At 45.4% G+C, this 66,440-nt stretch overlaps 4 protein-coding genes, 1 long non-coding RNA gene and 1 other non-coding gene across 17 annotated transcripts; 3 read left to right on the top strand and 3 right to left on the bottom strand.

Moving 5' to 3' along the window:
* Positions 1-12,626: 12,626 nt before the first annotated feature.
* Positions 12,627-34,513, bottom strand: Klhl33 (kelch like family member 33). 4 transcript variants are annotated; one of them, XM_052733367.1, is made up of 6 exons: positions 30,070-34,398; positions 27,156-27,265; positions 20,826-21,386; positions 15,787-16,711; positions 15,507-15,674; positions 12,627-15,300 (listed from the first exon to the last, which is right to left on the bottom strand). In XM_052733367.1, the coding sequence occupies exons 1-6, from the start codon at positions 30,108-30,110 to the stop codon at positions 14,748-14,750; spliced, it is 2,358 nt and encodes a 785-aa protein (XP_052589327.1). In that variant the 5' UTR covers positions 30,111-34,398; the 3' UTR covers positions 12,627-14,747. The 4 variants fall into 4 exon arrangements, with proteins under 4 accessions (XP_052589327.1, XP_052589328.1, XP_052589326.1 ...); XM_052733368.1 differs by lacking the exons at positions 27,156-27,265; positions 30,070-34,398 and adding an exon at positions 34,405-34,513; XM_052733366.1 differs by lacking the exons at positions 27,156-27,265; positions 30,070-34,398 and having other exon boundaries at positions 20,826-24,511.
* LOC128107481 (uncharacterized) lies at positions 21,318-26,684 on the top strand. The gene is made up of 2 exons (XR_008217100.1): positions 21,318-21,431; positions 24,505-26,684. It is a non-coding gene; the product is annotated as an uncharacterized LOC128107481 (long non-coding RNA).
* On the bottom strand, positions 34,418-47,551 carry Osgep (O-sialoglycoprotein endopeptidase). Of its 4 annotated transcripts, none has more exons than XM_052733372.1 (12): positions 47,310-47,551; positions 44,144-44,263; positions 43,831-44,006; positions 42,356-42,451; positions 41,767-41,816; positions 41,544-41,622; positions 40,963-41,028; positions 40,769-40,859; positions 40,465-40,540; positions 40,272-40,370; positions 39,921-40,005; positions 34,418-34,527 (listed from the first exon to the last, which is right to left on the bottom strand). In XM_052733372.1, the coding sequence occupies exons 1-11, from the start codon at positions 47,422-47,424 to the stop codon at positions 39,966-39,968; spliced, it is 1,008 nt and encodes a 335-aa protein (XP_052589332.1). In that variant the 5' UTR covers positions 47,425-47,551; the 3' UTR covers positions 34,418-34,527; positions 39,921-39,965. The 4 variants fall into 4 exon arrangements, with proteins under 4 accessions (XP_052589332.1, XP_052589333.1, XP_052589330.1 ...); XM_052733373.1 differs by lacking the exon at positions 34,418-34,527 and adding an exon at positions 35,538-36,052; XM_052733370.1 differs by lacking the exon at positions 34,418-34,527 and having other exon boundaries at positions 39,802-40,005.
* LOC128108072 (U6 spliceosomal RNA) lies at positions 42,966-43,068 on the top strand. Its single transcript, XR_008217289.1, has one exon. It is a non-coding gene; the product is annotated as a U6 spliceosomal RNA (small nuclear RNA).
* A 14-nt stretch (positions 47,552-47,565) lies between the features above and the next one.
* On the top strand, positions 47,566-49,889 carry Apex1 (apurinic/apyrimidinic endodeoxyribonuclease 1). Of its 2 annotated transcripts, none has more exons than XM_052733376.1 (5): positions 47,566-47,677; positions 47,856-47,970; positions 48,185-48,372; positions 48,847-49,039; positions 49,147-49,889. In XM_052733376.1, exons 2-5 carry the CDS (start codon positions 47,916-47,918, stop codon positions 49,662-49,664), a joined length of 954 nt encoding a protein of 317 aa, XP_052589336.1. In that variant the 5' UTR covers positions 47,566-47,677; positions 47,856-47,915; the 3' UTR covers positions 49,665-49,889. The 2 variants fall into 2 exon arrangements, with proteins under 2 accessions (XP_052589336.1, XP_052589335.1); XM_052733375.1 differs by having other exon boundaries at positions 47,578-47,682.
* Positions 49,890-49,968: 79 nt separating this feature from the next.
* Pip4p1 (phosphatidylinositol-4,5-bisphosphate 4-phosphatase 1) lies at positions 49,969-53,625 on the bottom strand. 5 transcript variants are annotated; one of them, XM_052733378.1, is made up of 7 exons: positions 53,379-53,624; positions 52,893-53,083; positions 52,290-52,396; positions 51,914-52,051; positions 51,744-51,796; positions 51,559-51,649; positions 49,969-50,793 (listed from the first exon to the last, which is right to left on the bottom strand). In XM_052733378.1, exons 1-7 carry the CDS (start codon positions 53,539-53,541, stop codon positions 50,682-50,684), a joined length of 855 nt encoding a protein of 284 aa, XP_052589338.1. In that variant the 5' UTR covers positions 53,542-53,624; the 3' UTR covers positions 49,969-50,681. The 5 variants fall into 5 exon arrangements, with proteins under 5 accessions (XP_052589338.1, XP_052589339.1, XP_052589337.1 ...); XM_052733379.1 differs by having other exon boundaries at positions 51,946-52,051; positions 53,400-53,622; XM_052733377.1 differs by having other exon boundaries at positions 51,946-52,051; positions 53,379-53,621.
* Positions 53,626-66,440: the final 12,815 nt, after the last annotated feature.

Raw genomic sequence — 66,440 nt, 5'->3', positions numbered from 1 at the left:
CACACACGTTTAATCCCAGTACTCAGAAGGCTCAGGCAGGAAGATCGTAGAGTTAACTCCATCCATGGTAATTGAGCCATCATTTTGGATATCTTTTTGTTACTGTGACAAAATACCTGGGATAATAAACATTTTTGTTTGTTTCGGGAGTTTTTTTTTTGCTTTGAGAGAAGGTCTTTCTATGTAGCCCTGGCTGTCCTGGAACTCACTATGTAGACCAGGCTGGCCTCTAATTCACAGAGATCCACCTGCCTCTGATAGCTCAGAAATTAAGAGAACTTGTTTTTGCAGAAGACCCAGGTTCAGTTCCCAGGACCCACATCGTGCCACACAGCCATTGGTAATTCCAGTTACCAATGATGCTCGAAAGCACCCGGCATGCACGTACACGGAGGCAAAACACTCATAAACACAAGGTGGAAAAAAAAAGTCTGTTTCATATTTAAACCACTCACACCCCTATAATTTCAGAGGTTTTAGAGGGTACACCAGGAGGATCCCCAATTCCACCCGTTACTTAAGCAGCATTTGTCTCTAAATTAAAAATAAACAAACAAAAACCCCTAAAGATAAATAGTCATTTCAGTGGATTTTTAATAAACATGAAAGACTGGCAGAATCATTCAAAGTTGTAAGTATAAAAATGTCCCTCACTGTGGAAGTACTCTGCAAATTTCTAAATGTCTAGCAATCTTGGGTCCCACCTATTAAACATTAAATGCCAAAATAAGCCTGACTGTGAGAGATAAATGTGTGTGTGTGTGTGTGTGTGTGTGTGTGTGTGTGTGTGTGTGTAGAACAAGTGTGTAAAAACATCCCTGGTGTGCAGTACCACCCACATCAATTCCCAGTCTCAATGAAAATCTCTCTATAGAGAAAGGAGATGAGTTTGCTGACCCTAGCAACAAGACCTCAAAAATCTAAAAAAAGGGGCTATGCAAGGTTACTAGAATGGGTTGTCTATTTTACTTTCTGTTGCTGTGATTTAAGAAAAAATACAACTGTTCTATTTCCCCTTCCCAGGGAGATCCATTCCAACCCCCCCCCCCTTCCTTGGGCCCTCCTTGTTACCTAGCCTCTCTGGGTCTGTAGATTGTAGCGTGGTTATTCTTTACTTACAGCTAATAGCCACTTAGAGTGAGTACAGATCATGTTTGTCTTTCTGGGTCTGGGATACCTCATTCAGGATGCTTTTTTTTTCTAGTTCCATCCATTAGCCTTCCAATTTCCTGATGTCATTGTTTTTAACAGCTGAGTAATACTCCACTGTGTATATGTACCACATTTTCTTTATCCATTCTTCAGTTGAGGGACATGTAGGTTGTTTTCAGGTTCTGGCTATTATGAATAATGCTGCTATGAACATAGTTGAGCAAGTGTCCTTGTGTGATTGAACATCCTTTGGGTATATGACCAAGCGTGGTCCTGGTAGACTAGTGGTGGGGATACATGGGAAGTTGAGGGATCAGGTTGTGGGGTGGACAGAGGGGGAGAGTTCTGAAAGTGATGACTGGAAAGGGAGGCATTTTGGGGTCAGGTAGAAACCTGATGCAAGGGAGACTCTCACAAATCTACAAGGATGATCCCAGCTATGACTCCTAGCAAGAGTGGATATGTAGCCTGAACTGGCCATCTCTGTTCATGTTGGTGACTACCCCAGTCATCATCAGAGAGCCTTCATTCAGTAAGTGATGGAAGCAGATGCAGAAACCCAAAGTCAAACATTAGGCCAAGCTGAAAGAATCCTCCAGAAGAGAGGAAAGAAGGATTGTAGGAGCCAGAGGGGTCAAGGACATCACAAAAAAATTCACAGAAACAACTAACCTGACCCAGGAACCCACAGAGTCTGAGCCAACAACCAGGGAGCCTGCATGGGACTGACCTAGGCCCTCTACATATATGTGACAGTTGTGTAGCTTGGTCCATTTGTGGGACTCCTAACATTGGGAGTAGGGGCTATCCCAAATGCTTTGGCTGGCTCTTGGGAACCAATTCCTCATACTGAATTGCCTTGCCCAGCCTTAATACAAGGGGAGGTGTTTAGTCTTACGGCAACTTGATATGCCATGCTTTGTTGACACCATGGGAAGCCTGCCCCTTTCTGAACAGAAACAGAGGAGGAGTGGATTGGGGGGTGGAGGAGAGGGAATGGGAGGAGAGGAGGGAGGGGAAACTTTGATTGGGATGAGAGAGAGAGAAACCCAACTAAAACAACTTGGGAAAGAAAGGGTTTATTTCCTCTTACAGGTCTATCATCTCGGGAAGCCAAGATAGAAACAATAGAGGAATGCTGCTTACTGGCTGCCTTCCTGCTTCTGCTCAGCCAACTTTCTTATACAACCCAGGTCCACCTGCCCAAGGGTAGTACCACCCATGGTGGCCTCAGCTCTCCTCATCAATTAAATAATAATAATAAAATGTCCCACAGACATGTCCCTAGGCCACTTTGATCAAGTCAGTTCCTCATTTGAGATTCTCTCTTCCCACAGATGTCAAGTTGACAACCAAGAATACTCATTACATGGCTCAGCAGTTAAAAGCACTGAGGCTACTCTTACTGGAGACTAGGGTTTGATTCTCAGTACCTACATGGTGGCTAATCATTGTAACTCCAGTTCCAGAGGATCTGAATCCCTCTTCTGTCTTCCTCAGGCAATTCACTCATGTGGTGCATTACATACATTCAGGCAAAACACTCATGCACCTAAATTAAAGTAAATAAATATCTTATTTAAAAAAGGATAGCTATCACAAGAGACATAGTGAGAAAAGGGAAATAAGAGGAGAGACCCCATCTATGACCTTCTTTCTTTTTTAGGAATGGTGGTGCTGTGGGTCCAATTCAGGGCCTAAAGCATGCTAAGCAAGCACTCTATGACAATACTACACCCTCAGTCATTAAAGATCTTAATAGACATGATTCTAGAATTGAGCAACACTTCAGAAAGTGCCCATCCTATAGGCTAAGCAGGAAACATTGGTTTCCTAGACAGAAAGGTGGAAGGAAGCAGAGACAAAAGAACAAAGGGCTGATTGGGCATTTCAGCTACTTCCCTTACCACTGCTGAGCAGAGAGACTAACAACAGACAAACAATCGGTTAACAGCCAGTGATCTGGGTACCTTCTTTTCTGTAAGGGTTAAAGCAAAGAAACCGTCCCTGTCACAGCAATTGAAACTGGGTGGTGACCTATGCCCACCAGCCTCGAATCCGATTTCTCAACTCAGGTGAACGGCTCAGTGTTGTGGAGCTTTAACATCATGAGGGCTTTGGGCTTTTGTTTGTTTGTTTGATTGATTGATTGATTGATTGATTGACTGATTGATTTTTAAATTTGTTTGATAGGTTGGTTTGGCTCTTCGAGATAGAGTCTTACTTACTACAAAGTCCTGGTTGTCCTGGAACTCAATATGTAGACCTGGCTGGCCTTGAACTTGAAGTGATCCTCCTGCCTCTATATCCCCAGTGCTGTGGGATTATAGGCATGGTCTTACCACACCAGTTTCCATGCTTAGTTTTAGCCTGTTGAGCCATAGTATAGAAACTTAATCCCAAACAATGGTTTCCTGTAATTTTTATTTAACAACTTTAATAAGGAATACACCTTCCATCCTGAATTATAAGTATATACATTGAAAATTTGACAGGCATTAAGTACAGGCCTGTAATCCAAGGACAGAGGCAGAAGCAAGAGAATTGCTGTGTGTTTGAAACCAAGCTTCAAACCAGCTGGAGCTACGTGAGATCCTATTTCAAAAACAAAAACAACAGCAACAACAAAAACTAAACTAAAAATTGGACTCAGCTTCCACAGACAGTCACTGACTGAATGATAAGGACATTTCTGCAGGGCAGGGGGACAGAACTTTGTCTTTGCTTGGAACAAAGAAAACTTTTAACTAAGAAGATGGTCACCAAGTCCAATCTCAGCTTGTCTTTGAAGTGGATGGTGCTAAGTGTACGTTGCCCACATTTACTTCCTTACGCCCTACTTCCCCAAGCAGGAGCTTCTTTGAGTTGAAATATTCTTTCTTTACATTACTATCATTGCTGAATTAGGAGTTTCACCAATCAGGTAACTATTTAGAGCCCACGAAACACTCTGTCATTTTCCAGCACCGTGAATTCATTTAATTCCCAAATCTCATGTTTTCTTTATTTTCAAGTGTTTAGAGAACCACTCAACTTTAAATTTTATTTTTTTTAGACTTACTTTTAACAACATGTACAAGTGTGTCTGTGTGGGGTATGTGCGTGGGCACCCTCAGAAAGGGAGGGTAGAGGTGTTGGAGTCAGGTAGAGGAACTGGAGTCACAGGTAATTCTGAGTCACCTGACATGGGCCCTGGGGATAGAACTCAGGCTCTCTGGAAGATCAGTGCATACTCTTAACCACTGAGCCATATCTCCAGCCTCTAAAATTTATTTTTTAAGTTAGTGTATAAAACAATGGATTGAATTATGACATTTTCTTTTATAAATATTGTTATTAATTCTTAGAGAATTTCATATACAATGTATTTTAATTATATTCACCCCTACGCTTCCCCTTATAATTATAACATTTTCATACACACGTCATTATACTTTATTCTTCTTCATCTCTTCCCCTACCACCTGACCTGAACTCCCTGTCTCCCTCTTCCCCACTCCTTCTCCCCAGTAGCTGCCCTTTTTACTGTCTTGTCATGTGTACTCCAGTATCTTCCCTTTTCCCCTTCTCTACCCTTCCCTTACGATCTCTTCCTCCACATCATGTTTTCCTCTCTCTATTCCCCACACCCCTAATTGTTGCTGAGTGACGTTGAGCTCCAGTGGCCATTGGATCAGTACAATATCTACTCCGATTTACCTCTGAGCTGACGGTGTTCCTTCCCTTCAATAGTTGGAAGCCTTTTAAACAATCTTCTTACATTTTTATCTAGTTAGTTTGTGTGCAGGCACACATGCGGGCATGCTCATAACACACATGTGGAGGTTAGATAACGGGCAGGAGTTGTCTTTCTCCTTACCCCAGGTAGGCTCCGGGGATCAAACTCTGTTGTCAGACTTTATGCCTTTACCAGCAGAGCCTGCTGGCCAGCCCGGGAAGCCCTTTTGAAAAGACCCTTACATCTATTAAAGTTGCTTGCTATAGTAGTCAGTTTTATTTCCCACTCATTGTCCTCCTCCACTTTGACTCAACAAAGCTCTGCCAAGTGCAAAGGGCGGTGCTATAAGGCATAAACTACAGGGATATAGAGTGTGTTGGGTCTAAAGAATTTCCAGCAACTTCCTGGAGAAGATAGCCTTTGAACTGGGAAGGACAACCTCAGATAAGAATCGAGAAAGGGAGTAAGAAAATCAGGAATGAAAACACCATTGGTTTTGCCTATGAAAACACCATTGGTTTTGCCTGAATATTTTCCCTTTCATCTCCAACAACTGTCTTTAGATTTATAGTGTGTATTTCTTCTGTAAAACCACCATCAACTTTACTTTTTTTAAAAAGACATCTGCACATGATCCTGTTACTTTTATTTACAAAAAAAATTAGGCTCACATATAATCTTAAAGTCTTTATCTGGAAGAAACAGTAATTAAATTATAAGCTTTCGGGAAGTAATCTTGTTCTTCAGATAATGGACTATGTGAAAGCTATACTTTATCCACTTTTAATAGTGAAACTATTCAGAAGGCATGGGTTTACAAGATTTCATTGTTCCAACTGTGAGTTGTCTGCACCATTCCCTGATATTTATGAGGATTTCTCTATTTCTACCACATGAACTATTGATGTTCCATAGGTTTTTAGAAACATAGGTTTTGCCACATTCCATTAATTTGTACTAGTTCTTGCTAGTAAAAAGTTAAATTCTTTGCATATATTAAAATATGAATTGGCTCAGAGGGTAAAGTCATGTGTTGTCAAGACCAACAACCTTGGTTTTGGTCCCTAGAAGCCACATTGTTTAGGGGGAGATAGGAGGCAATGGGCACCTGGTTAGGGAATCAGTGGGTTTGTTCTGTGGGATGACAAAGGATTGGACCTTTGGGAAAGACAGTAGACAGAACTGTGAAAGGAACACCAGCAGCAGACACCAAGGAAATGCAAGTGACAGATGGGAGATGTAGAGCAGCAGACACAGAGAGAAGAAAGACAAATTTTATTAGAACAGACAGACTCCACTTTACTAAACCATCATGATCCCTGTCTTCATTAGGGTTTCCACTGCTGTGATGAAACACCATAACCAAAAGCAAGGTGAGAAGGAAAGGGTTTGTTTGGCTTATCCTTCCACATCACATTTTAATGTCAAAGAAATCAGGACAGGCACTCAAGCAGGACAAGAGTTAATGCAGAGGCTATGGAGGGGTGCTGCTTGCTTATTGGCTTGCTGCTCATGGCTTGCTCAACCTGCCTTCTTATAGAACTCAGGACCATCAGCCCAGGAATGGCCTCACCCTCAATGGGCTGTGCCCTCCCCCATCAATTACTAATTAAGAAAATACCCTACAGGCTCATCTACGGCCCGATATTATGGAGGTAATTTCTTAATTGAGATTCCCTCCTCTCAGATGACTTTAGCTTGTGTCAAGTTGCCATAAAACTATCCAGCACAGTCCCTAACTACATTCTAAATATTTGCCTTTACACCCATAGATAAGTGTAGTCCTCGCCCCTCATCAAGGCAACTTCTCCTGGCAACAGACATAGACCATTACAGAAAACTACAACCAATCAAAATGCAGTTGTGGAGCCCAATCCCAGTAGATACATCTACAAAACATCTCCTACAACCAAGGCTCAGGTGTCATTGTGGAAGAGAGGGTGGAAAGATTGTAAGAACCAGGAGATCAAGGAGTTTACTATGAGATTGTGTCTCTAGAAATGTCAGAAGCTACACCCATGAAGTCTCACCAATATGGCTGCCCAAGCATGACCTGAACAAGGAGGATACTAATAGACAGGTTAACACGGATGAGGAAAGCCAAGGAGGCTTCACTCCCACATAAAGAACTACAGTCAACTAAGGAGTGTTGAGATTGGGAGAAATAGTCTTCCCCAGGGGAGAGCACACCAATTGGTTATCCCATACTAAATGGCTGGACCTGAAAACATGCATACAACTAATATTATACAGACTAAGCAGGTTGTATTTATGCATTTAGGAATATATCTATGTATGCACACACATATGTGTGTAATAACAACTACATTTTTTAAATGGGGTCATGAATTTGAAAGAGAGCGATGGGAGGGGTGTATGATAGGGTTTGGAGGGAGGAAAAGGATAAGGAAAATTATGTAATTATATTATAGTCTCAAAAAATAATATGAAAGAACAGACAAACAGCTCCCATCAAAGAGATGGGAAAGGCTTCAAAGTTGAGAGACCGCCCAGGGACTCTGGGTGGGATTTAAGGCTCCTGGCCCTACCCTTTCCTGACTTCCTCTCCTTCTCCCTGATTTATCCACCTACAATATCCTCCCTCGGGTAAGCTCTTTTCCTCCAGCTACTAGCAGTTTGTAACAGTTGGCATCATGGCAGGGAGCAACTCAGAAGCCACAGGCAGCCCCTCTTGGTGGGGTCCCTCCCTGCTTTCCTGACTGGCCCCACGCTCTCCTGACCTTCCTTCCATGTGGTAGAAGGAAAGAGCTGGCTACTTCAGGCTGTCATCTGATCTCCACCTGTGTGCCACCATGTCCAGCTCAAGTCTCTTTTACATGATCCTAGGAACTCAGTTCTATTAAGGCCATTAGTGCTTCAGGTTAAGCTCTATCCTAAAAAGGGGTGGATAGTTGTTTTACTCCATCTTTCCACTTCCACGGCCTTCAAACGGGTCCAATCTGGCATGGAGTCTCACAGCCTTAAGAGCCTCTCACCCTCAATAAACAAACAAACAAACAAATACATTCCAATTCAAGCAATTCAGATTTGGTGTGTTCACTAATGACCATGGTTTCTTGTAGTGGGCCGTTATTAAAGCCTCTGTATTCTGAACCATGGGCTTGTTTTTTTGTTCTTTTCTTTTCTTTCTGTTCAAGGTCAGAACTAGGAGATATCCTCTGTTACTTCTACAAAGTTCTTTTTGTTCTCACTGTGGTGACTTAAATGAGAAATAGCCCCCACAGGCTCACAGGTATCTAAACTTCATCCGCCGTTGGAACTGTTTAAGGAAGTTCAGGAGGGTGCAGCCCTTTGAGATTTCGTAGCCTCACCCTACTTCCAGGTTTCTCTCTCTGTTTCACGATTGTGGTTGAGGATATAATGTCTCAGCTTACTGCTCTAGCAGCCCTGCCTCCGGGCTGCCATGCCTCCCCACTCCGGTGGACTCTTACCTCTCTGGAACTGCATGGTGTTTTATCAGAAAGGTAACTAATATACTCACCATCCAATTCTTCCCATGGGTACCGAGATTTTGGACCCTAGGAAAGGCTCTTTAGCATAACTTCCTCCCCTGTGGTCTACTAGACATAAGAAACAGCAAGCCAACACTCCATCTCATAATCCCTTTCCCACTTTCCTGACAAATCGGAGACTAATGTGAAGATAGGAGAAATGTGTCTTTCTCGTCATAATTCCTCTCTTGTGTGGGCACATTCTTTCTAGGCAGATAGCTTGGCTTCAGTTGTATGTTTTCTCATTCACAGTAAAAGCCATGTAACAGCTGCCACAGCCTGACTGCATTCCTATCACCTATACGAGGTGACCTACGTGGAGGACTGTTTGTGTGGCCCTGCAGTGGATACCAGAGCATAAAACCAAGGATGAGTTATGCAAGGCTGGAGGATCTGTATAACATTGTGTCTCTGGGACGGGCTGTCACATCTCTGTTTCAAAGATGACAATACATATTTTAGTTAATCAGCTGTTTGGGAAGCATCATTTTATTCATGAGGTGGGCCCGATTCACAAAGGAGGTATGTCATCCCATATGTCTTAGTTAAGGTTTCTATTGCCATGAAGAGACACCATGACCACAGCAACTCTTTCTTTATTATTTATTTATTTATTTATTATGGTTTTTTGTTTTTGTTTTTGTTTTTTGAGACAGGGTTTCTCTGTGTAGCTTTGGAGTCTGTCCTGGAACTCACTCTGTAGACGAGACTGGCCTTGAACTCACAGAGATCCGCCTGCCTTTGCCTCTCGAGTACTAGGATTATAGGCATGTGCCACCACTGTCTAGTGACCACAGCAACTTTTACAAGGAAAATATTTAATTGAGGTGGGTGGTGGCTTACAGTTTCAGAGGTTTAGTCCATTATCATCATGACAGGTGCTCCAACAGTGGTGGCATGCAGGCAGACATGGTGCTGGAGTGGAGCTGAGAGTCCTACATCTTGCAGGCAACAGGAAGTGGTCTGAGACACGGGGCACATATGTGAAAGTGGAGCAACGGTGGGAGCAGAGGTTGGGGAAGCATACCAGGGCAATCATCTTTTTCAGTGTGGTATGCTGTGGTTTGAAAGGAAATGGCCCCCAAAGGGAGTGGCACTATTAGGAGGTGTGGCTTTGTTGGAGTGTGTGTGGCCTTGTTGAAGGAAGTATGTCACTGTGGTGGTGGGCTTTGAGGTTTCCTATGCTCAAGATACTGCCCAGTGTCACAGTCCACTTTCCTGTTGCCTTCTGATCAAGATGTAGTTGGCACCATGTCTGCCTGCACGCCGCCATGCTCCCCACCATGATGATAATGGACTCAACCTCTGAAACTGTAAGGATGGTCCTGCCAGCCAGGCTTCAGTCCTCATGTCGTTATATCACTTAGAAGCTACACTCAAAAAAACCCTCCTCTTCACTTTCTTTCTTTTTTTTTTTCTTTCTTTTTTTTTTTTTTTTTTTTGGTTTTTCGAGACAGGGTTTCTCTGTGTAGCTTTGCGCCTTTCCTGGAACTCACTTGGTAGTCCAGGCTGGCCTCGAACTCACTGAGATCCGCCTGGCTCTGCCTCCCGAGTGCTGGGATTAAAGGCGTGCGCCACCACCGCCCGGATCCTCTTCACTTTTTAAACTCCACAGATATAGCACCTGCCTTTATTTTCTTCCCCCTTTAAAGAATAGATCGCAGGCCTGCAAGACAGCTCAGTGTGGAAAAGCACTTACTGTGAAAACTTGATGACCCATGTTCATTTTCTGGAACCCCCTGTAGAAAAAGAGAACTAATTCCCAGAGTTCTCCTCTGACCTCTGCATATACTCTGTGCTGGCTAGATTTTGTGAACTTGAGAAAAACCAGAGTTACCTGGGAAGAGGGAACCTCAATTGAGGATTTGCCTCTATTATATTGACCTATAGATATGCTGTGGGGCATTTTCTTGATTAATGACTGATGCCAGTGGGCCCTGCCACTATGGGCAGTGCCACCCCAGGTGGCAGGTGGTCCAGGTTGTACAAGACAGCAAGCTGAGCAAGCCAGTAAGCAGCATTCCTGCATGGTCATTGCTTCGGTTCCTGCTTCCAGGTACCTGCCTCAAGCTCCTGTCCTCTATTAATGGGCCCTAACTTGTAAAATGAAAGAAACCCTTTCCTTTCCAAGTTGGTTTTGGTCAGTGTTTTCTCACAATGACAGAAGCAAAACAGAATATACACCATGGTCCACGTGTACCCACATTTATACATAAAACACACACACACACACACACACACACACACAAAATAATAAATAAAATTTAATTTAAAAAAAAGTTGGAGCCGGGCAGTGGTGGTGCACACCTTTAATCCCAGCACTCAGGAGGCAGAGGCAGGCGGATCTCAGTGAGTTCGAGGCCAGCCTGGTCTACAGAGCGAGTTCCAGGACAGGCTCCAAAACTACACAGAGAAACCCTGTCTCGAAAAACTAAAACCAAAAAAAAAAAAAAAACTGGGCCAGCAAGATGTCTCAGTGGATAAGGGTACTTGTCACCAAGCCTGACAATCTGAGAGTGATCTCTGGGACCCACATAGTAGAAGGAAAGAACTGATTCTGCAAGTTGTCCTCTGACCTTCACGCAAGTGTTGAGGTAATTGCACATGTACACACACACACACACACACACACACACACACAAATAGATAGATAGATAAATAAATAAATATAATATAGTAAGAAAAAAAGTTTCATTCTCCCATCCCTAGTAGCCATCAATTGCCAATTTTGCTACCCAGCCAGGGGTGTTACTTTATGAGGCCCTCCCTTATCTATACCAGAGTTACTGTCTGGCTTGACTGTGTGCAGGTCAGTGTGTTTGACAATCCATGTGAGTTTGTATGTGCAGCAGCCCTGTCCTGTCCAGAAAACCTATCCCATGCTGGCAATGTTGGGAGCATAAAGGTCCTTGCACTCTCAGATCACTGGGGAAGCCAGGAATGTTTGCCGGGTTGTCTTTTTAAAGAAAAAGACATATAACTTGATTTTCCACCCATAAGGCTGGAAATGGACGTGATTAATAGCCCAGTGCTCTGTATTATCTGAACTACCAGGCCATACCAACCTCCCACAACCAGGATCTGAAATACATAATAGTCCAGGTGATCTTTGCGTTATCTGTATGGTCAGAGGATCCCCCAAGCTCCAACAGCCAGGACCAGAGGTGGCTAATAGCCCAAATGACCTCTATGCTATCATATGGCTGACACCAGGCTAGATCCCTCCCTAGGCTAATACAGAGTCTGTCTCTGGAAATCATCTTCTTGGAAGAAATGACATGTACTTTGAGTTGCATTTCAATGTAATTATGCCTCCTTGTACACAAGGGATTACATTACACCAGGTAAGTGTTTTCCAAATTGCACTGTGCTTATCTAAATATGCTTACAATAAACTGCTCGGGGTCAGACCCTAGAAGTTTGAACCAGCACGAGCTAAGTCTCGCTGAACCTGATTTCCTTCTCGCCTCTCTCGGATCATTGCTAGCCCTGGTGGTCCCAGAGACCCCCATACACTGGCGGCACTAAGTGGAATCGTTGGATTATAATAAGAATACATGAAATTGGGAGGGTAAAGTGGGGGAGCATGGGAGGGGCTAGAGGGGAATGGGGGCTGGATTTGATGAAAACAACATATACATGCTTCAAATTTTCAAACAATAAATCTTAAAAAGAAAACAAAATGTTTGAATTATGTTATCTCCAAAATACCTCCATTCCACAATTATATTAAATAATCTTTCCATACAGTTTTCACTTTTAAAAATTATTTATTATTGTCTGCGTGAGTGCATGATATGTGTTGGTGGGGGGAGGTACATGTGCTATGGCACATGTGTGGAGGTCAGAGAATAACTGTGGGGTCAGCTCAGTTTTTCAGTCTAGGTCGGACATTGTCGATGCTCTAACCTAAAGCCAAGTTTTCAACCCTCGCTGACAGCGTCACCTGGGACAAAGCCACATCCCCTTGGGGAGGCTCTCCACCTCTGGGTTAGAGAAGGATGGGAAAGCTCACCTAGGAGGTTGTGCTACCTGTGGAGCCAAGAGAAGAGACAGTTTCAGGGTGAGATTCAGTTTTCAGCCAGTCAGATGCTGGAGAAAGATGAGGGGAAATGAGAGTGGCCATGGATCACTCCATTGGTAACAATGAATGGAGGGCAGTTTCAGAGAATACTGACACAGAAGCCAAATTCCAGGGACTTTGACTTTGAATGCTGTTTGTAGCAGAGACATTCAGACAAGAATGACTTCATCAGTATGAAACCTTTATTCACAGACATCTTTATCAACACATCACAAGCAAAATGTTCATCCCCCAGTTTCCTCCTTCCTTCTCTGCTTCAATCTTCTCTTTCACACATTGTACTTAACCTTTTCCATTTTCAACGGTATTACTTGTCTATCTTAAACAGAGACAAATAGTTCAACATGGCAGCCCACACCTGTAATCCCAGCACTCTGGTGTTGGAAGCAGGAGGATCAGAAGTTCAAGGTCATCTCAGCTACATAATGAGGTCAAGACTAGCCTAGGCTATATGTGACCATGTCTAAAACAAACAAAAACCTAAACAAAAAAAAATAGAGGGAAATAAGTTCAACATGATATGAGGGGAAGGGACTGACAAGAAGACAGTGCTTTCCCAAGTCTTCTTGGCCTTCACCTTCCTCACCAATGCTCTCCCACCCTCTTAATCCCACAGCACCTCACACAATTGTCCTTTCTCTAGTCCTGTTTCTTGAGTTCATCAAAGGGAAGGAAAGACACTGAAGAGGATTCTCCCCATCTTCTCAGCCTCATACTTTCCATTTGCCACCATGGACACTCCCTCCTTGGCCTGTGTCTTTCTCCTCCCTCCCCCCATGAATACTCCCATCTTACCCCAGCTTCAGGTCCCTATGTGGTCCAAGTCTTGGTGGGAGCTTCCCCTTCATGGTGACTTGGTTGGTTGGGTCTAGTTCTCTTGAGACAGTCTCAAGTCTTGGTCCTCCCGATCCCACCTCTTAAATGCCAGGGTTCCCAGTGTGCACCACCATGTCTAGACCTCATGGGGATTTCTGTCTCCAGTGGGAACCAGAAGACTCTACAGGCAGCCCATGGAGCCAAGCATGGGCCTACAAAACTACCTTGAAAGAATAGTGTTGGAAGGATTTAGGTATGCTGAACGGGAGAGTAAAATGAGTAAGTGCCAAGAAACGGGGGACAGTTTAGTTCTTTCCATACTCCTCTATCAATTTCCCAATTGTCCCAATGTCCTCTCCTGGTCCCTATACTTTGACTAATGAAGTTTGGGTTTTGTAGTTTTAATTTTTTTTTTATGCCAGAGTATTGAACCAGAACCTTACCCATGCTAAGTAGGCATTCTATCAATGAGTTTCATCTTTAGCTCCCAACTCACTGTACTTCTTTCATCAAAAATTTCTCAATAATCCTTGTGGAGTTCTTCCTGGTTGCCTCTCTTGCCTGAGTATTTATTTGCCAGTCCTTCTCCCAAGGCCCATTTCCCATGAGTTCCAGAACCACCTTTTCCTTAGTAGAAATCATATATACAAAAGCAGTTTATGAGCTGCAAGGTCCAGTATGGAGTAAAATACTAACAAGAATAAAGCATCCTCATCTACAGTACATAATGGGACTGCCTCAAAACACAAAATAAGGGGCTGGAGAGATGGCTCAGAGGTTAAGAGCATTTGCTGCTCTTCTAGAGGACCAGGGTTCAGTTCCCAGCACCCAAATGGCTGCTCACCACCATCTGTAATTCCAGTTCCAGAGGATCTGCTGCCCTCTTCTGGCCTCTGCAGGCACCAGATAAGCATGTGGTTCACATTATACATGCAAGCAAAACACTCATACATATAAAATAAATATTAAACCATTTAAAAACAAAATAAGCAAATAAAAAAAGAATAGAGCCTTCTTTTAGGATTAGGGAAGTAGCTAAGCTGGTAGCGTACCTGCTGAGCATTGATCTCTGGCACAAACCACGTGAGGCAGTACATGCCTGTGAATCCAGTTCTTTCAAGATGGAGGCAGGAGGATTAAAAGCTCAAGGTCATCCTTGACTACATAGGGAGTTGTGAGGCACCCTGGGATACAAGAGACCCTGTCAATCATCATCAGACCTCTCAATCAAGGTGGGGTAGTGCATACAATCCCAGCACTCAGGAGACTGAGGCAGGACTTTGAGGCCAGCCCAGGCTACACATCAAGTTCAAGGCCAGCCAGAGCTACCATAACAAGAACGTTTCTAACGATAATAAATTTTAAAAGTAAGCCAGCAAGTACAATTTTTCTATCCTCTCATAATTTCCGTCCTTTTGTGATGGTATTCTTGTCCCTCCCTCCCTCACATACTGCTGGTCCTCAATCATCCAGCAGGTTTGTTTTGGTGCTGAGTAGGGACCAAAGCTATGTGCCGCACACTGGGCAATGTCAAGACGCAGGCAGGCATCTCAGCCCGAGGTCTTGGCAGAGTTCCCAGGCACAGCCAGCGGTTCAGACCGGGGCAGTAGGCATGGACAAGGTGGGAGATGGCATAAGTACGGTGGCTATAGCCCCCCAGTATTAGTAGCTCCCCCTGGAGCACAGCACCGGCAGCCCCCACATGGGAGGAGGGCAAGGGTGCCAGGTGAGTCCAGCTATCAGTCTTTGGTTCATAGACCTCAAAGCTCAGGAGGTCCCCAGTGTCTCCTATCCCACCTGCCACATACAACCTCCCACCCAGAGCAGCCATCACGTGACTGGCCCGAGCTACTCCCATTGGGCTCAAAAGTGTCTCCGGCTTCTCAAGTTTGGGGTCATAGAGCATCAGTGAGTCCAAGAAGTGGCCGGTCCCACTATAGCCGCCGCTTACATACAATCGGCCCTCGAGGATTGCAGCCGCGTGGGCAAAACATGGTACCGGAAGAGCTGGTGCTGGCCTAAGGGAGAACAGAATATAAGATCAGACAACTAGAACGCTCAACTTGATTTCATTTTATATTATTTTGAGGTAGATCTTGCTATTATAGCCTAGGCTCCCGCTTTAGCCTCTGAAGTGCTAGGAATTCAGGTGCGTGCCCCTATGCCCAGCTTCACTCTCCTGTTCCAAATCTAGTTTCTCCCTAATGCCCCTTTGCCTGCTTACCTCCAGACATTGAGTTCAGGGATATAGGTCTCAACAGAATTAAGGGCAACACCATTGTCCCGTCCACCCAGGGCATAAAGTTGTCCATCAAACACCACCAGAGGGAAGAAGCTCCGAGCCTGGCACAAAGGTGCCATTTCCTCCCAGCCTTCTTGACTGGAGCTCCACCTGGACACAATGGGACAAGATACAAAAAGGGTGACCCTGGGAGCCTATGGCTGGCTGGATTAGCATTTTCTCTTGCTTGCCCACACGGGGGCCTGCTACACACTGATGATACCTGAGAGTTGAAGCCAGAGTGTTGGAGTGGCTGTAGTAATCCTGTCCCCCACACACGTAGAGTTCACTTCCTGTGAGGCTCGCAGCTCCATGCCGGAAGCGCCCCGGGGCAGGCAGGTCAGGCAGCCGGCACCATTCCACAGTTCGTACCAGACCCATGCCACAGTGGAAAGCCCGGGCCCACCACACTTTGCAAGATGGCTGTCTTCGGTCCATGTTAGGTCTAAGCCCATCCCCGCCAATCACCACCAGTGCTTGGTCAGGCTCCCTGCACCTCTCTTGCCCTGGGATTTCAGCTTCTACCATCAGCTGGTACAGCAGCTCGGCCGACAGAGGAGGGGGGAGCCCAGCTGCCCGCACCTTTCTCAGCTCCCTGGTAGACATGCGGCCAAAGCGGACACATCGCAGCAGGGCCTTGGCCTCTGACTCCTGGGTCTCGGGGTTGGCAGCCAGCCAACGCCGTGCAGCCATGAAAGCCTCGAACTCTTCTTGTACATGGAGCTCATCACTGTCCAAGAGCTCCGCCAGGCAGGTGGCGGGTAACGCCGGGAAAGCAGGGCACAGAGCCACAGCAGGCAGATGAGTGAGGAGGTAATGATGGGCTTTCCCCCAGACTTTCTCCAAACCAGGGGCTTCAACCATAGGAAACAAAGCCAGGCAAAGGGCAGGGCAGAGGCTTTGAGCCAAGGCTCTCTGACACAAATCCAGGCAGGAGGAGCTTTGGTACTGCAGCGCAGCCTGGGCGACTCTTAGCAATCCTGGCCATCTTTCTCGTACCACTCCAGAGTAGGCGAAAGAAACGAGGAACCTCAGGTCTTGAGAAGAGATGGTACGCAGAGACACCTTTGTGCCCTGGGACTCCCTCATCCCACTCAGAAGCATGGCCCCGAAGAACTCACTGCCACAGGCCAGGGCTACTCGGTGCACTGCAGTGGAGGGGAAACAAAGAAACCCAGACTGTTGCAAGACAGCTAGCAAACTAGGATCCTAACTTGTAAGCCTAACTTGTAACTGATCCAGTCACCCAGAGGCCAAGCCGTGATGTGCTTTGGAAGAGCATGGAATGCTTGCAGCTTTCATTCTCGGGAGACAGTGGTGGAGCCCCTGTCTAGCATGTGCAAAGCTTGGATTCCCTCGCCAGTACCGCAACAGATAAACAAACAAGCAAAAATACAGTTTTCAGGCCCCTCTCTGCCCCTCCCTGGATTATGATTCCATAGGTCTAAATAGTCACTTGGGGAGTCTTTGCTTTAATACCTTTCTCTCTTTCTGTTTCTTTCTGGATACAGGGTCTCATTATGTAGTCTTGGCTGGCCTGGAACTTACTATGGAGACTTGACATGTACTTCTGTATTCAGTCTTTATTCTAAAATTTCCAAGCACCCTGTATTATTCTCATGTTAGTGTCTGGAGGACACTTTAGCATTTTAGGCCCATGTTAATTAAAAACTTTTTTTTTCAAGACAGGGTTTCTCAGTGTAGCCCTGGTTGTCCTGGAACTTGCTCTGTAGCCCAGGTTGGTCTCAAACTCACAGATATCCACCTGCCTCTACCTCCCGAGTACTAGGATTAAAGGCGTGTGCCACTGTCGCCTCCCTAGAAAAACTACCTTAATGAAACCAGTTGAGAAAATCCTATAGACAACACTTGCTAATAGGAAACACAAAATAAACTGAATAGAGCAGGGTACAACTTACAAGGGGGGCACTGCATGGTGAACAAAATAAGGGCTTTTCATTTACAGCTGTGAGAACCACAGCCATCAGCCATCCTACCAAAATGGCTTCCATCCATGCCAGGCATGGTGGTATACTTACTGCTCTTGCAGAGGACCCAGGTTTGGTTTCTAGCACCCACCTGTCAACTCACAACCACCTTTAAGTCCAGTTCTAGGGAACTGGACCCCCTCTTCTGGCCTCTGTGGGCACCAGGCAGACATGTGGTACACGACATGCATGCAGGTACTCACATACACATAAAATAATACAAATAAGCCTTTAAGAAAAGAAAGAAGCGGGGCAGTGGTGGTGCACGCCTTTAATCCCAGCACTTGGGAGGCAGAGGCAGAGGCAGGTGGATCTCTTTGAGTTCAAGGCCAGCCTGGTCTACAAAGTGAGTTCCAGGACAGCTAGGACTGTTACACAGAAAAACCCTATTTCAAAATTTTTTTTTTTTTTTTTTTTTGGCCGGGCGGTGGTGGCGCACGCCTTTAATCCCAGCACTCGGGAGGCAGAGCCAGGCGGATCTCTGTGAGTTCGAGGCCAGCCTGGGCTACCAAGTGAGTTCCAGGAGAGGCGCAAAGCTACACAGAGAAACCCTGTCTCAAAAAACCAAAAAAAAAAAAAAAATTTTTTTTAAAAATTTAAAAGAAAAGAAAGAAATAACAGGGTCAGGCAAGGTGGCTGAGTGTGTAAAGGGACTTGCCATCAAGACTAATGACCAGAGTTCTAACCTTAGAACCCACATAGAAGGAGAGGGCTACTTCCCTGCAAACTGTCCTCTGACTCCACAAGCACTGTAGTCCTGGAATGTCCTGCTGTTCACACACACACACACACACATACTCTCACACACATGAATAACTAAATGCAATATTCTGTAAGTATAGAAAAGGTTTTGTTTTAATAGAACTGGGCTTTGTGTTGAAGGCACTGTAATCCCATTTACATGGAGGCAAGAGGACCATGAGTTCAAAGCCTGCCTGGGCTGAAGAACGCATTCAAGACCAACCTGGGAAACTTGGTGAGACTCTTTATCAAAATAAAAAATAAAACAGAAAGTGAGCGCTCAAATATCCTCTTTAAGGATTTATTTTTATTATTTCAATTATGTTTATGTGTGTGTGGGTAGGTGCATGGGAGTATGGGCTCTTATGGAGGCTGGACAGTTATGGTCTGGCCAGTGTGGATGCTGGGAAGACTAGGAAGAGCTTTTAACCAGCAGTTATCTCTCTAGCCCTTTGTTTTAAAATGTACATTCCTCAGTAAAATGTCAAGCCGAAATAATGAGGTGAAATAGACAAGTAGCATATTAATTGTTAAGCCAGTGTGATGGATGTTTGAGTGTTAATTTTTGCTTTGTGCTTGAAGTATTTTGCGATAGAAAGAAGAACACTGCGAGGAACTGTCTCAGGGAGTCCTAGTCAAGCCTCTGTGTTCCCCGTGATTCTTATGAATTCCACACTCTTTTGGCCAGTTGTGGAATGCGTACCTCTCAAAGGGCAACTGATGATAGTGATGCTTTCTCTATTGCCTTTTTAAGCAGTAGGTAGTGGCCTGGTGCTTCCCCGATATAACAAACATCAGTTACAGTTTCCTACTCTATGTTGAAAATCGACCTTCTGGGAAATGAGCTAAACCAGCTCAGCTTTCATACCACCAACCAGCATCTGTATCTGAGACGCAACTGTGAATGGCTCTCAGTTACTAGGAATCTCCCGCTTACTCATTGCTGTACCGTAAGATTTAAAGTGATGGGTTCCCCCGTAGTTTTATGAATATGTGGGAACCCCAACCTTTTGTGAAAATGTTGTAATTATGAACTTTTAAACCATCACCTGCCAGCTAATGCCATGAGGCAGAAAGCCTTTAGGGATAGCTTTCCTTCGGGAGTACCTCCACTGAGAACCTCACGGTGTGACTAGGCATGTTTTGGAGTCAGTCTGGCCTGGAACTCACGTCAACTCTCCTTTCTCAGCTGCCTGTGTGTGTGTAACAGGTCTATGTTAGAAGGCCCTACGAGATTTGTTTTTTCTTTCCTTTTTCACTTTGGTTTGTGAGATAGGTGCTCATAATGTAGTCCACACCAGCCTAGCGCTCACCATGTAGCCCAGCCTGGCTCCAAACTCTAGGCAGTCCTCTTGTTCAATCTCAATCGTGCTGGAATGTGGCTTGATTTGTTCATTGCTAAAGTAATAACCTTGAACTAGGTAACCTCTAAACAAATCTATTGTGACTTTAAACTTTGTTGCATCACATACAGACTGCATGTTCCAGGTCAGATGTATCTTGGTATAAGGGAATAGCAGACACTGTACAGTAGAGAGCAGTGTTTCTCAACCTGTGGGTCACACCCCCTTGGAGGTTGAATGACTCTTCCCCTCCACCCACCAGACAGAATTTCTCTGTGTAGTTTTGGTGCTTGTCCTAGATCTCGCTCTGTAGACCAGTCTAGCTCGAACTCACAGAGATCCACCTGGCTCTGCCTCCCGAGTGCTGGGATTAAAGGCGTGTGCCACCATTGCCCAGCGAATGACCCTTTCAAAGGGGTTGCCTAAGACCATCCAAAATAACTCTAGCAAATTTTGTTTGTTTGAGACAGGATTTCTCTGGGTATCCCTGGCTGTCCTGGAACTCACTCTGTAAACCAGGCTAGCCTTGAACTCAGTAATCCACCTGCCTCTCCCCTCCATTGCTGGGATCAAAAGCATGGGCCACCACCACCCGGCAGCAGTAGAAAATTTACGGTTATGAAGTAGCAACGAAAGTATTTCATGGTTGGGGGTCACCACAACACGAGGAGCTGTGTTAAAGGGTTGCAGCATTAAGAAGGTTGAGAACCACTGGTCTAGAGGAGGCTGCCAGAGTCTTTCCTCAGAAAGAATCACATCTAGGAGAAAGGACACATTGGGGACTTCTGTTTGCTGTGTGCTTAGTAGGATGTCAAGGGCCTCCGGCTAATCTGTTTGAGGCATTCACTTTCTGCTTGTTCTACTGCCATGGACTGTACTATATGCTCCAGCCAGCTGGCTGGAAATCTAGCCACTGGGCAGGGAAAAAAAAAAGCGACTGAACTATTGGTTCAAATTTGTCTGGGCGTCTAGGAAAACAATTCAACTGCGCATGTGCATCTCTTGGCGGCGCTGGAAAAATACCAAAAAGGACATTCTTGCGGGAGCAATGATCCGAAACTCTTACACAGGGCTGGGGGGTGTGACCCAGTGGCAGAGTGGAAGTGAGGACTTGGGTTCCACCCCTCGCACCGCAAACTAAATAAAACCCTGCGACGTGCATTCTTAGCAGTTGCCCTACCGGCCCTCACCCCGCAGGCGGTAGCCCTCTGCTTCCAGCTCCAGGTCGCACCCGATGCCCTCTCGATACAGACGCTCAATGCTGTGCAGGCTCTCCCTCAGCTCCTCTGCCTGGCTGAGCTTCTCTTCATCTTCCCTGGCTTTGCCAAGCCCTTCTGGCCTCAGCTGGGCCGCGTTCTTCACCCGGGGCGCTCCCAGCGCCTCTGCAGCAGCCAGCACTTCGTCCTGCGTGGCGGGGCCCAGCACCCCCTCATACGCAAAGGTCAGCGCAGCCTCCCAGCCCCTCCGGGTCACGTCGAGGCTGAAGCGAGGCTGCTGACCTCCACCGTCCAGCAGCCTGCCTTGGAAGAGGCTGCTAATTGCTGCCAAGATCACCCGATGCACCCCGTATACCTGTCCCCCTACTGACACCTCTTCATCCAGCAGCAGCTTCTGCTCCCGCAGCCTCTGCGCTTCAGCGAAGAACTGGCTGGGGTGTTCCACGCTGCACAGCATCTCAGGTTCTGCCGAGTCGTCGCTGCCATCCTGCTCCTTCCCGGTCTCCAGGGATGAAGCTGGAAAGGGAAGGTTTCCTGAAACCAAGGGACTGGGGTCAGGCTCTGCCAGAGAAAAGTAAAGTAAGCCGGGATCCTCACAGGGAGAGGGAGACCGGGAGGAGGTTCTTCGGGCAGGTAAAGGGAGTTCAAGACCGTCCTTCCGGACAGGAAGAGAGACATGCTCCAAGTCTGAGGAAAGACTTGCCATCTGCAAAAAGCTCACGGCTCAGGCTTGTGAGATGGCTGCAGGTGACCAGGCATGAGAGAAGGATGCCTGAGCTGCGCCCAGAAAAGCAGAACCGTCCTCAATTCACAGAGCTGTCAGCCCCTCACTGCACCCCAAGGGCACACACTAACTTTGGAACAGTGGGCTATGAGGGAGCTAACTCTAGGGGTCTCCAAGTGCAACAAACCGCCAACACCTGCAGCCATCTAGGGCAGGGTCAACCCCTCCTTTCCACTTGCTCTCCTTCAGTCCCGGGGCAGGAGACACCAGGCTTCTGCGCCCTCACTTGAGTTCCCACTCTGCTTAGGACTGCTGTGTACAGATCCCAGCAGCGGCCCCACTTGGCTAATTTTAGCTAGCCCGGGGACTAAACTCTCATCTCCCAGTGCTGGAAGCTGACACCCAATCCTCTGGGCCAAGTCCTGGGATGACTTCCCGCTCCCCTTTCACCTGTAGGTCATAAGAGGGTGCTGAGTGAAGGAAATTGCAAGGCGGGGAGAATGCAGACGTTGGGTGGCCTGAGCCAGGCCAGAAGGACTTTCATGGCTGGAGGTGACAGGGAGCTAGCGAAGGGGTCTGAAAATCTAGACTATACAACACTTGACGTTTGGCCTGCCTTCCTCCTTAATAGCTGTGGGATTTGGGGGGAAAAAATTCCTTAACCTCTGCCTGACTTTGCCATGCTTGGTGGATTATAATTGCTGTACCTCCATAACCCCCTAGAGGGTTAAGCAAACACCTCCATAGCAGCCGAACTGCTTCAGTGAAAACCAAACTGAAGATGCAAATCAAAGCTGTATGTTTTTAAAAACTGGTTTTAGTAGATAATGTCGTCTATGTAGCCCCCACTTCCCTGGAGTCCCAACCCTGCTGTAGCAGCCTCCTGAGCGAAGGGATTACAGGCATGTAACATCAGCGCAGCCCGGAAACTGTATTCTAATGGGTCTTGTCATTCCCTACCCCCTGGGCCATGCTCTCACAGAATTGGAGCTCATTAGTTAGGATTTACTCGGAGTTTCTTCAGAGAGTTTTTTTTTGTTTTGTTTTGTTTTGTTTTTTTCGAGACAGGGTTTCTCTGTGTAGCTTTGCGCCTTTCCTGGGACTCACTTGGTAGCCCAGGCTGGCCTCGAACTCACAGAGATCCGCCTGGCTCTGCCTCCTGAGTGCTGGGACTAACGGCGTGCGCCACCACCGCCCGGCCAGAGAGTTTTTTTAAATGTTACCAGTTTTTTTTTTATTTTAATTTAATTTTATGTACATTGGTGTTTTGTCTGCATGTATTGCCTAGGTGAGGGTGTTGGATCCCCTGGAACTGAAGTTACAGACAGTTGTGAGCTGCCATGTGGGTGCTGGGAATTGAACCCAGGTCCTCTGGAAGAGCAGCCACTGCTCTTAACCACTGAACCATCTCTCCAGCCCCAAGAGGAGGTTTCTATCAGAGTGTTGGGTGTGCCTCCTAACAAACCAGAGGGGAACAGAGCAGTGAGGCTGTAGGTCCAGGTGGACCAATGACTTCAAGGATGGCTTCAGCAGGCTGTCCATTGAGGAAAGCTCTGAATTCTCCCCCAGGTCACGCACTCAGAGCTGCCTCCTAAGCACCAGGTGATGTTTTCCTCACACTCCACTGTGGGACTGAAGTCTGCCTTAGAAAGGATGGGGTCAGCAGCCATGGAGGGCCTAGAGCCTGGGTTACAGGAGCTGGTTGCCTGTCAGCTTTCCCCCATCTGTCACCAAAGGCTGATGACCACAACCAGCTAGATCTTTGGTCTGAACTCTTTGCCCCTTCTCCAGGGTCTGTTTAAATATACTCAGGTAGGATTAGAAATGTAAACAAGAGGCTCAACTTCCCTATATGGTTTTCCCTAAACCTGAATGGTGGCTGAAAGTTGAAGATTGAAAGTTTAAGATCTTAAAATGTAAGAGTCAAAGTGCACTCTGGGATACACAGCAGACCCTCTTTCCAAAACAAGGCAACAAACCTTTTGTTTGTTTGTTTGTTTGTTTTTGAGACAGGGTTTCTCTGTGTAGCTTTGCACCTTTCCTGGAACTCACTTAGTAGCCCAGGCTGGCCTTGAAGTCACAGAGATCCGCCTGGCTCTGCCTCCCGAGTGCTGGGACTAAAGGCGTGCGCCACCACCACCCGGCCGGAGAACACATTTTAATACACCACATATTTAAAGACAAAGCATGGACTTAATGCCCCAGTCTAGCAAGGCTTGCTATATTTCAAATTCTGAAAGATGTTTACTTCTTCTGTATTTTATTTTACATGATTAAATAACACATAAGTCATTTTGAGCAAGAAATTTCCAATTCTTAGGCATGGTTATTCTCACAGAATCACCTTGTAGTAAATCAAAGTGGATGTTGGGCTATGTAGTGGACCCTATTTCAAAAACAAACAAAAATACAACCCAATTAGCATAATAACAGAAGTTAACAGGCTGGTGGCCGCTGGAGAGCCAGGGAGACTGACTGCTTCTACAGCTGTGCATAGAAGAAACCCACCCCTTCACTACTGTGCTTGTGCACGGATCTATACCACTGTGCTATGAGAAGCCCCATGACATACTCAGTGTTCTTTTTTTTGTTGTTGTTTTGTTTTTTTTGTTTTGTTTTGTTTTTTCGAGACAGGATTTCTCTGTGTAGTTTTGGTGCCTGTCCTGGATCTCACTCTGTAGACCAGGCTGGCCTGGAACTCACAGAGATCCACCTGGCTCTGCCTCCTGAGTGCTGGGAAATGTGGATGGAAATGTTACCATGGTGTGTGTGTGTGTGTGCTACAATATGACCTTAGGGTAATCTCCGCACTTGGGAGGCTGACGCAGGAGGATTGACATGAGTTACTGGCTAGCCTGGGCTACAGACCCAGACTCTGTCTCAAACAACAACAACAAAACGCCTTTAATCATGTTTGTGTCTCCCCAGTGAGAAGGAGTCTCAACTGACAGCGAGAAGGCGTGCTCTTGTGGTGCAGAAGCTCATGTTCCCTGTCAGATTCCTCAATTTAAAAATTCTTCAAATGTCAAACCCAAATCCATATCAGAGAATGTGAAGTCCTGAGGTTGGAGGCTGTAGTTTTCACTTAACATTGTTCATTGATCTCTGAGTTCGAGGCCAGCCTGGTCTACAGAGCAAGATCCGGGACAGGCACTGTCCTGTTAACTGCCTAAACATCATCCAGCAGCAGAAACTACCAGATGGACCCCACACCTGGTGAGTGACCACAGCTCTCCTCGTGGGTTGTCCTGTCTTTAAGTTGTAAATCAGCAGTTCCTACCAGAAAAGCCACCTTGACTCTGCTTGCCTGGACCGAGGGAAGTCATGAACTATCTTATCTAGACTCAGCACTGCCCTCCTGTGTGGAGTGTATCTGTGCTTTACCCCAATTGTTCTTGCTTCTCCCCACCCACTCCTAACATGGCTTAGCAGGACCGTGTCCCAAGTTAGCAACAGAATTAAAAACATTTTGTAAAGGGAGGCTTGCTACACTGTAAATTTCACTTATGGGTTCCTATTTTAACCAGAGTTCAAAGTCTAGACACATATTCACTGCACAAACATTAGAAAATAGATTTAAATTCCTGAATGCTCATCAGTAGGGGTAAGAATTATTTAAAATTTACCTTCTGTACATATCCCTAAACAAACATGTACCCTTCACATTTATCATTACAGAAAATAGATTTGGATAGAGTTTGGGCAATAATACTGTTGTCTCTTGTACAAACCAGACACACACACAGCTCATTATGGAAAACTCAAGAACCAAATAGATTCAGATAATCTGTGTCTATACCTGAACTCATTATTACCACCTGAATTTGGTTTGGAATTTGAAAACCAAATTTAGATGGAAAGATAATACTCATGAATATATGTGCTATGTGCACATTTTCCAAGTTGGATAAGTAACGATTTAGTTGTCTGCTCCCCAACCAATCACATGCCATGGCACTACTTCCAGCTCAATGTGTATAGCTAGTACCATTTCACTTAGTGGCTTAAATCAATACCCTCTCACTAAATATTTAATATGGTTTCCAATTTTAAACAGTGCTGAAATGTAGACTGCTGCATACATCTTGCACAGTTGTCCTATGCTTACTTAGAAGTGGAGGTTTCTGGGACCAGAGATACATAAACCAATAGACTAGAAGGCCCCAAGATTCATTTAGATACATGCAAAGGCCCTGAGGTTCATTCAGATACAAAGAACTCAGTGTGAAAAATTAAGAGCCCGGGGCCAGAATAGATTCTTCAATAAATGTATTTGGATGCTAACTGGTGGTTTGAAAAACAAACAAACAAACAAACAAAAAAAACCTTATCTTACACTGAAATAAAATTCTAGACCTGCTCTATCCAATTAATTGAAATATTACCAGCCCTTGACTGTCACAACGATCAGTGGCTGCCCCTGGGCAGCTGAGGTACAGGACACTCCCTTTATGCAGAGTCGCTCTAGATGAATTAAAAGCCACTATTTTTCTCCCAATATAATGTAAAGCCTTAAAAAAGACCAGAAAAATAGTGGTGGTCAATATTTAGAACATGTGCATACCATGTGCTACCAGAGGAATGCCCTCCTAAGCAAATTCCAAACATTCAAACATAAAGAGAAAAAATGAATCAACTGACTGCCTATGTAGTAACAATTCTAAATTGTGTTTAAGAAAAGCCTCCTTTAAAACATGGTAAATAGTAATCTGAGAAAATATTTACAGCATAAAACTGCAAAATAAATTTAAGACACAAAAAGCTATTAGCAAAAGACAAATATCTCTAGAATATTGGGCAAAAGATAGAATGTGCACTTTACTTGCTTATGAAAAGATGTTTAATCTCACTAATAAATAAAAAAAATATAAATCTAGGGGCTGGAGAAATGGCTCAGAGGTTAAGAACACTGGCTGCTCTTCCAGAGGTCCTGAGTTCAATTCCCAGCAGCCACATGGTGGCTCACAACCATCTATAATGAGATCTGGTGCCCTCTTCTGGCGTGCAGGCAGAACACTGTAGACATAATAAAATATTAAAAATGTCTTGATTTCATGTAAAACTAAAGACAAGAACTAAAATATCACAAGTCCCACTTTTTCTTTGGACTATTGCTGTGGTTTTCCTTCTGTGTGAACATCTGCCAGAGAGTTGCTACAATGAAGAATGCCGTGTTTTGAAAGTGTATTATAACTGGGAAGTGCTATTCGTCAGCATAGTTTTGGCTACTATGGGTGGAGACAGAGCCACATCAATCTTCAGATTCGGGGTAGGAGAGAGTTGCTATTGCATTGCCCAAGCTCAGCACATCCAGGGAAATCTCATCGCAGACAGCAGCTCTTGCCTGGGCTCTGAGCGAGACTTGACTCCCCAGCATGGTCTTCTCCTCCCCTCAGGAATTAGCATAGAACTCTAGTTCTGATAGGCTTAAGTCACAGTTACACTTAGTACAGAAATCAACTTCTGAGACTGCGGTTGGTGACTCACGTGTGAAGAGTTTACAATGTGGGAACTATGAGGTCATTTTCACTTTTGCAATTATGGAGAGGAAAGTCCACATTTCCATTTGTGTAACCCACCTGGCAGGGATGAAGACGCTCTGAAGAGACAATACACCCTTCCCACTTGACTATCAGACTGGGAAACTAGGCACTGCAGGGAACTGGAATTTCTCCCCTGGAATCTTATGCTGGAAGAAGAAAAAGGCCGTGAGGAATTTGTCTCCCAGAAAGATTTCACAACTCTGGTAGCAAGAATTCCATGAGGTGTAGCATGCAGGACAGAGCTTGGCAGGGGTAGATGGTGATGGGTTCCTGAGGGTGGTCTGGACAGGTAAGAGTGATACCAGCCTTCAGTTCAGCAGTGAACATCTTTTATAACTCTCTGGAGTAAACCATCTATCTAGAACACGGGTCCACTCGAAGGCAACTTCACAAATGACTTATGGGACCACGCTGGAAAACATTCTGGTGGACCTAGAGCTGATGCAGTGCTAATTTTAAAGGCTTCCAATACTCCTCAGATGCCTTGGAGAGGCAGCAACCTTGGGGAGGAGGGCAGAGGCTGGCGTGAGTCAGCATACCTAGTACCTGATGGAGGCTTCCAGTGGTCCCTCTTCCTTTAAATCAAGTGTCCACCCCTCGCCCACCTTCCTTCCCTCCTATTTCAGAACCCAGGCCATGCTAACAAGTACAGTGTGAGTAATAAAATATAGTTACTGCAGTGACAGATCAGCAAATGATGCCCTTTATGGAGAGAAGTTCTGTTTTACATGGGTTGTACTAACTCAGAAGAGCAACATGCTTCTCAGGAAATCAAAGTGGGTGACCACTCTCAAATGACCAGGACAAGATTCTCCTCCTTTGTGGGAGACCTGCTGTTGCTGGACAGAAGAGTCACTAGCCTGGTGACATTTTCAAACATGTCTCTGTGCTGACTGTTGTATTTTAAGATAACTTAGCTGCCCTGTCCCCATATGCCCACTCACTCGTTATTCAGTGCCAGACACTATAGAAATTACAGAGGAGACATAGATGCCCTTGAGGAATTTCAGTACAGTAGGAGAGATGCTTGATAGTACAGGTACTGATAACAATAGCAGGTGTTGATTGATAATGTACTATTTTTAAGCTCTGTTCTAAGGCCTGAAATTTCTCTTCATTAAAATAATTATTGCCAGTCATGGTGGCACATGCCATTAATCCCAGCACTCAAGAGGTGGAGGCGGGTGGGTCTCCGTGAATTTGAGGCCAGCCTGATGTATATGGCCAGTTCCAGGCAAGTCAGAGCTATATAGAAAGATGCCTTCCAAAACAAACAAACAAAACACACACACAATCAACCAACTAAACAAACAAAAGTGCTATTGATAGGAGGGGCAGGGACCATCATCTCAGCTAAAAAATAAGCAAACAACGGCCTAGAGAAATGTTTCAGCCATTAGGAGAGCACTCAGATTAAGTTCTCAGCACCCAGGTTAGTGGCTCACAACCACCTCTAATTCTAGCTCCAGGGAATCCATTCCCTCTTGTGGCTTCTGTGGGCATCTGCACTCATGTGCACATACCCCCTCCACACACACACACACATACACACATACACAATTAAAAATAAGTCTCAGCCGGGCGGTGGTGGCGCACGCCTTTAATCCCAGCACTCGGGAGGCAGAGCCAGGCGGATCTCTGTGAGTTCGAGGCCAGCCTGGGCTACCAAGTGAGTTTCAGGAAAGGTGCAAAGCTACACAGAGAAACCCTGTCTTGAAAAACCAAAAAAATAAAATAAGTCTCTTAAAAAAGGGTGGCTGGAAAGACAGCTCAGAGGTTGTTGAGTCCTCTTCCAGAGGTTTGGTTCCCAGAAACCACATGGTGGCTCACAACCATCTGTAATTCCAGTTCCAGGGGATCCAACACCCTCTTCTGGCCTCCTCAGGCACCAGGTATGCACAGACATACATTCAGACAAAATATTCATACATATTTAATAAAATAAATAAATATAAAAAATGAGGGGAAACAGATCTGTGGAAAGTGAAGCAACTCACACAGAGTCACACTTTGCTGACCCACCATAACACAGTGAATTCAGTGACTAGTCTGGCAGAGTCTAGGAAGGCGTGGTGGCTGAGGCTGGATGACGGGATACACTCCACAGAGGAGGCAGCGCAGAGCAAAGCCCTAGCAAAGTTCACTGTTATTTAAATCGTGATTCTCAAGACATGTCCACCCAGAACCTGCGAGTGTGACTCCATTTTAGAAAGGGCACTGTGGTGGTTTGAGTGAGAATGGCCTCCATAGGTCATCTGTTTGAATGGTCATAGGTCATAGTGGGTAGAACTGTTTTATAAAGGATAAGGAGTGGTGGCCTTCTTGGAGGTGTGCCTCTAAGGGTGGGCTTTGAGGTTTCAAACACCTACATCATTCCCAGTCTCTCTCTCTCTCTCTCTCTCTCTCTCTCTCTCTCTCTCTCTCTCTCCCTCTGTGTGTGTGTGTGTGTGTGTGTGTGCGCTTCCTGCTTGAAGATCAGGATGCACATTCTCAGTTTCTGCTCTGGCACCATGCCTGCCTGCCGCCATGCTGCCTGCCTGCCTGCCGCCATGCTGCCTGCCATGATGGTCATAGAGTCTAACCCTCTGTAACTGTAAGTCCCTAATAAATGCTTTCTTCTAGAAGTTGCCTTATCTAGAAGGTGTCTAATCACAGCAGTAGAAGAGTAACCAAGACAATCAACTTGTTAATGTGATCGTCTCAAGATGATGGGGATGGAGAGGACTCAGCAGTCAAGTATCTGTTGATCTTGTAGAAGATCCTAGTTCAGTTGCCAGACCCCAAATTGTGTGACTCAGAACTACCTGTAACTCTAGTTCCAGGGGATCTAGCACCCTCTTCTGGCCACTTCCAACACCTGTACACACATGTGCACATATACATACTCAGGTATGCACATATATGCTAAAAAATAAAAATACATTTTTAAGAGAGTCTCATTTGAGCTTACCCTGAATTGAGGTTTGGCTGTAAATTCAGTCTCAGTTGCATTTATGTGAGGCAGGTGAAGGCAGAGATAAGATATTAAGAAACAGAGAGGATCACATGAAAGTAGACAGAAATGGCAGGTCTGAGATGACAAGAGCCCAGAGCAGTCAGCAGGCACTGACATCAGCTGCTAGACCCTGGAGACAGACATGAAGCACATTCTCCTCAGCAGTCTCCAGGAGAAAAACAAAGCAAACAAACAACAAAATCAACCCTGTAACATGAACAGTCTTTTTAATAAAAAACCTGGAGCCACATATTGGGGTGAAAACTGAGAGATCAGAGGAATAGAACAAGGCAAGCCACAAGTTCTTACTGCTAGGAAATCCTCAGCCCAAGGGAGCTACTTCCCGTATACTCTCGCCTATGTACCTTTCTGTACCCTATCATCTTACTTCCTCTCTCCCCCCAGCTCTATTACTTCCTGTCTGTCTGTATAGACCTCCAGACCTCTATGGTTAACTAGTGCTGGGATTAAAGGCATGTGCCACCATGCCTGACTCTGTTCGAAGTGTGGCCTTGAACTCACAGAGATCCAAATGAATCTTTGCCTCCGAATGCTGGGATTAAAGGCATGTGTTACCACTCTGTATTTAATATAGTGGCTGGCTTTTTTCCTCTGATCCCCAAGCAAGCTTTATTTGTTAGAGCACGAATAAAATATCACCACACAACCCTGCCTGTTACTTTTCTAATGCTGCAACAAACACCATGACCAAAGCAGCTTATAGAGGAGTTTATTTTGAGCTTATGGTTCCAAAGGGATAAGAGTCCACCAGGGCAAGGAACTGTGGCAGCAGACGGCAGGCATGGCAGCAGGAACAGCTGACAGCTCACGTCTTGAACTACTAGCAGGAAATAAAGAGCGAACTGAGAACGGTGCATGGCTTTGAAATCTCAAGGCACGACCCCGGTGACATACCTCCTTCAGCAAGGCCACAGCTCCTGAAACTACCCAAACAGCGCCACTAACTGGAGACCAAGTATTCAAACATCTGAGCCTACGGGGGACATTCTAGTTCAAACCACCACAACTGCACAGTATTTACAACTGTTCAAAATAGACCAACATTTAAGGTACAGGGACCGTGTCATCATGACCCTACATGACACACTCAGCTAGAAGTGAGTAACTGCCCTCAGACATGGCAGGTGATTTCCCGTATGCTGCGGTCCACACTCACTTCACTTTATTCTTTAATACTAAAAGACTGCTTTCTTATAGGCTTTGAGTTTTATATCCATGCTGCAGAAGTAAACCAGCTTCCTCAAATTTGGTGAGGGAAGTGGAGGAAAAGGTAACAATAAAAGGCAGGCAGCAGAGTTCTCTGAGAGGGTGGCTCTGTGGGAAGACTGCAGCCCTAAGAATAAGTTCCTAGCTCCCCTTGCAATGCTACAGAATGGAGAGGCACCTCAACCTGGTGTCTCTAAAACTCCTGATGAGTGGAGAAGAGCCTACTGTTCTCCACATCATACATCCTTCCCACAGGCCACAGTGGTGCTGACCACCTCCCCCAACCCCCAGCTAGCATCCTGCCCTGTTGGATTTTGTAGGGACCTCCACCAAGAACATGAGTTTCATAATCTGTGGGGACATAATCAGGAAGAGAAGCAGCAATGTACAACTAAAGCTAGCAACTGGACCAGAGGAACTCAAAAAGGTTAGAAATTCTAGTATGCTGGTACACGTCTACAACCCCATCACTCAGGAGGCCAAGGCAGAGGGATCATAGTGAGGCCTGTCTCAAAATAAAACAAAAATCCAAAACAGTGAAAAACAGGGATAGTGGGGAGAAAATGAGCAGTTGTTAAGGTCAGAGAAAAATTAGCAAAGCAGTGAGTGGTCAGGGCAAGGATGCTCAAAGGAGTAGCAGTTCCAAAATTACATTTATAATTTCTGCTTCTGCAAAATTAGTTATAATGTAGCAAGGAAAATAACTTTATGGTTGGATGTCACTACATGAGGAACTGTATTAAAGGGTTGCAGCATTAGGAAGGTTGAGAACCAATGCTGTAGAGCATTTTCTTAATTAGTGATTGATGTGGGATGGCCCGGTCCAAGTGTGTGGTGCCATCCCTGGGTCCTGGTTTCTATAAGAAGGCAGGCTGAGCAAATCAAGTAGAAGATGTCAGTAAACAGCACCCCTCCATGGCCTCTGCATCAGCTCCTGCCTTCAGATTCCTGCCCTGCTTAAGTTTCTGTATTGACTTCCTTCAATGATGGACCGACTACATTGTGGAAGTGTGAGCCAAACAAACCCTTTCCCACCCAACTTGCTTTTTGTTCATGGCGTTTCATTGCAGCAATAGAAACCCTTAGACAGTATCCCAAACTGGCTTGGAACTTGATTATTTTGCCTCTGCCTCCCAAGTGCTGAACTTACAGATTAGCACCACCACAGCCAGTTCAGATCATTTTTCTCTTTGGAGCAGGATAGTTAACACTAGCAGCCTCGAGTGATGCTCAGTCAGAGCAGGGCCTACAATCAGTGGACATGTACTGGCTCAGGGATGATGGAGGTAGGAAGCCTATGAGACCCTTTCCGTTTTGGAGGAAAAGATGTAAGAGAAGTTAGTGATTTAATAGGAGGCAGCAGTGGTGGTGTGGCACCATTAGTGTCAGACATAGTGGTACATGCTCACAATTCTAGCACTTGAGAGGCCAAGGGCAAAGGAGACAGCTCAGGGGCAGAGTGCTTGCATGGTGCAAGCAAGACCCTGAGCTCAATCCCAATATCATGCACAGAAAACTACCAAACAAGCCTAACACAGAAAGACACTTTGTGGGGACCTGTGTAACTGGGGCAGATTGCAGAATGTTCTTCCCACACGGTGTCCTTCTAGAAAGAACTGCAGAAACTATGAGAAATGAGCATATTTGAAAGCAAGGACATGAAGGGAAGCCCTGGCATGTCCACAGTATCTCTGTGGGAAAGGCAAAGGCCTGGGAGTATTCTTGACTCTCTCATGTGATCAAAAGTAATATTCAGAAAACAGAACACCAGGTATGTTCCCTCACTGCATTTGTATGTGTTAAACTAACTATAACCATCACTTTATGCATTTCTCGCTCTAGTAATAAAAATGAGATGTGCTGTTCGCACTGCTCTTGTGCTCCAATGCCCCAAGCCCCAGACTCCCCCATTCAGATCCTCAGCGTTTCCTTCCATCTGCAGACTTCGCCTTGTGGCTGGGGTGGGTCGACACTTTACAAAGCATTCATTGCCCTACTCCCACTTGAGAAACCTTCAGGCCTTACACTTTCTCAGGGCCCCCTCCTCCCCACCCCGCAAAGGTGGACAGGAAGACTGCTTGTCATCTCTCTAATCTTCACAGGACTATGCTAATCCCCTATCTACTGACATTCAAGAAAAAATGGGCTCAATGACCTTTATGACCTTTTTGTGAGCAGCCCTGTTCTGAGAAGCTGCAAAGAGTGAGCTGGACATAAAAATCCAAAGGTTATGGCCAGAGACCTAAAATGCAAAAGATCGAAAGAGAGGAAGGAATTGAGACATTGTGAAGATAAGCCACTGCCTTGGTTCAGCTTAGAAGGAAGGAGGAATAGGATTTTGGTTAAATGTTGAAAGTAAATCCAAGTGGATTTGATTAACTGGAAGTGAAGGACAAACACGCCTATCAGAAAATGCCAAGGCCTGCTTTTGACATGAACCAGAAGGGTAGCTATCACTGAGCTAAAAAGAACTGAAGGAGTAAGCTGGGGAAAATATAAGTTCAGTTTTGGATACCTTAAATTTGAAGTGTGTGCTGGCCAGTTTTATGTCAACTTGACACAAGCTTGAGTGCGGGAAAAGGCAACCTCAGTTGAAAAAATGCCCCCATCAGATTGGCCTACGGGCAAGCCTATGGTACATTTTCTTCATTGATGACTGATGTGGGACTGTGGGCAGGGCCACCATTGGGCTGATGGTCCTGGGTGCTATAAGAAAACAGGCGGAGCAAGCCAGAAGGAGCAAGCCAGAAGGAGCAAGCCAGTAAGCAGAACTCCATGGCCTCGGTTCCAGTGCCTGCAGGTTCCTGCTCTGACTCCCTTAGATGATGGACCACAAACGGTAAGATCAAATAAACCCTTTCTTCCTCAAGCAGATTTTGGTCATGGTGTTTTATCACAGCACTAGAGACCCTAACTAAGACCAGTTGTCTCGTGAGCACCCAAGTAGAGATGCGAAAGGGCAGCTTGGTATTTGGGAGGAGAGACTAGGCTGGAACTATAAGGGAGTCAACTGTATTCAAATGGATTTCCTGGTGTAAAACTGTACAAAATCACCCCACACACCTGTGTCAACAGTCTGAGGACTGAATTCTAAGAAGTCAGGACGGCAGAAATGGACAGGCATGGTGGCACACGCCAGCACTCGAGAGACTGAAGGGAGAAGGCAGCTCATTCCGAGCTAAGACTCTGAAATGAGAAACAGCAAAGGAGACAAAGAACGCTCAGCTAGAGAGCAGACCACACAGTCAAAAACCATTTCAAAGAGCAAGTGTCAAATGCTTCAGACAGACTCAGACATGAACCAGAATCTACCCTTATCTGTGACCAAGTCATTAATGACCCTGGGAAGAACAAATCTGTTGGGATAATTTTATTTTTTGTTTTGTTTTGTTTTTGGAGACAAGGTTTCTCTGTGTAGTCCTGGCTATCCTGAAACTAGCTCTGTAGACCTGACTGGCCTTGAACTCACAGATCCATCTGCCTCTCTATCCTGAGTGGTTTTTTTTTTCTTTCTTTTTTTAAATAGAGTCTCATGTAGCCCAGGCTAGCCTTGAACTCATTATATGCCTAGATGACCTTTAAATACTCATCTTCCTGCCTCTACCTGCAGAGTACTGGGGTTCCAGGTGTACATCACTACTGGAGGGCTTTGTACTAAGCAAGCATTTTACACCCCAGGCGCCATCCTCAGCCACAGAACAGATTTCAATAGAGGATTCAGAAAGAAACTGGAGACCACTCTTTTAAATTGCACTGTGAAGTACACTTGTCTTGTCAATTCACTCACACTCAGTGACACCGGCTGGATGGCTGTTAAGCAATTAGGACATAGCTCAGAACCGCCCAAGTCAAGCAACTGTATATGGGTACTCCATACAGTGCAGTGGGAAGTTTCTCTGGTCCTGCCTTGCCCAGCAGTCCAGACGAATCTCTCTCACCCGCAGTCCCGCAGCCGCTTATAAAATAATCGCTCAGAGGCTTATATTATTTACAAACTATGGCGTATGGCTTCAGCTTCTTGCTAGCTCTTTCATCTTAAATTAACCCATTCCTAATATGTTGCCACGTGGCCATGGTGTTACCGGTCTGCTGGCATCTTGTTGCTCCTTTGGCGGCGGGTTGGTGTCTCTCCCAACTCACCCTTCTTCATCTTGTCTTTAGTTTGAATGTACCGCCTAACCTTATTCTGCCCTGAGTGAGGCCAATGCAGCTTTATTTATCAACCAATCAGAGCAACACATAATCACAGCATACAGAAAGATATCCTACAGCAATAGAGTTTTTAAAAAACCAAAACTAAAACCAAACCACATTTTTCTGCCAGACGGCAAGACCTACTTCTCATCCAGGAGCAGGAATATGGGCTGTTTGGAGCAGTTTTTCAACCTTGACACCAATGACATTTTTGCATACAGCCTCATTTATAGGGCTTTGCTATACACTGTAGGGTATTTCCTAGCATCCTTGGCTTCTCTTTTTTGGATTTATTTATTTCATGTGTCCTGGGTGTTTTGCCTCATGTCTGTGCACATGTGTGCCTGGTGCCTGAGGCCAGGAAGCATCAGATCTCCTGCAACTGAAGTTACAGACAATTGTGAGCTGCCACCTGGTGCCGGAAATCGAACAAGTCCTCTGCCAGTGCTCTTAACCACTGAGCCATCTCTCCAGCCCCTCCTTGGCTTCTCTTTAGTAGCATCTTCATTTTGTCTTCCTAGGACAAAATCAGACCTGGTTGAGAAACCTCTGGTTTGTGTTAACAGGACAAAAATCAGAGTATGTAAGTGAAAATGCTAGAAAGTATTCAGTATGATGCTGGGAACTTGGTAAATGTGTTCTCTTTGCTTCTACTTTAAAGAACCAAGGTGTGGTTTGAATGAGAACGGCCCCCACAGGCTCATATATTTGAATGCTTGGTCCCTACTTGGTGGAACTGTGTGGAAAGGATTGGGAGGTGTGTGACTGGGGATGGGCTCTGAGGTTACAAACCCCCACACTATTTTCACTTACTCTCTCTCTGCCTCTAACTTGTAGATTAGTTAGTGCTCCCTGCTGTGATGGTCATGGACTTTATTACCCTTAGAAACAGAGAACAACAATTAAATGCTTTCTTTTGGTTATGATATACTGTCTTTTCACAGCAATAGAGTAACTTATTTAACTTATTAAAGTACTTAAAATTGTTAAAATATATACAATAAAAAATAGTTGAAAAGTAACTAAGGTAATAATGAGTACAGGGAGAGAGATATTGGGGATTTGAGGATCAAAAAATAAGGAGTTATTAAAGACAGTGAGTGAGAGGGTCAGGAAGGTAATGTTGCTGAGTGGCAGGAAGGACTCCCTTTGGTTTCACTGTGATCAATTGGTTAGAGTAGTCAGCATGGCTATTTCGCTTGTCCTTTCAGTTACACAGATATAGGTATAAAGTAGGTGATGTGTATGACATAAGTAGAATGATTATGTAGTAGGATTCAGCTCAGTTGGCAGACCTCTGGGTTCAGTTCCTAACACTGTGTAAATGGGGTGTGGTGGGGTACACCTATAAGCCCATGCTTGGGAGGCAGAGGCAGATCAGGTCATCCTCTGCTAGCTTGTTCAAGGCCAGCCTGAGCCTGATGAGATCCTGTTTTGTTTTGTTTTGTTTTGTTTTGAATGGCAAAGGGAGATGAAGCATCAGCAACAAGGTGTTTATTATTGGAATTTAACCAAGGAAGGAAAACTATAATATAGAAAGAAGTAAGATCAAGGGGCAGCAGGTCCCTGGCAAAGGGATGAATTCAGCATAATAATAAATGGAATAACCAGATTATGGAAAAAGAATGGGATGAGACTGAGGTATGTGTTGCACAAATCCCACATGGTCTTAAAATGAAAACCTGGAGCCAGATATCAGAGTTAAAGCTAAAAGATCAGAGGAAACAAGCCACAGCCACTTCTCACCTTGTCAACTCCTCAGCCGAAAAGAGAAGATCCTGTCTCTACGAATCCTCAGGCTGAATGCTCCTGAGTCCTCAGCTGAAAGGTTCTCTAGTTCCTGTCTCCTCACACCTTACGTCTTTCTCCGCCCAGCCATTTCACTTCCTATTTCAACCTTCCTAGTGCTGGGATTAATGGCGTGTGCGCCTCCCAAATACTGGGGTTAAAGGTGTGTGCCACCACTGTCTGGCTCTGTTTCTCTCCTAGACTGGATCAATCTCATGTAGCCCAGGGTGGCCTTGAACTCACAGAGATCCAGACAGATCTCTGCCTCCCCAGTGCCAGGATTAAAAGTGTGTGCCACCACTGCCTGGTCTCTGTTTAATCTAGTGGCTGGCTCTGTCTTCTGATCCTCAGGCAAGCTTTATTTCTTCTATTACAAATATATCACCACATATATGGAACAGTGTGCTGCAAGAGGTGGGTCATGGTGATGCACACCTTTACTCCCAGCACTCGGGAGGCAGAGGCAGGCAGATCTTTGTGAGTTCAAGGCCAGCTTGGGCTACAGAGTGAGTTTCAGGAAAGGCGCAAAGCTACACAGAAAAACACTGTCTCAAAAAAAAAAAAAAAAAATCCACTGCTGTGGAATATCGTTCTGTATGCTGTGAATGTGTTGCTCTGATTGGCTGATAAATAAAATGCTGACTGGCCAGTAGCCAGGCAGGAAGTATAGGTGGGATAAGCAGACAAGGAGAATTCTGGGAAGAGAAAGAGCTAAGTCAGGAGTCGCCAGCCAGACACAGAGGAAGCAAGACAATAAGGCAGAACTGAGAAAAGGTACCAAGCCATGTGGCTAAAAAACATAGATAAGAATTATGGGTTAATTTGAGTGTAAGAGCTACTCAGTAATAACACTGAGCTAATGGCCATACAGTTCATAATTAATATAAACCTCTGAATGATTATTATTATTATATTATTATTTTTTTGAGATAGGGTTTCTCTGTGTAGTTTTGGTGCCTGTCCTGGATATTGCTCTGTAGACCAGGGTGGCCTCGGAACTCAAAGATCTGCCTGGCTCTGTCTCCCAAGTGCTGGGATTAAAGGTGTGTGCCACCACCGCCTGGCATAAATGATTATTTTATAAGCACTGAGGGACCACAGAGCCGGGTGGGACTGGAGAAACCTTCCTACTACAAGCCACCCTGGATTACATGAGATGAGTCCAGTCTAAAAGAGAAACAAAACCAGGCAGTGGTGTGGTGGTATTGTGTTCCCCAAAATATTGTGCACCCTAATAAACTTATCTGGGGTCTGAGAACAGAACAGTCACTAGATATAGAGGCCAGAAAATGGTGGCACTCACGCCTTTAATCCTGTCACTTGGGAGGCAGAGATACATCCAGATCTCTGTGAGTTTAAAGCCACACTGGAAACAGCCAGGCATGGTGACTCACGCCTTTAATCCCAGGAAATGATGTCAGAAAGCAGAAAGGTATATAAGACGTGAAAACCAGGAACTAGAAGCATTTAGTTGGTTAAGCTTTTAGGCTTTTGAGCACAGTTCAGCTGAGAGGCATCCAGTCTAAGGAAATAGGATCACCTGAGGAACTGGCGAGGTGAGGAAGCTGTGTGAGAAGATCTGCTTCTCTGATCTTCCAGCATTCACCCCAGTAACTGGCCTCAGGTTTGATTTTATTAATAAGACCTTCTAAGAATCATGCCACACAGTGGTCCCAGCACTAGAAAGGATGACACAGCAAATAATATGGCTGGGCAGAGAAAGAAATATAAAGCAGGAGACAGGAGTTCTGTGCCCTTTCAGCTGAGGACTCAGGGGCATTCAGTCTGAGGATTTGAGGCGACAACAGGATCTTCCCCTTTTGGCTGAGGAGTTGGTGGGGTGAGAAGTGGCTGTGGCTTGTTTCCTCTGAACTTTCAGCATTTACCCTGATATCTGGCTCCGGGTTTTTATTATAAGACCATTTAGGATTCGTGCAACAGAAAGACACATGGCTCCTAGTGGGTAAAAGAGGAGCTTGGTAGTTCAGGACCTCGTGTGGCACTATATACAAGATAAAGGGCATGCTATCTGTAGTTCTGATGCTTGTATTGGTGCAGAGGCATTGTATATCTGGGGTGCCCCCCCAAATTGGCCAGTGAAGTGTTTGTAGGAGTACATCAATAAAGTTTATGAAGGACAGGAGTTTTAGTTATGAATCAGATCTACTTCCAGGCCTTTTTAAGGGGCGTCCTGAATATCTACTTCAGTGAATGTGAGCACAATTCATTAGGTGTAGAGCAGTCATCACAGGGAGTGACACTAGAATACTATTAGTTAGGACACCGTTGTTAATGGGATGGTAGGAGAGCACCCACAGCTTCCTCCACAGCTTCCTCCAAGCAGCAGCCATCAAAACTATCTGCACCATCAACCGAGTGCTACTCTGATGCTCACCTGCTTGTTCACTGACCTCACCAGTAAGAATTTTCTCAGTGCCAATTCTGTACTGGTCCTGAAAAACAGTCCAATTATCAATGTACAAAAATAATTTTTTTATTGCGGAGTCATCCTGGGGTCCCACAGGGACCCTACGCCTTGTATGGAGTCCATACACTTTCCAAAGAAGAGGGGAGTCCGTAGCATCACCCAGACTCACTTCCACGTCAGCACTTGGAAAGCTGTTGTGTTCCTGTTGATGTTGTCAGTCCCTCCACGTCACCTCTACTTCATCTGTCCTGTACCTGCAGAAAACAGGAGACCCTGTGACCACCCCTTAGCACTCTGTTTTCTGAGACAGCATCTGCAGCCCAGGCTTATCTCAAAATCAAAATCCTCCCTCCTGCCTTGGCCTCCCACATGCTGGAATTACAGGTGCACGCCACCACACCCATCACCCACAGCACTATCTGTTCTTCTTGACCCTCACGCTCTTCGACTTCCTTACCTGTCGATTTCTGCCTGTCTCCTGTACCTACTCTCTCCTCTCTCAGAGGAGGATGACACTCACCTCTGCGTAATTCCAGACTCTCTGAGAGGGGTCCTGTGTCCAGCCTGAAACATCTCCCAACCTGCTTGGGCTATCATGGCTCCATTGTCAATGCAGAATCTGGGGAGGAAGAGAGAAGGCATCTTGTGGCCTAAACAAAGAAAAACCACAATAATGGGAAGAGAAGAACTCAAGACGAAGAAAAGGAGCTCACCTCTCATCCGTTGCGAAGAGCTGGGCCCCCCGTTCCTGGCACATTGCCGCCATCATCTCCTGCAGCCTCGTGTTACCTGTGAAGGGACAGGAACCACAGTGAACTTAGAGCTGCCCATCTCACTAGCAACCAACTGTGTTCCCAGGGCAGTTTCCTGCAGGAGACTGGGGAAGAGGATTGGGAAGGAGGTGAAACAGGCACCCCTCCAATCTCTGGTAATGGAGAGCATCGGGGGGGGGGGGGGGGGGGGCGGGGGGAGGACTGTCAGGACGAGGAGGAAGGCACACTGCCCGATGATACACACATCCAACTCCTCCTACGATGAGGGCCTCCTTGGAGCCGCAGTGTGCCATGGCTCGCTCTGTGATCTCCACTAGCATTGCAAACACAGTCTCCTGTGGGAGACAGACAAGGGGAGACATCAGAGCAGCATCCTACCCACCTTAGTTCAGCTCTACTCCAGAACAGGCTTTGCATCCCAGCTTTTCACTCTTTTACCTGTAAGGAGAAACACAGGTCCTCGGGAGTACATTCCCCTGTGGCCAGCATTCTCTGTGCTGCATCCTGCAAAAGATGAGTACCGGTGTGAGGCTGCCATGAAAACAAAAATTCCTGCACTTGGAAGGATTGCTGACTTCATCACAAACTGAGATCACAGGAGGGCTGCACCCCACATCGTCTTCTCCTTCCCTTTTGTGCTGTTTTGTTTTTTCAAGACAAGGTTTCTCTGTGTAGCTTTGGAGCCTGTCCTGGAACTCACTCTGTAGACCAGGCTGGCCTCGAACTCACAGAGATCCGCCTGCCTCTGCCTCCCGAGTGCTGGGATTAAAGGCGTGCGCCACCACCGCCTGGCTGTTTTCAAGTCTTTTTCCCATGTAGGGCGGGATTGTTTGGCCCTGCATTGCATCCCTATTATTGGAATAGTACCTGGCACAAAGAAGGATACAGTACCTGCTAAACGAATCTACCTGGCACCTCTTATGAGTGAATGCTTATGCAGGAAATAAACAGTGAGCAAAGTAGAGACATCACTTTAAAAGCAGGGATGTGCTCCTGTCTCCTTACCCTCTCACACTCACCTCGATGAAGGACAGAATCCCTGAGAATGAGACATCCATCCCCTTCACAGTGTATGGCAGGTCAACTAGCTTCTTGCCTCTATGTAGAAATGAATAACGGCACTAAACATCGGGTCAGCTGGTTGCTCACCCTCCAAACCCCCTCCCACACCCCATCACTACATATGAAAAGAAAGTTCTAAAGCACGAGCGGCCAGTGCTCTTCAACGTTATGTCCTCTTACCGCTTTGCCATCTGCTCAATGTTGTAGCCCGGACTCGGGTCATTGGAAATCTACCGGCAGGAGGAAAGAGAGGCAGAGAAGCATGAATGCATCATGTAAAATGAATTCTTCTACACACATGAACATACCCATCACTCTGGGTCCTCCCCAAATCGAGGTGAAGAAAAGCAATCAGTATATATTTTTTTAAACTGTATACATAGAGAGGAACAAACACGCTTGTACCAAGTAATAGATAACATACAGACATAAACGCTTAATTATGTTACCTATGTTAAATTATGTCTACCTATGTTAAAGAAAGTTGCAGAGAGCCAGGCGGTAGTGGCGCACGCCTTTAATCCCAGCACTCGGGAGGCAGAGCCAGGCGGATCTCTGTGAGTTTGAGGCCAACCTGGGCTACCAAGTGAGTTCCAGCAAAGCTACACAGAGAAACCCTGTCTCGAAAAAAAAACCAAAAAAAAAAGAAAGTTGCAGAGAATGAAATTAGATATTCAAGAAGCCCAAGAGCTATTTACTATTTCCTGCATTTTATTTCTTTGGCTCCCCAGATCCACATCTTACGCACTCCACAGTCTCAATGGCCTACCTTCAGCACTCGAGCAAAACGGTCCAGACAATTCCCCACAGCAATGTCAATAGTTTCCCCAAAGATGCGGTAACGATGTTCTGAGTAGGAAATCACCTAAGAAGGGTGAGAATGCCCAGGAAACTTCAAGTCTATAGAGAGGAGTGTTTAGCTATGTGGAAGAAAGTAGCACAGTGCCAACAATACACATTCCAGTAAGAAGGGAAGGAAGTTGTCTACAAATGGCTTAGACCTGTAATTCTACTGCTGGTGAGGCTGACAGGCAGCCATGTCTGGCTACACAGTGGAATTTAAGGCCAGCCTAGACATACAGCAAGACCTCATCTCAAGAAAACCAAACCAGGAGCTGGTAAAATGGCTCAGAAGGCAAAAACACTTGTCATGTGAGTCTAGAGACCTGAGCTTGATCCCTGGAACCTACATAAAAAGGGTGGACTCACACACACACACACACACACACACACACACACACACACACACACTCGTTTGTCCATATCTCACACATATCATACACACACAAAATAAATAAACCCAAATATGACCAAGATATTACACACATGTATAGAGTTGCCAAATTAAAAAAATTTTTTTTCAAAGAAGCAACAAACCAGTGTTTACTTTGCAGCACACACACTAAAATTGTAATGATGCAGAGATTAGCAGAGCCCCTGGGCAAAGATTACACAAACTCATCAAACATCCTGCATTATGTAGCCTAACAAACAGAAACCACACACAGACACAGACACAGACAGACACACCAAAAACAAACCCTAAAAAATAAGAATACAAACCAAAGCCAAAGCCAAAATAGAGTTTGTTGTGGCGATCCACACCGACATTCCATGAGAAAATAGGAAAAGAGTGCGCCAGATGTGGTGGCACGAACCTGAAATCGCAGCCCTTGGGAGGAGTTGGGAAGATCAAAATAATACAGGGAAAACCTGTCTACCACAGTGAGACCCTGTCACAGACAGCATAAAACAACAAAAACAGCAGGCTTGTGATCCCAGCCAAAGGACCTGGGTTCAATTCCCAGCACTCACATGGTAGCTCACAACTGTCTATGACTCCAGTTCCTCAGATCTAATGCTCTCTTCTGTCTTCCTTGGGCTCCTAAATATATGCAGGCAAAACACCCACATACGTAATAAATAAATAAATAAATAAATAAATAAATAAATAAATAAATAAATGTGTGTGTATAATATACATATATGTGTATGTGTGTGTGTGTATATGTATATATCTTGAAGGGTTAAATCCACATTCCTTCCTTTTTAAACTGGAAATTCTAGTTGCATGTATAAAGTTCTAGCATTTTAATTCTCTTCTAAAACTTGCAACTTTACACCTCTGTTCTGTTTCCTGTATTATCTTAGGTCCAAAAGAGCCTGGTTTTGTCTCAGCAGCTCCTCCAACTCAGGTAGAATACCTCAGAATTATGATGAAACACGAAGATTACTCTTAAGTACCTGAGTATTTCCTCCGCTGACATACAAAACAGTTGGGCTAATGGCTCCAGTGATGAGACGGCCCATTTCAATATGGCCTATGCAGTGGTTCACACCTAGCAAAGGCTTATTCCACAACTGGGCCACAGTACGGGCAACGACAGCTACAGAAGCCAATGGGGCTCCCATACCAGGACCTAACAGGGTACAAATGGACATTAGAATCCTAGAAATTAGGAGAAACAGGTGAAGAAAGTAGATTTGAGAATGTGTACAGGTAGTGACTGTGGCTCCACCCATATTCCTCCCTTGCTGACCACTCTCCCAGGCTTACCTTTGGTGTAAGCAATGCAATCAATGTCCTGGGAGGTTAGTCCAGCTTCTGTTAGTGCCTCTTGCAGTAGGTCTAGGATAACAGCTCGATGGTGCCTGGCCGTATCACCTGGAAGGAATCCTAAGGAAAGGTATACAGATCAAGAACCGCCTAAGAAGGTAGGTATTAGGTTGGTGCAAAGGGAACTGTGATATGGGGCTATAAATTGTAAATCATTATAACTAGGTTCAAACACATTTTTATTAATCAAAAACGGGAACCATTTTAACAAACACATTTTACCAAGAAACCAATTTGTAAGTTGGGCAAGGTGGCCCACGCCTTTAACCCCAGCACTCAGGAGGCAGAGGCAGGTGGATCTCTATGATTCTGAGGCCAGCCTGGTCTACAAAGGGAGTTCCAGGACAACCAGAGCTTTGTACAAAGACCTTGCCTCAAAAACAAACAAACGAACAAACAACAACAAAATAAACAAATAAAAACCAAGACAACTCTGTGAGTTCGAGGCCAGCCTGGTCTCCAAAGTGAGTTCCAGGAAAGGCGCAAAGCTACACAGAGAAACCCTGTCTCGAAAAACCAAAAAAAAAAAAAAAAAAAAAAAACCAAGACAAAAAAACTGAGTTTGTTTATTCCCAAAGCAAACCTATGTTTCAACAAATTCTCAGAAAGCACTTTCTGCACCCTCCTCGGTGTGGAAATGTTTTCAAAAAGTTGTCAAGATGCTGAAGAGATGGTAGTCAGTTGATGGGATGTCAGGCAAGTGTCGTGGATTAGGTAAAGCTTCCACAGTTGACTTCATTTAGCTTCTGAAGCACTGGTTATACCACATGCAGTCAGACACTGTTCTGAATCGGGCCTGTTCTGTTTGCCGACGCAGACTGCAGTTTTGGTGCATCCCAATGACTTGCTGAGAACTCTTCCCAGATGCAATGGTTTCACGGGGATTTAGAAATCTATAGTGGACCAGAGCCCCAGCAGACCACCAGTGTTTGGGACTTTTTTTGGTGAAAGTCTGGCTTTGGGAAGTGCTTTGGCGCCGTTAAGCCGGTTGTGGCCAGTTTTCCTACACAATCCACCTTCTGTCATTGTCATAATCTGACTGAGATATGGTTCACGGCTGAGAGCTGAAGATAATGGCTACTTCAGCTTTGTCTGTTTATGAGGCAGCAAATTACTGAGCGTTTTTAAAAAACTTTCCAACTCACTTCAAATACCCAATGATCACTGACTGGTCCACACTGAGTTCTCTGGCAAATTTTTCTGTAGCTGTAAGACTGGCTTCCACAGCTGCTCACAATAACAAGGTCACAGTCAGCTTCCAATAGCCAGCCATTTCAGGGCTCTCAAGCAACCAAGGTCCTGTCCGTTAGCAGTTCCTGGGGCCAAAACGTTACGTATTGTTTATGTTTCAAGCGGTCTCCACTGCCCCCTGCCCATTCTGAACTCAAAGTAATTGTTTAATTCTATTTCTATTATCTATTTATTTTGAGACAGGGTCTTACAATGTAGCCCTGGATGGCCTGGGACTTGCTCTATAGACCAGGCTGGCCCCAAACTCAGATCTCTGCTTGCTTCTGTCTCCTGCGTACTGGGATTACAGGTTTGAGCTTTAGTTTTACTTTTTGTCTAACATCATTGCCATAGTATAAATATAAATAAACAGCAAGTAATGTTACTATCAAAAAAAAAAAACAAACCCCAAAACAAAAAACTCACCCCAAACCAAACCAAGATGTGATAAATGCACATTAAAATGAGGCCCTGCGGAATTTTCCTAGCTAAGCATAATAGCACAAGCCTGCAGTCCCAGCACATGGGAGGCAAAGGCAGGCAAGAGGGGAAGGAGGGAGAGAATGATAATGAATGACTACACGTTTATTCCAGTCTCAAACTACAAATTTCAACAATGCAAAAACTGCAGTTACTTTTGCACCGACCTATTAGAAATAAAAACCAACAAAATAATGTTTTAAAGATGTAGCAAAAAAAAAAAAAAAAATCCATTTACTTGCCTAGGTTTTAAGAAATCCTCGTTTCAAGACCCTAATTTTGAGACAAGGTCACACATAAGCCAGGAGGCCTTAAACTCAAATCCTCTTGTCTTAGCCTCTCTAGTGTTGTGATTACATATTGCACCACAACTCAGCTTTCTTTCCAACCTCTATACAGGCTACTTAGGTTTCAGAGATGCCTATGTTCACATACAACCTTCAGAGTCAATTCAACATACACATACCTCCTACTCTTCAGTGACTTTCTCTGTGCGCCCACAGAAGCCTACACTGCACAAGGTCATGTTGCTGGACTTAACACATAATAACTACAGCACTACAAGTGTCAGTAGCTTCCCCTTTAACTTAAGTAACCCAGTCCCAGTGCCTAAAAGAGGGAGTCCTAAGCACACATATTCTTCTACTGTGTAACCTGAAACACCACACTTGTTTGGGGAGCCTTTACAGCTACATGCAGCTTATATGTGTGTGCAGATGCTTTGAGGGAGGGTAGGCAAGATACAATTTGTAAACAATCTTAACTGAGAATTGTGCAGTGTCTGGTGCTTTCACATAGTTCTCAAAACCCACTGATACTCATTTCCATTCGACACCTACAACAGATTGAAAATACAGTAACTTCTGATATCCGCCCTGCTGTCCTTTCTCATTCTAAACTTTTATATGTATCATGCGGTAGTGTAAAATAATCTCTATGTGCGACTACAGAGCAGCCTCGGAACACTTATTTTTCGAATGCTTAGCACATAAAAGGTGCTCAATAAAATCTGAAGACAACCGGGCGGAGTGGCTCACACCTTTATTCCCAGCACTCAGGAGGCATAGGCAGACTGAGTTCGAGACCGGCCTGGCCTACACAGCAAGTTCCAGGACAGTCGGGGTTACATAGTGAGACCCTGTCTCAAAATATTAAAAAAACAAAAAACAAAACCCTGAACGAAGCCACTTATGTCCACGTGCCTGTGACACTTCTGGCCGTCAAAGAGTTAGCAACCAAACGCGATCAAGTTTTTGTAAAAGGGTGTCTGGGCGCAGATACCAACACCCGGGAAGCCGAAGCAGGCAGCGGGACAGAATATCGGGGAAGAACCCCCCACTGAACAAAACCCTGTGAATGGGACAAGGCGCCGGCGACCCCGGCCGCAGCCACTCACCGGTGCCCGGGGCCGTGACGTAGGTGCGCCGCGGGTTCGCCAGCACCGTGCCGTCGCGCACCACGCCCACGCCGATCTTGTTGGCGCTGCCTTCGAACCCCAGCACCGCGGGCATGGTGCACCCAGACTCGGGATCCCGGGTGGTAAGACTAGTCGGAACCGGCACCACCACGAACAGCCCAGAACCAAGCGAAGGGACCTTCAGGCGCCAGAAGTGACGTCACGAGGTGCCCGGCGGACCAATCACCGCACTCCCGATCCACGTGGAGGGCGGGCGATCTCGCGTCACGTGACCACACCATCTCCCACGTGGGAGCAGGCAGGCTCCATTCTTTGTGCTGTGAGGGGCTCCCTGGCTTCGTCGGGAGGTCAGGTAGCTTGTTCTAGCGGGCTCGGCCACCTTGCACGCTGAAGGGCCTAACGGGGGCGAGGGGCTGCGATGCCCACGGCGGGGAGACTGGGCGAACCGAGGCCCCTCGGTGTGCGAACGCCTGAGGGGGAGGCTCGCTTCCTCCTGTGTTTGATTTCACCGTTTCTTATCTGTAGGCAAGGCAGTAAACACTGCTTCTTCGGTGCTCCAGGCGCCTAAGGGCTTTCGTCACAGGGATGCCAAAGCGTGGGAAGAGAGCGGCGGCAGAAGACGGGGAAGAACCCAAGCCGGGTAAGGAGGTGAAATGAGCATGGGTCGTACCCACCCCTCCCCGACAAGTTTATAGGACTCTATTAGAAGACCACCATGAACTGCGGTAAATATGGACCAAGTTGCATTGCAGGAGTCCGAGAAGTTAGGGTAACCAGTGCGTCTCATGGGACTGTAGTCAACACTGGGCTGAGGTTGGAAACCGCCAGCTCTTAATGCTTTACTCGTTTTACAGAGCCAGAGACCAAGAAGAGTAAAGGGGCAGCAAAGAAAAACGAGAAAGAGGCCGCAGGGGAGGGCCCTGTTCTGTATGAGGACCCTCCAGATCAGAAAACCTCACCCAGTGGCAAATCTGCCACACTCAAGATATGCTCCTGGAATGTGGATGGGCTTCGAGCCTGGATTAAGAAGAAAGGTTTAGATGTGAGTACAATTCAAGAGGGAAGTAGACTTTCCTTGATAGACCAGTCTTAAGAATGAATCATCTTGTTTCCTTTGAGTCCAGAGGGTGTTACTTTTCTCTTGCCTGTTGGGGGGGCAGGGGGGACGACTGCCTGTTCCTTCAATCCCAATCACCTTGTTTCATATCCTTTTTAACTAGTCCCTAGAATGTCGGGGTAAAAAACTCCGGTCTCTAGCTTGTCCTTGATCCCCATAACTAGTGAAGATGTAAGTGGAGGAGGGGGCTGGTGAGAAGGCTCAGCAGTTAGGAGCACTTTGCTTTTTGAGATTCCAATTAGGTTTCCAGTACCCAAGTCAGGCGGCTCACAGGCATTTTTGTCAGTCACATGATTGATTATATTCTGCCGCTTGAATTCCTTATGTACAGGGACTCTTGTTATGTGCATAGTATATATATCACATAAAAAGATTTTAACTTTTCACGGTTTCATTCAGTGGGTAAAGGAAGAAGCACCAGATATCTTGTGCCTCCAAGAAACCAAATGCTCAGAGAACAAACTCCCGGCTGAACTTCAAGACCTGCCTGGACTCACCCATCAGTACTGGTCAGCTCCATCAGACAAAGAAGGATATAGTGGTGTGGGTTTACTTTCCCGCCAGTGCCCACTCAAAGTCTCTTATGGCATTGGTGAGACCCTATTGAGTTTTATGTCTGAATGTTCTTCAGCCAGTTGGTAACTCTGCTGCTTCTTAGATTTTTTTTTTTTAATCTTATGCTGATTTTCATTTCTTTAGGCGAGGAAGAGCATGATCAAGAAGGCCGGGTGATTGTGGCTGAATTTGATTCCTTTGTCCTGGTAACAGCCTACGTTCCCAATGCAGGCAGAGGTCTGGTAAGACTGGAGTACCGACAGCGCTGGGATGCAGCCTTTCGTAAGTTTCTGAAGGACGTGGCTTCCCGAAAGCCACTTGTGCTGTGTGGGGATCTCAATGTGGCTCATGAAGAAATTGACCTTCGTAACCCCAAAGGAAACAAAAAGAATGCTGGCTTTACTCCCCAGGAGCGCCAAGGCTTTGGGGAGTTGCTCCAGGATGTCCCACTGGCTGACAGCTTCCGGCATCTCTACCCCAACACCGCCTATGCTTACACTTTCTGGACTTACATGATGAATGCTCGGTCTAAGAATGTTGGTTGGCGCCTTGATTACTTTCTGTTGTCACACTCCCTTCTACCTGCATTGTGTGACAGTAAGATCCGCTCCAAGGCTCTTGGCAGTGACCACTGTCCCATCACCCTTTACCTAGCACTGTGACACCCCTGCTGAAGTAACTTTACTCCTGGGAAGTAGCTGCCTCTTCCCCAGTAAACTTAATTGCTTTCTAGTAAAGGCCAATGTATTTCTTATCTCTTCTTTAGGTGTCCTTTAGGCCCAGGTTTTGGTTTTTGTATGTGTCCCCCTGTTTTAAGTGTTAAACCAAACTTCTGGTTTACTTTCAACCATCCAACTAAAAATAAAAAGGCCCTACTTTCAACTTTGCTACCTTTGTTTCCCTTTTGTGAATCTACAAATTCCCTTTTTTATTTTTTCATACACAAAAGTTGTTAAATGGGAAAGGTTAGATTCATGACATTATTTATTTACAAGCACAGATGAATCCCTAACCTCTCCCGAGACAGTGACCCTACCTCAGCCCAGTTCAGTACTGCAACTGGAAGTAAGGAAGGTCGGAAGGAGGAATTCAGGGGAATACAGGATTAGGGGAACACATCCCATATTAAATAGTTCTATCTACATCAGTTCCTGTAGTTCTGTACAGAGCAGTGGCTGACCCCACCCCACAGGACAAGAAGTGTGGGGAGAAGGGACTGAGGAGGAGGCCAGAGCCAGCCCCTGGTGAAGTGCAATAGCAGCAGCAAGGTCCTAATGGTGCACAAGAGGGAGGGCAGCACCCCCCCACACACACTTCCCACCCCCACCCTGCCCTGGAATGTGTAAGGGTCAGGAATGGTTCTCAGGGAGCACAGAGAGGAAGGACATGGCTAGAACCATCTTTAGGATTCAGGCTTAGGGGCAATGTTTCGCCTAGTTACCCTAAACAGCAACCCTTGGAGGAAAGCAGACAGCCAGCAATGGTCTTACCTACCCTTCCAAACCTAAGTAAGGGACTGGTTCCTTCCTACCTCTCCCCAGGGGAAAGGGAGGCAGCTGCTTGGCTTCCTTGCAGAAGTCCAGAGAGCCTTTTGTAGTGTTAATGTTGCTGCCAGGCAGCCGCCAGGCACAGACTGGATCAAGGGGCTCAGGAGAAGTTCTGGACAGGATGGCTGACCTTCATACAGCCCCAATAAAGGGCCCGGCCCAAACACAGAACAGCCAGCAAAATGACAAATGCCCAGGCTGCGTAGATACCTCCATATTGCTGTGCATGCTTCCATGTGCCAAACTGACAGACGAGGAAGAAGAAAAAGAAGAGGTTACTTTCAGTGTCTGCTGCTTCAGTGTTAGGAACAGTAATACAACGCCAACTTCTGCTCCGTACCCTAGTCCCTTGTAACCCTTCAGGGACCTTTCCAAAGATCAGGTGGTTTAGCTTCCTTCCCCTATGCAAGAAAGTACTCCTGCCATCCCAGACATCTGCCAGTGTTTCTCACGTCTAACAAGTGAACCAGGATTCCTAGTAACAACTCATTTTTCTCTCTAGAGTGGGAATACCTTCTTTTACTTCTTAGTTTATTAGTCACATTTAACTTTAGTTTACCTGTACCTGAAAGTGTTCCCCCATCCTGTCACCACGTTCTTCCGATTTAGTTTGTTTTTTTAAGGCAAGGGTCTTATGTAGCCAACCTGAGCAGCCTCAAATCCTGTAGTTGAGAATGACCTTGAAATCCGATCCTCCTAAGTGCCGGGACCTAGGCTTGTACCACCATGCTTAGTTCATATGGTGCTGAGATCAAACCCAGGGCTTCATGCATGCTAGGGCAACACTCTGACCAGCTAAGCCACTTCTGGAAATGGCAACAATCCCCTCCCTGTTTTTGTGTTATAGATGGGGCCTTGCTCTGTAGCCCTGGCTACCTTAGAACTGCCTCTATTCTTAGAGTCAAGGACATACCCCATCACCCAGCTCTTTCACCATCCTTTAAGGTACCAGCTTCTCAGATCTTAGCCTGTTGATGAGACAAATAAGTCCTGCACCAGGACTACTCACAGCAAGGCCAGTGGCAGTGACTGCCAAGAGTAAGCCAAGCAAGAAACAGCAGACACATCTCTTCCGAGGATATCTGCGCCCAATAGACGACCTGTGGGGAGCCAACAGAAGTGGGGATTTGGAATAGGCCTGCTGATTTTATGCCAGACATTACCCAGTTACCAGTGCAATGCCTAACCACTTACACTTTCCTGCAGTGAGGGCACCGTGCCAAAGTTCGGTCTGTGAATTCTGTCCACTATGGAAAAAGAAAAACAACCATGGGAATAAGGTTCTCCTCAATGAGAAGCCCAAGGCAAGAAAAATGAGAAATAGGATAGTCTTTTCAGGATTTACTACTATTCCTAGTACTTGCCTCCTCCAGGGTTTCCCAATATCCCTCCTCACCAGAAACGTATTCTTGCAATGTCCACAGATGACCCTGACACCCATTGGCTGTGGTTCTGGACTCAGAGGTCCTGGATGCACAGGCCCTAGGTTGATGATTCTTTTGCTATACAGGGGGAAAAGTACGTTTTTAAAAGTTCTTCATTTTAACTGGATCTGATGACACATAGAATCCCAGCAGAACAACCAGGAATCCAAGGTGCTATACAAAGCTTCCTGCCTCCACCTCACAGGTGCTGGGACTGATTATAGGCATGCACCACCTTGCCCAGCTTCAGGTTTGGTTTGGTTTTATTTCTTTACAGTTTTGCCCAAGCATGGCCTTCCCACCTTATGTCTCTTACCAGTAGGGCCGAGGGCAGGCAATCCGCTGGGAAGTCACCTTGCAGATAAGGAGACAATTACAGGGACATCGAACATACTTCTTTCCGGGGGGTGCATTCTTGATGGGCTGGAGGACAGTGAATAAAGGAACAATGGGTATATCAGCAAGCAAGCCCGTTATCCCAACCCTCTCCAACAACATCACTGAGAAAGGAAAAGTCAAGACATTTGAGAGATACAAATGTTGCCAGCATAGTAGTCTGTAATCTCAGCACTCAGGAGGCAGAGACAGGAAGAGTGCAGAGTCTGAGGTGAGCCTGGATCATTGTGAGACTGTCTCAAAACAAAACAAAAAACAAAACAAAACAGGAGAACCCCAAAATACAAAAATCAAAAGCAACTACAACAACTGCCAGTGAGAACTACGCTTTAGGATCCAGGAGAGGTGTAAAAGTGAGAGCCGGCGGACGTTATCTTTGGTGAGCGGCTTCTGAAGACATGGCTGCTGAAGATCCAGGAACTGAAAGTGGGTGTCATGAAGAGGTCTTGAACAGGGTCTAGAATCGGAAAGAGGATCCAGGAAACGGGGGCCCATTTTTTGCAGATAGGTATAACTAACTCACAGTGGCTTCGTTGCAGACACCACATTTGACTACATGCTGATGCATCTTGCCTTCCACATTGATCGGAGACTGACAGACTCGACAGGTAATCATGGGGGCACTCCCACTATCCGGGCTAGTGAGGGGTGAGTAGGGGGGTGGGTCCTCTCCAGGCAACACGGCTGGATGCCCCTCGGGGAACGGGGGAAACGCTGAAGAGGAAGCAGATAAACGCAAATCATCATTCGGGCACTTCCCACGGGTGCTCCCCGGCGGTGGGGAACCCTCCTGACAAAGCTCGACGGGCTTCTCGTGAACGGCGGTCGGAGCGTCTCCCTCAGACCCCCTTCCGTGCCAGGCTCCGGCGGCAGGGACTGCCGCGGAGGAAGAAGGATGCCTCGCCCCGTGACAGGTGCCATGGTGCCGCACCTGGCGCCGGAGCAGGCTCCGCCCCCCTCGGGCCCGATCCGCCCCTAGGCCCCGGTGCACCTCAGACCGCCGGCTTACCCTGGGGCGGGGCATGTTTACCGGCTCCGTACGGAGGTGCGGAGGGCGTCAGGCCTCCACCGGGCCCAGTCGCGCTCCCGCCCGGGCCCGCTAAGCCGTTGCCTCCAGCCCCGCCATCGCCGGCCTCGGACAGCAGCGGAGAGCGCTCTCCGTCCGCCGCCATGGCGCCTCCCGCTCAGTCAAGCCACCAGCTAGCAGCGCCGCCGCCGCCGCCGCCGCCGCTACCGGGTCCCCACGGCGCCTGCGCGCCGCGCTCGCCCGCAGCCAGTGCCGCCCCGCCCCGCCCCGCTCACGTGACGGGCTGGCCCCGCCCCTCCGCGCTGTCATTGGCGGAGGGAAAGTAGTTCCCGGTCTGTGAGGGGGCGTTCCCTACTCCATTGGACAGCGGCGGGGCGTCGCGTCACGGTCACATGACCCGCCCGCAGCTGCTGAGTCCGTAAACACTGCACGTGACTGCGAGTTGTGCGAGCCATTGGAAGTGCGGCCATCGCGCTACCTCCGGCCCAGGTGGGCGGCGGCCCCGCACGCGTCACGTGGCCAGCCTGTCGCGTGAGCCGCCCCTCCATTGGTCCGAAGTCTCCCGTGGGACTCAGCGCCATTGGCCCAAACTTTAGCGCCAGAACGTGAGAGGGCGGCTTCCGTGCTTCCAGGCAGCCAGGCCGGGGGGTCCCGGGCTGCAGTGGGCCGCGGGGACCGCCCCGTGTCCTGGACAAGCGTTGGAAAGCCCCGGGGATCTGGGGGAGCTTAGCACGTTCTGCCTGGCATGGCACAAGGCCCCGAATTCAGCCCCCAGCTCTGCAGACAACTGGTGACATGGAAGCGCATGCCTGTACATGCATGGAAGGTTAGGAAGCCAGGGAATTCCAGGCCAGCCGCGGAAGCAGCGACATATCCTGGACAAAACAAGGTGAAACAGAACACAGGTGGGCGGGGCACTGGAAAGATGGCTTACTACTTAACAGTACTTACTGCCAAGTCAGAGGAGCCTAGTTCGGCTCCCAAGACCCTCCTAGGGTGGTTGCTACCTGAAACTCCGACTCCAGGGGATCCTGTGCCAATTGATGGCTTATCCACACACATGTGGCTTATGTGGGTGCACATGTACACATACATAAAATAAAGCTACCCAAAATTTAAAAAACAGCAGGTCACAGTGTAGGGCTGTAATCCCAGAGTTTGGAAGATGGAGACAGGAGGGTCAGACATTCAGGTTTGAGGCCAGCCTGAGCTACAGGGAGACTGCCTCAAAACCTAGTATGGTGAACATACGGGTTAGCCCAGCATCAATACTCTGGAACTAAGGATGGCTGAGGCAAGGGGATCAGGAGTTTGAGACCAGTTTAACACACACAGAGAATTGAGTGATGATGTACCTGTTCCTGCAGGCTAGTGATGGTATCTGGTGAGCTTAATGGTGACCATGCTGGAAGCCCTAGGTTACCTCTCAGCACCTAAAGAAAGTGGTAATAATTTATCTTTTTTTAAAAATGGAAATTGGACCCAGGGCACAAATATGTCAGAAAGGTACTACCACTGCTACATCCCCATCCTTCTTCAGTTTTGAGACAAGACCCTCGATGGCTTGGAACTTGGTGATTCTGCCAAGGCCTCCTGAATAAACAGATTGCAGGCATTTGCCACTATGCATGGCTGTGAAATTATAATTATTATTTCTACAAGGGTCTCTACCAGGGTTCAAGTTGGAACCGACTTGAAAGCCTTCTCCTAGAGGATTAGCTCTCATTAGCATCTCAAGGTGCCGTGCAAGCTGCCAAGGAAGAAAAGCAGTTAAAAACCCTGAGCAGTTAGCTGTAAAACCTACAAACAACAACAATGACCAGGACAGCAAGATTGGGCGCAATAGTGGTACCTGTATCTCAAGGGTAACCAACAGTCACCTAGTGAACTTTAGGCCTGGAGTCGTGTGATACTGTAAGCCAACCACTGCTGCCCTCCTAAACCAGTATAATTCCCAACAGCATTCTAAATACCTATCCATATGTCCACAAATATGTAAATATGTATAACCCACCTCCCACCCACCTCCATACACCCTGTTTAAGAAGCTTTGCAGCAGATGGAGGCCACTACAGTTCTCCACAACTAATCAAAATGCAGAGAACAACTGGCTGGTGTGCCTGTCTCCAGTTGATGCATCTACAACAACCCTTACACCTAAGGCTCAGGGAACATTTTGAAAGAGGGGAGGGCAGAAAGACTGAGAGTGAGAGGACCAGGATGTCTGGTGTACAGTCGTGTCTTCTGCATATGACAGGGATCTGCCCCCATGAAATCTTAACAGTTATTGTCTAAATAAGACCTGCACAGTTGACAGCCAAACATGGATGGGACTCTCACAAGGCCCCACCTTTAGTTGAAGAGCTACTGGAAGGCAATAGCAGCTAAGAAAAGGACAGTGCGTCTTTTCCAGGGATGGGCCCTCTGATAGAGTTTCCATCCAACCTCCAATGGTTATCCCTAAACACATACACAGATAAGCAACACTAAATCGACTCAGCAGGTTGTATTTATATATAGGTGTGTGTGTGTGTGTGTGTGTGTGTGTGTGTGTGTGTGTGTGTGTGTATGTGTATGTAAAACAATAAAGAAGATGAGATACAGGTGATGGTGGTTGTCGTCGTCGTCGTCGCCATCGTCATCGTCATCGTCATCGTCATCGAACGCCTTTAATCCCAGCACTCGGGAGGCAGAGCCAGGCGGATCTCTGTGAGTTCGAGGCCAGCCTGGTCTACAAAACGAGTTCCAGGAAAGGCACAAAGCTACACAGAGAAACCCTGTCTCGAAAAACCAAAAAAAAAAAAAGATGAGGTCAAGAAGATGAGTTTGTGGGGGCCATGAGAAGAATTAGAGGGGGAAGAGATACACGTTTGAATACTCAAAATGTTTTTAAAAATTACCCACAAAAATAATAAAAAAATGTCTTCACCACTGAAATGAAAATTATATTTTTTGTGAGTGTGCCCACTGATGGAAGGAGAGCTCATCATTTTACTTGATGTGTACTGACCCCTCAGATACCTACCTACACAAGTGTTTGTTGATTCACCTAGTAAATCAAATCCACAGATACTTTGTCATATTTGGTAAAAGGAAGTCTCGAATTGCTATTTTTTGTCTTCAGCCAAGAAACTGAATAGAGGTTATTTTTTAGTTTTTGTCTTTGTTTTGGTTTTTAAATAGGGTCTCATTCTTAAACTAGGCTGGTTTTCGATTCATGGCAAGTCCCACCTCTCCCCAAAGGCGGGAGCCACCATGCCTGACTAGGTTCTGGTATTTTTAGACACAGTTTTCCCAGGTCAGTTTCTAGCATCAGGTCCTTGAACAAGAACCCCATCACTCCCCAACACACACTTGAAGAAATAAGGAGTCTCCAAACACAAATTTAGAAAGGGTTATAGTTCTGCAAGGAACAGGCCAGTTTGCTGTTCTTGCTGATGTTTTGGTACAAAGATTTTCAAGTATTAATTCTGTGTTAATGGTAGGTTTCATTATTTGGGCCTTGGTTGTGCACAAAACCCCAAATCTACCCTTTTGTGATACCTCCATCCTTGCTAAAGTTGTAGTTTATGATCACTTAAATCTGGTTCTAGCTATGCCAAAAAGTGAAAAATAGAACTGAGACTGTAGCTCAGTGATAGAGCACTTGCCTACTATGCATTATCCTCTGGATTTCATGCCTTCCCCTACCCCTCAACCCACAAAAAGTGGAAAAAAGAGTACATTTCATATTCTTTAAAGGATTGAAGTAGAAAAAAATGAATAGAATGGTTTATGTATTAACCATTCATTTTTCATTTAGCCTGTAGGTGATGTTTTTATTATAGGTTAAATATAGGGATGTATGACTAGAAATAAAATGAAGTAAATGTTAGCCAATAGGTATTTTCTGACAAGTATGTGAAGTGTTGAAGGAAATACATGGTGGATGAATTCCTAAGTATATATTTTTATATCCTTTTGTGCTGTGTTTTGAGACAATCTCTGTATGGGACCTAGGCTACCATATAGCCCAGGCTCTACTGGAACTGATGATTCTGCTGCCTCGGCTTCCTGAATGCTGTGATTACAGGCTTGAGACACAATACCTAGTTTAGATACAGACACTGCCTCCTTGTCTTCCTTTAACCTCTCTGTCTTAACTAACCTCTGCCTATGCAGTTGTGGGGAAGGTTCAGAAAAGAATGGCTCTGTAAGTGTTCTTATGACAAAACTGTAGGTAGAGTTTTCCTGCCTGGCCCACAGTCAGGACAAATCTCTCTCACCTGCCAGTCCCACAGCCACTCAAACCCGACCAAGTAAACACAGAGACTTATATTAGTTACAAACTGTATGGCCGTGGCAGGCTTCTTGCTAACTGTTCTTACAGCTTAAATTAATCCATTTCCATTAATCTATACCTTGCCACGTGGCTCGTGGCTTACCGGCATCTTCACATGCTGTTTCTCATCATGGCGGCTGGCAGTGTCTCTCTGACTCAGCCTTCCACTTCCCAGCTTTATTCTCCTCCTTGTCCCGCCTACACTTCCTGCCTAGCCAATGGCCAATCAGTGTTTTGTTTATTAACTAATTAGCAACACATTTGCCATACAGAACATTCCACAGCACAAAACTGTTGTAAATGAAAGTCTGGGAAGTTTTTCCTTTTTTGTTTTAATTATTTTTGTATTGATTATTTGGAAATAATCACATGATGCACCCTAATCACACTAAACTCCAAGTCTTCCCATATCCCCTGTCCCCGGTCTCCCCCCACATCCCCCTGTCCCCCATGTGTCCGTGACCTGTCGCGCGCCCCCCCCCACACACACACACAAAGTACATTTTGGGTTGTACATATATTCATTGAAGCATGTTCAAATTCCTAGTGACCAGCCCTCTATGGAAGGATGAAGCTTTCTCTGTATCCATTCCAGAAACCATCAATTGAGGAGAGCCTTGTGGTGGGAACAGGGCGGGGCCAGCTCTCCCATACCATTGTCACTGCCTGTACCACAGTGCTGTGGGCCAGCAAAGGTTGGGGCCAACTCTTCTGAGATGGGCAGGGCCAACTCTTTCAGGCTCTCAGGGGTATTAACATGGCTTCAGGCAGTAGCCCAGACCACAAGAGTTCACATGGACTTCGGTGGTAACACAGCTACAGACATCAACATGGTCCTTGGTTATATCAGGACCATTGACCCACTCATGGCCCTCAGTGGCTGCATGGGCCACAAGCCTAGACATGGCCTCAGGTGGTTACATATGCCAGTCATATCAGCATAGCGCCCTAAGGCAGCAAAGCCTGAAGATAATCACCAAGGCCTCAGGCAACAGCACAGAGGACATATGATCACATGGATCTCAGGCTTCACTGTAGCCTGGGGCAGCAGCATGGACCACAGATACCAACACAGCCTCTGGTGGCATCGCAGGCCACAGTGGTCCTTCAAGGAGGTCCAATACAGAATGTGAACTTTTCCTCATCTCAGGTGGGCCTCTGTCATTGCCAGATCCTGATGCCAGGTGACAGGTTCAGGGGCTGAGTCTGCATCTGCTTAAGCTCCAGGCTGTTGTACATTACCCTGTATTTGCTCTGCCTGTGACCTTGGGCTATAGGACCCAAAGGAGGCAGTGCTTCCTGCCTTTGTGTGTGACCTCTTAAAAGGAGAGGGAGAAGGGTCACATGCATGTGACCCTTCTCCCTGCTCCTGCTTGCAAGGTGGATTCACTCCCTGTCAGATCACAGGACAACTTCAGCTGTCTGTTCTGTATTCGAGAGTGAATTTCCTCAATTTATATCTTAATAAATCCCTATTACCCATTAAATAGACTCACATGGACTGATCTTAATAAGTGGCACCCAATGGGGGACAAGAATTTTCACCCAAAACCTGAGAAAGCTTTTAAAAAGGGTTCTAAAATGGAGCCAAGAGCAGCTGCCTAGTTGTGTCTCAATACAGAGACGCAGCAGCATGCAGGCTTGAGCTACACTATGGCGGGTTCACAGTATGTGGGCTTGACCCACAGCATGGCGATTCCTGCCGCAGTACACAGAGGCATCTCCCAAGTTGTGCAGCACACTGCATGATAGATTTAGCTTTTGCTAGTACAGACAAAAAAAAAAAAAAAAAAAAAAGTTAGCCGGGTGGTGGTGGCGCACGCCTTTAATCCCAGCACTCGGGAGGCAGAGCCAGGCGGATCTCTGTGAGTTCGAGGCCAGTCTGGTCTCCAAAGCGAGTTCCAGGAAAGGTGCAAAGCTACACAGAGAAACCCTGTCTCGAAAAACCAAAAAAAAAAAAAAAAAAAAAAAAAAAAAGGATTATAGATACACAATAAGACAGATTCAGATAGGATAAACCTCTAAATGGTTTACAATGTGTTAAAAAATGTAAGAAGGCTTGGGAGAGTAAAGAGACGGTATAGACAGTCATAAAAAAAGAAATGTATAGTTTTAAAGTAATAAAGTCCTTAAAAGGGGAATAAAGTAATATAAAAAGCCACATAAAGATGGAAAGTACACAGAGAGTCTGGATACTGTATGTTACTGTGTTGTCTTTGAATTGTTTGGCAGCTGAGGAAGGAGCAACAGCTGCTAAGAGACATTTGATTATAAATGTTGCTGGATTAATCCAACCTATATATTTTGAAAATGCCTTGACTTCAAAAGTTAAGTCAAAAGATACGTTACTTTGGAGAAGGGGTTATGCTTTTATTTCCACAGGAAATGAGAAGCTGTGGATTCATTCTATGTTAGGAAAAATCATATTTGATCAAGGAAAAATCTCCAATGGGAACAAATGGCCCAGGTGATCCAACATTTCAGAGCACCTCTGTTGCAGTTTCTTCTGAGTTCTGCATCCAGAAAGGCTTTAAGGCTGCTGGCTGAAATGATCCCGCCTCACAGACTATTCCAGTCAGGACTTGACCATAATCCTAAATTTTCTCAGGGTCCCCATAAGATTAACAGCACCCCCAATAAGCAGGAAGTAGCCTAGAAAACTATGTCCACATTCCCAAAAAATGGATTATGGATGTTTGTCTTTGTTTAGGAGGTTAGTTACAAATTGCTATTGGTCATACTCAATATCTTTCTAAAAGAAAGGGGAATATGATATAGAAATGTATGATATAGAGATGATAAGATAAAAGGATAGATTATTGAATCTACTTTAATCTAAAAAGTAACTATTAATCTTACATATTTTACATTACTATGGATTTTGGTTTATTGATACAAATTTAAAGTTAATTTTATTATACTATATGTATATTTCTACTCTTATTTAGGGTATTATATTTATGCAGCTCATTTAGAAATGTAATATATAATTAAGAAATACAGCTTAATAGTAATCTTAATAGTTAAACTCATAGTCATGTTAGGTATGTTTTGATGTAATATATAATTAAGAAATACAGGGTTAGGGATTTAGCTCAGTGGTAGAGCATTTGCGTAGCATGCGCAAGACCGTGGGTTGGATCCTCAGCTCCAAAAAAAAAAAAAGAAAAAAAAAAAAAAAAAAAAGAAATACAACTTAATAGTAATCTTAATAGTTAAACTCATAGTCATGTTAGGTATGTTTTCAAGGTTATGCAGAGATATATTTCAGATAGATAGGCAATCTTCAAACACTTCAAAGACATACAGAATATGGCATTTAAAATATTTTAAGAACTTAGACTTTTCTTGACAGTGAGACACATCTGCTCCTGGCAGCACTGATTTACTTCAAAGAGGAAGATGGGCATCAAAGACACTCCATACGGAGTTTATCTTCTTCTTGGCAAAACTAGCCATTTGGGCAAGAAACTGCTCTTGCCTGGACTGCTTGACAATATGTTGTATAGACTGAACATGCAGGACCCATAGGGAAATGACCACTAAACTTTGCCTAAACAGGGTGAGATGGTCCTTCAGGTTCCTGCTTCATAGAAGATGCTGCCAGACATTCTGCAGGACACAAGAAGAAGCAACTGATGAACTTTGCCAATAGGCAAGACAACCCTTAAAATTTCCCGCTTCATTGAAAGCTATGCCAGAGACTCTTGGCCTATAGGCTGAAGATAGATGCCCCAACATTACAGAGGAACTTTGGATGACTGTCCAGGCAGCCAGATAGATGTCTTGGTCATTTCTAAAATGATGGAAGTTGCTTGCAATGCATTTCCTGTTTACTCAGGTAATATTATATCCTTCTGGGGTCTTTTTTTTTTTTTTTAAGATTTATTTATTATGTATATAGCATGTATGACTGCAGGCCAGAAGAGGGCACCAGATCTCATTACAGATGGTCGTGAGTCACCATGTGGTTGCTGGGAATTGAACTCAGGACCTCTGGAAGAGCAGTCAGTGCTCTTAACCTCTGAGCCATTTCTCCAGCCCCCCCCCTTCTGGGGGTCTTTAATGTAAACATTGACAGATAAAATGTCAACACTAGTAATCTTTTATTGTGTGAAAAAAATCAATGCTAGAAAGTCATGATACAGCATATATGCTTCCCAATAAATAACAGTGTAATTCAAGTATAAGAAAAGAAGAGTGTTGGGGATAAAGTTCAGTTGGTATCATACACAAAGCTATGGGTTCAATCCCTAGCACATCAATTGGTATGGAGATTTATGCCTGTCATCCTAGCACTCAGGTTGTATGTAGGATAAGGAAGATCAGAACTTCAAGTTCATTTTCAGCCACATAGGAAGCCTGGATGTATGGGAGTCTGTCTCCAAAAATAAATAAATAAATAAATAAATAAATAAATAAATAAATAAATAAATAAATAAATAAATAAATAAATAAAAACCATGACAACAAAATAAGATCACTTCTATCTAGTCAGGATAGCCCAGAAAAATGTTTTTTGGTTTTTTTTTAGTTTTTAGATTTTATTTTTAGACATATTTATTTTATGTTTTATGTGTATAAGTGTTTTGCTCATGTGTATGTGCACCAAGTGCATGCCTGGTGCCTGAGGAGGTCAGAAGAAGGCATCAGATCCTTGGAATTGGAGTTATGGATTGTTGTGAGCTACCATGTAGGTGCTGTGACTAGAATCTGGGTCCTTTGCAAGAACAATAAAGGCACACACCCTTTAATTCTGCATTTGGGAATCAGAGGCAGGTGGATTTCTGTAAGTTCCAGGCCAGCTTGGTGTATATGGTGAGGCACGGTCTCAATAAATAAATAAATAAACAAACAATAATATTATCATGAATGAGTAACTTGAAGTTGACTTATCTATAATAATAGTTCAGTAGGCAGAGAAATGCAAACAATATTTCTAACTTGTTCACAGTTAATAAGGCTCATTTTCTCCTGCCTCCCTTTAGTTCTTCTGTCTTTCCTTTCTTTAGTAATTATTCTTACTTCTTTTTTTATTTTTTGTGTGCATACATGTGTACACACGTGTCAATGGAATCCAGAAGAGGGTGTTAGATGCCCTGAAGTTGGAGTTACAGGTAGTTATAAGCCGTCCTGGGTGGGTGTTGGGAACCAAACTTTTCTATAAGAACAGCATGCACTCTTTAAAAAAAAAAAAAAAAAGATTTATTTTTATGTGTGTGGATGTTTTGCCTGCGTGTATATCTGTGCACCATATGCATGCAGTACCAGAAGAGGTCAGAAGAGGGCCTCAAATCTCCTGGAACTGGAGTTACAGATAGTTGTTAGCTACCATATGGGCGCTGGGAATCAAACTCAGGTCCAGGAGGAAACAGCCAATGCTCTTGCTTGCTTTTGTTTTTGCTTGTTTTTTTGAGACAGGGTCTCTCTATGTAGTCCTGACTGTCCTAGAACTCACTATATAGACCAGGTTGGCCTTGAACTCACAGAGATCTATCTGCCTCTGCTCCTGTGTGCTGACATTAAAGGCATGAGCCACCATGCCTGGCTTAGCTTTTAACTATGAGCCGTCTCTCCAGCCCCAGCCTTCATTTTTGAGACAGGGTCTCTCTCTGGCTTGGTGCTTGCCTATTAGAAACTGGGATTACATTTAGGTACCACCATGCTTGGCTTTTTTGGTGAGTTCTGGGGATCAATTTAGGTCCTCATGTTTGAGCTACAAACACTTTACTAACTGAGCTGTACCCCCCAACCCAAGTGATTTCATATCTCCATATCACAAAACTCCCTGTAAAATCCAGGGGGACATCAAGACCATATTTTAAGGATGAGGATATCTAAACTCTACAAAGTATGATCATTAGAACTGAGATTGAAGTGGGAATAAAAATCCAGGTTTATACTCATGTAATATGATAGCCAGATTGGAAATAGTAGAGGCCAGACATGGTGGCACATGCCACTAACCAGAGGTACATTGGGCTCCCAATCTGGAGGATTTAGCCTGGACAATGCAGTGGAATGCTATCTCAAAAGGAAGAAGGGAACTGGAGCAGTGAGGGAGGAAAATGGATGAAGGTAAGTTACTTTCCTACAGTTGCCTTAAAACATCATAGACCAAGCTGGTGGACCTTGCCTGTAATACCAGCATTTGGGAGACTGGCAGAAAGGTGAGGAGTTCAAAGTCATCCTCTGCTATACATAGCAAACTCAAGGCCTTCCCAAGAAACATTGTCTCAAAACAACAAACAAATCCCCCAAACAACAAAATACCCCAGACCTTCAATTGTGCTTATTTTTTTTCTCAGAGTTTTAAAGGCTTAAAATCCAAGGTTAAGGGGTTAAAAGGTTTAGTTTCTTTCTTTTAGATTTATGTTTTGTGTGTGTGAAGGTGTCCTCTGAGGTCAGAGGAGGGTATGGAGTCCCCTGAAGCCAGAGTTTTAGGAGGTTGTGAAGTCAACAGACACGGATGCAGGGACCCAAGCTCAGGTCCTCTGGAAGAGCATCAGGTGCTCTTAACCACTGAGCCATCTCTCCAGCCCCGAGGTTGCCTTCTTTTAAGACAAATTTATATTATTATGTATGAGTAATTTACTCACTGAAATTGAGTAATCTTCACTAGGTCAATAGGCAGAGGAATGCAAAAACTAATGATATTTGTAATTTGTTCACAGTTAATGATGCTCCTTCTCCTTGCTTGAAGTCTGCATGTAGCCTTTTGTCTGTTTCCTTGGTTTCTCTCCCTCTTCTTATAGAACATGGCTCTTATTTCATATAGCCCTGTTTTAAATAATGGAGATTCATTCCAGGATAGCCAGGGCTACACAGAGAAACCCCTGTCTCTAAATAAATAAATAAACAGATAGATAAATAAATAAAATAAAAGTAAATAATAAAGATTCTTTCTGAGTTCAATAGAGAGATGCACTGAGCCTGATTTCAGGCAATAGGTCCTTTAATAATGCCAAGAACTCACAGCAGTGGTGGGGGAAAGAGGCTGGAATAGGAGATACAATAGCAACCTGAATAACAAAGAAAATTCCTTACATTTGTAGGCTTTAGAGCAATGAGGCATCTGAATGTAAAAGAGAAGGGTTTCTGAGTTTAGCAGATTTGAGAAGGTAGTAGACTGGATATAGAGAGAGCAGTAATTTAGGAAGTTGATCCTATTGGCCCACCCTACCTTGGTACTGTTACATGCTAAAAGTTTAGCAACATATGGAAGGTACTAGATAGGATATGGGGTGTCTTAGTTACTGTTCTGTTGCTGTGAAGAGACACCATAACCAAAGAAACTCCTAGAAAACATTTAATTGGGTCTTGCTTACAGTTTCAAAGGCTTAGTCCATTATCATGACAGGAAACGTGGCAGCCTGGAGCATGGTGGCAGGCAGGTGTGGTGCTGGAGAAGTAGCTAGCTCCCTAATGACTGAGCATTCAAATGTATGAGACTGTGGGGGCCGTTCTTATTCAAATCACCACATTCCACTCCCTGGCCCATAGGCTTTAGCCATATCACAATACAAAAATACATTCAGTCTAACTTCAAAAGTCCCCATAGTCTATAAACAGTCTCAACACTTTAAAAAGTCCAAAGTCTCTTCTGAGATTCTAGGCAATCTCTTAACTATAACCCCCTGTAAAATCAAAATCAAAAAGCATTATCACATACTTCCAATATACAATGGCACAAAATACACATTACCATTCTAAAAAGGAGGAAAGGGAGCATAGTGAGAAAATACTGGACCTCACCCACATCTCTCCAGCCCCTTTATTTTATTTAAAAAGAAAAAAAAAATTTAATGGAGAAGAAAAAAAGAAAGAAAAGGAAAGGAAATACTGGACCAAAGTAAGACCGAAAACCAGCAGGGAAAATTCCAAATTCTGCATCTCCATGTCTGATGTCAAAATGTCAAAGCACTCTCCAGATTTCCAACTCCTTCCAGCTTTGTTGACTGCCACATACTTCTTCTCTCTCTTGATTTGGTTTCCATACCCAGTCTGCAGCTCTCCTTGGCAGGTATCCCATAACGCTGGTGTCTATAACATCTTGGGTTCTCCAACACTATCCAGGTTTCACATTCATGGATTCACACAATGGCCTCTCCTGGCCTCCATGAAGGGACATCTCTGACACATGCCTGGCCTCAGCAGCTTTCCTTAGCCTCAGAGGAAGATTCCACAGCCCCTTTCTTGTATCCTTGACTCTAAAGCCAGAGACATGTGGCTGAAGCTGCCAAGTTCTTCTGCTTGATGGTGCTGGAACTTACCCTCTTTGTTCAATTACATTTGCATCAGCTTTCTGTTATTGATGGTTTCCTTCCCTGCTTTTCTTTAGCAGGGATTAAAAGAAATTAAACTTTTCTTTAATTTCTTTTCACAAGTTGGAAGCTTAGCTAGGTGGGGTCTTGCCCTGAGGTCACTGAGAAAACACCCAGCGGTGCTAATGGCAGGAGGAAGCAATGTGGAGCTGGGGTCAAGCTGCTATGAAGCAGGGTACCCTAGGTGAGTGTGGGCGTGGAGCTGGCAGTCCAACTCTGGCTGGCCACTTTCCTTGCCCGCTCAGAGCCCTGCAGCCTGCTTGATCTTGGCAGCCACGGGCAGGCCAATCAGAAAATTGGCAGAAAAGATCCTGCACTGCCCCTCTTCTCTTTCTTTTTGATACATCTCTGGATGTGCCCTGACATGTCCAAAGATGCCATAGCCAATTAAGTTTAAAC

Source organism: Peromyscus californicus, unplaced genomic scaffold, assembly GCF_007827085.1.
Source record: "Peromyscus californicus insignis strain IS unplaced genomic scaffold, ASM782708v3 Scaffold_12__1_contigs__length_115047231, whole genome shotgun sequence".
In the NCBI taxonomy this organism is placed as follows: domain Eukaryota; kingdom Metazoa; phylum Chordata; class Mammalia; order Rodentia; family Cricetidae; genus Peromyscus; species Peromyscus californicus.
Note: the sequence above shows the minus strand (reverse complement) of the source record. Positions and strands in the feature narration are given on the sequence as shown.

What these genes read in the sequence shown, in the direction of transcription:
- Klhl33 (XM_052733366.1), bottom strand. Translation starts at nt 21,558, where the DNA reads ATGGCAAGTCTTTCCTCAGACTTGGAGCATGTCTCTCTTCCTGTCCGG. An exon ending in ACTCTGGCTTCAACTCTCAG is followed by an intron (nt 15,675 to 15,786) that starts GTATCATCAGTG and finishes CATTGTGTCCAG; the next exon opens with GTGGAGCTCCAGTCAAGAAG. An exon ending in CCTGAACTCAATGTCTGGAG is followed by an intron (nt 15,301 to 15,506) that starts GTAAGCAGGCAA and finishes GTTCTCCCTTAG; the next exon opens with GCCAGCACCAGCTCTTCCGG.
- Apex1 (XM_052733376.1), top strand. Translation starts at nt 47,916, where the DNA reads ATGCCAAAGCGTGGGAAGAGAGCGGCGGCAGAAGACGGGGAAGAACCC. An exon ending in CGGGGAAGAACCCAAGCCGG is followed by an intron (nt 47,971 to 48,184) that starts GTAAGGAGGTGA and finishes CTCGTTTTACAG; the next exon opens with AGCCAGAGACCAAGAAGAGT. An exon ending in CAAAGTCTCTTATGGCATTG is followed by an intron (nt 49,040 to 49,146) that starts GTGAGACCCTAT and finishes TCATTTCTTTAG; the next exon opens with GCGAGGAAGAGCATGATCAA.
- Pip4p1 (XM_052733378.1), bottom strand. Translation starts at nt 53,541, where the DNA reads ATGGCGGCGGACGGAGAGCGCTCTCCGCTGCTGTCCGAGGCCGGCGAT. An exon ending in ATTGGGAAACCCTGGAGGAG is followed by an intron (nt 51,797 to 51,913) that starts GCAAGTACTAGG and finishes CTTTTTCCATAG; the next exon opens with TGGACAGAATTCACAGACCG. An exon ending in TCACTGCCACTGGCCTTGCT is followed by an intron (nt 50,794 to 51,558) that starts GTGAGTAGTCCT and finishes CTCGTCTGTCAG; the next exon opens with TTTGGCACATGGAAGCATGC.
- Osgep (XM_052733372.1), bottom strand. Translation starts at nt 47,424, where the DNA reads ATGCCCGCGGTGCTGGGGTTCGAAGGCAGCGCCAACAAGATCGGCGTG. An exon ending in CGTCACGGCCCCGGGCACCG is followed by an intron (nt 44,264 to 47,309) that starts GTGAGTGGCTGC and finishes ACCTTTCCTTAG; the next exon opens with GATTCCTTCCAGGTGATACG. An exon ending in ACCTGTGTTTCTCCTTACAG is followed by an intron (nt 40,860 to 40,962) that starts GTAAAAGAGTGA and finishes TGTCTCCCACAG; the next exon opens with GAGACTGTGTTTGCAATGCT.